Source organism: Triticum urartu, chromosome 7A (assembly GCF_056163025.1).
Source record: "Triticum urartu cultivar PI428250 chromosome 7A, HENAU_Tu73, whole genome shotgun sequence".
NCBI classification, from domain to species: Eukaryota; Viridiplantae; Streptophyta; class Magnoliopsida; order Poales; family Poaceae; genus Triticum; species Triticum urartu.
In genome coordinates, this window is record NC_141879.1 from 39,278,096 (window position 1) to 39,328,940 (window position 50,845).

General features: G+C 46.4%; 1 protein-coding gene, 1 long non-coding RNA gene and 1 pseudogene across 2 annotated transcripts in view; all 3 read right to left on the reverse strand.

Annotated features, from left to right (window-relative positions):
* Positions 1 to 384, reverse strand: part of LOC125522789 (uncharacterized) — a 2,504-nt gene extending 2,120 nt beyond the window's left edge. The window contains exon 1 of the mRNA XM_048687821.2: positions 1 to 384. This exon is cut by the window's left edge and continues 923 nt beyond it. Coding sequence (XP_048543778.2) covers positions 1 to 369 — 369 coding nt within the window. The 5' untranslated portion in view covers positions 370 to 384.
* A 23,223-nt stretch (positions 385 to 23,607) lies between these two features.
* LOC125518218 (stem 28 kDa glycoprotein-like) lies at positions 23,608 to 27,357 on the reverse strand (annotated as a pseudogene).
* A 972-nt stretch (positions 27,358 to 28,329) lies between these two features.
* On the reverse strand, positions 28,330 to 32,389 carry LOC125523832 (uncharacterized). Its single transcript, XR_007290449.2, has 5 exons — positions 31,818 to 32,389; positions 31,580 to 31,737; positions 30,794 to 30,973; positions 29,537 to 30,401; positions 28,330 to 28,655 (listed from the first exon to the last, which is right to left on the reverse strand). It is a non-coding gene; the product is annotated as an uncharacterized LOC125523832 (long non-coding RNA).
* Positions 32,390 to 50,845: the final 18,456 nt, after the last annotated feature.

Genomic DNA, 50,845 nt, shown 5'->3' on the forward strand with positions numbered 1-50,845 from the left:
ATCCTCGTCGTTCTCCTCGTCGCCGTCGGCGTCTGGGAGTGGGAGGGCGGTGAGGGAGAAATCGCCGCCGCGGGCAGCGGCCTCGAAGTCCGGGTCAGGGCGGCTGTGGTGGGCGTGGAAAGAGGAGGCCTCGGGCTTGAAGCCTCTGCGCTGGACGAAGAGGCCGACGAAGGGAGACGGGTGGAGAGCCCGGAAGCTGCGGCGGAAGGCGGGGGAGGAACGGACCGCGGAGAGGAAGGTGCGGCAGGAGAGGGCGGCGCGGACGAGGCTCGGGAGGCCGGGGAGGCGGAGGAACACCTCGCGGAGGAGGTCGTCGTCGAGATCGAGCACGGTGGTCGGGCATTTCGCCGCCGCCGCCGGCGGCGCCATGGCTCGAGACCTAGTGGCCTGTTTGGATGCTGCCCGAGCCAACCCTGCCAATCATGGGGGCACCAAAATTTTGGCAGAGCAATCGGCCGTCTGCTTCTCGCCAAATGACTGGCGTGGAATTGAACTGAGATGTGGAGCTAGCCCGGGCACGCCAAAGAATCGGCGTCCATCCAATCGCATAGCGACCACTCAGTCAACGACCAATTTTTTGGCATGGCGGCTCTGGGATCCAATCCAAACAGACCCTAGGTTTTTTTGTGAGGGAGAGCTCGAGGCCTGGGTAGTGTAGTGGGGGAAGCCGGATGAATGGGGCCATTGGGGCTGTCTCTCTCTCGTGTCGTTGTTTTATCCCAGCGGATACGGCCCAGGCCTGTTGGCGAGGCTTCATTGTGGGCCGCGCCGCTTAAGGCTAGCGCAGCAGGACACCGGCCCAGAGGGCATCATCGCAGTTGAAAATGGTGGCATTCTCTCGACCAAGGGAACGAGGCCATTGCGCTGTTCCCAAACTTTCTCGGGCATGTTGAAAATTTCCAACATATGTACAATGCCTATGTCCTTAATGTCTTTAGCTGCCCGACTGCATTGTCGTTATGCCAAACAACTAGTAACGATGGGTGGGAGTTGAAGCTAAGGCTCAAGGCGTTGTGCATGCTATGAGGAGACGGAAGAAGGGGGCAAATGCAGTGTGTGCAGTGAAATTAGACATGATGAAGGCGTACGACCGGGTGGAATGGCACTATCTCGAGTCAATCATGTTGAGATTGGGTTTCGGTGCAGAGTTCGTGAGATTGGTCCTGAAGTGTGTGACATCAGTGAGATTTTCTATTCGGGTTAATGGCGAACTGCTGCCTTTCTTCACCCCTTCATGTGGTTTAAGGCAAGGTGATCCTATATCGTCATACCTCTTCCTCTTGTGTGCCGAGGGGTTTACGTCCTTGCTGAATAATTATGGGGGGGCTCAAGTGGATAGAGGGATTCGAGTGAGTTATCGGTCGCCATGGATAAACCACTTACTCTTCGCAGATGACAGCTTAATTTTTATGCAAGCATTGGAACAAAGTGGCCACCGGCTGAATGATATATTTTGCGGATTTATGGGGAATGTTCGGGTCAAGCAATAAACAAGGAAAAGAGTTCAATTTATTTTAGCCCGAATACTCCTGCTACAACCCGTCAAAGGCTAAAGCAAATTCTGAATATCTCGGTTGAGGCATTCAGCGAACGATATCTGGGTCTTCCCACTGCAGTGGGGCGGATTACGAGTGGCACTTTTAATCATATTCGAGAGAGAATCGGTAGCAAGCTCCAAGGAGGCTCAGAACACATGATTTCTTGTGCGGGAAGAGAAGTTAGATTAAAAACTGTGGCACAAGATATACCAACCTTTAGCATGTCCTGTTTCAAATTGACGAAGAAGGTGTGTAAAAGCTTGGTGTCGCTTATGGCAAAATACTGGTGGAGTTCATCCTTAGATCGCCGATCTATGCATTGGTTGGCCTGGGATGCAATGTCACAACCGAAAATCAGTGGAGGAATGGGATTCCGGGACCTAGAACTGTTCAACCTAGCCTTGTTAGGCAAGCATGGCTGGAGGTTGATGACAGAACCTAATTCTCTGTGTGCTCGGGTACTGAAAGGGAGATACTTTCTGTTCACCGATTTTATGCAAGCGACAGCGCCTAAAAGTTCCTCAGCTACTTGGCGAGCAGTTATCGAGGGAAGGAAAGCCCTGCAGACCGGTCTGATAAAGCGTGTTGGTACTGGAACGACGATTTCCATATGGGAGGATAAGTGGATTCCCAGTACTGTGGCCATGATACCTACTAGAATCGGTAATGCACAAGTAAGTTTGGTGTCAGACTTAATTGATGATGATATTGGTATGTGGAAAGTCGATGTTATCAGACAAATATTCATTCCCCCTGATGCAGATGCAATCCTAAATATACCGATCAAAACGGGTGGACATGAAGATATATTGGCCTGGGCGTTTGAGAAGTCTGGGACCTACACTGTAAAATCTGCGTATCGCTCTCTTGTGAATCAGAACGAGCATAAAGCTCTAGAGGAAGGGACGCATACGGAAACCTCAGAGATAGAAAAACAGTTGTGGTCTCGGTTGTGGAAACTCCAAGTAATGCCTAAGGTACAAGTGTTTTGGTGGCGAGTGCTGCGAGGAATTCTACCAGTTGAATCCTTGCTAAAGCATCGCCACATGTCTACTGAAAGCACATGCAAGTTATGCATGCACACTGATGAGACCTTGATGCATGCTCTCATGCACTGTTCTCATGCAAGGAAATTCTGGGATGAGGCGCCAGAGTGGTTGCAAATCAAACGACCGGACCTACATCCTCTTACTTGGAAGAAGGACATTTTATGTGATCCTCGCTTCTCTGAATCGGAAAGGGCAAAGTTGGTCTCCATCATGTGGGCTATCTGGACCTCCCGCAATAACATCACACATGACAAAGGAGCTACCAGCCCTGTTCAGTCCATGATCATGACCCGCGATGCACTTGCTTTACTTGATATTCCACGTGAGCATGCTCGGATTCTGCCTGGCCATGGCTGGCGTCCCCCGGATGAGAACTGGGTGAAGATTAATACCGATGGTAGCATAGCTATGGATGCTCGTCGGGGTGGTGGTGGAGCAGTCGCGAGAACTCGCTCTGCGTTCTTGGCAGCTTGGTGTAAACCATACAATGGGATCTCAGATCCTCTAATTGCTGAAGCTCTCGCTTTGCGAGACGGTGTCCTGTTTGCAAAGCTGCGAGGTTTCTCCAAAATCATCATGGAAACTGACTGCGAAGACCTTGTCAACTTCTGGAATTTGCGTCAATCTTCTCGGACAGTAGTGGCGCCTATCTCAGATGAAATAGGGGAGCATGCCTTGTCTTTTACTTCTTTTGTTGTTCAGCATGTTTCTAGATTAGCAAACACCTCCGCCCATCTGTGTGCTAGGCAAGCGAGCACTCTAGATGTGACGGACTGCTGGTTAGAGTCGAAACCTAGCTTTCTTGTAACTAGTCTCTTGGCAGATACTGCCGGAGCCTTTGCTGAATAAAACTCCCCGTATTTCCCATCAAAAAAGGCTCAAGGCGTTGTAATATCAATTGTAGACTTTTGGGGTTCTCTACCCCCTCCCCCCCCTCCCTGCCCTTCTATAAAGTATGATATGCACACTCGTGCATATTCGAGAGAAAAAACTAGTAACGATGGGCTCTGGTGGCATATGGATACAGATGCCTCATGGCAAAAAGTAGTTTGAGACATCTATAATGATTTTGTCTTCCCAACGCAAGCTATCACTAGTGGGCCTTATCAAGCTATTAGAGCATCTCCAGCCGCGCCCCCAACAGGCCCTCCCCAGGCGATTTTGCCGCGCCGACGTCGAAAAAATGGCCCAGTCGCGCCCCCAGAAGCCCGTTTTTCGCCGGCTCGGGGCGAAACTGGTGCCGGCGGACCCAGGCCGAACCCGACTTCCTGGTGTTGGGGAACGTAGTAGAAATTCAAAATTTTCTACGCATCACCAAGATCAATCTATGGAGTAATCTAGCAACGAGGGAAAGGAGAGTGCATCTACATACCCTTGTAGATCGCTAAGCGGAAGCGTTCAAGTGAACAGGGTTGATGGAGTCGTACTCATCGTGATCCAAATCACCGATGATCCTAGTGCCGAACGGACGGCACCTCCGTGTTCAACACACGTACAGCCCGGTGACGTCTCCTACGCCTTGATCCAGCAAGGGGAGAAGGAGAGGTTGGGGAAGACTCCATCCAGCAGCAGCACGACGGCGTGGTGGTGGTGGAGGAGCGTGGTACTCCGGCAGGGCTTCGCCAAGCACCGCAAGAGACGAGGAGGGAGAGGGGTAGGGCTGCGCCAACAGGGAGAGCAAATCACACGTGTTGGGCAGCCCCATACCTCAAGTATATATAGGGGGAGGGGAGGGGCTGCGCCCCCACCTAGGTTTCCACCCCTAGGGGTGGCGGCCAGCCCTAGATCCCATCGAGGGGGGCGGCCAAGGGGGAGAGAGGGGGCGCACCACGAGGTGGGCCTTAGGCCCATCTGAGCCTAGGGTTTCCCCTTTTTCCCTTCTCTCTTTGCCTTGGGCCCTGGTGGGGGGGGGCGCACCAGCCCACCTGGGGCTGGTCCCCTCTCACACTTGGCCCACGCAGCCCTCTGGGGTAGGTAGCCCCACCTGGTGGACCCCCGGGACCCTCCTGGTGGTCCCGGTACGTTACCGATAGCACCCGAAACCTTTCCGGTGACCAAAACAGGACTTCCCATATATAAATCTTTACCTGCGGACCATTCCGGAACTCCTCGTGATGTCCAGGATCTCATCCGGGACTCCGAACAACATTCGGTAACCACGTATATCTATTCCATATAACCCTAGCGTCATCGAACCTTAAGTGTGTAGACCCTACGGGTTCGGGAACCATGCAGACATGACCGAGACAACTCTCCGGCCAATAACCAACAGCGGGATCTGGATACCCATGTTGGCTCCCACATGTTCCACGATGATCTCATCGGATGAACCACAATGTCAAGGATTCAATCAATCCCGTATACAATTCCCTTTGTCTAGCGGTACGATACTTGCCCGAGATTCGATCGTCGGTATTCCGATACCTTGTTCAATCCCGTTACTGGCAAGTCTCTTTACTCGTTCCGTAACACATCATCCCGTGATCAACTCCTTGGTCACATTATGCACATTATGATGATGTCCTACCGAGTAGGCCCAGAGATACCTCTCCGTTACACGGAGTGACAAATCCCAGTCTCTATTCGTGCCAACCCAACAGATACTTTCGGAGATACCTGTAGTGTACCTTTATAGCCACCTAGTTACGTTGTGACGTTTGGCACACCCAAAGCACTCCTACGGTATCCGGGAGTTGCACAATCTCATGGTCTAAGGAAATGATACTTGACATTAGAAAAGCTTTAGCATACGAACTACACGATCTTTGTGCTAGGCTTAGGATTGGGTCTTGTCCATCACATCATTCTCCTAATGATGTGATCCCGTTATCAACGACATCCAATGTCCATGGTCAGGAAAGCGTAACCATGTATTGATCAACGAGCTAGTCAACTAGAGGCTTACTAGGGACATGGTGATGTCTATGTATCCACACATGTATCTGAGTTTCCTATCAATACAATTCTAGCATGGATAATAAACGATTATCATGAACAATGAAATATATAATAATAACTAATTTATTATTGCCTCTAGGGCATATTTCCAACAGTCTCCCACTTGCACTAGAGTCAATAATCTAGTTCACATCGCCATGTGATTAACACTCACAGGTCACATCGCCATGTGACCAACATCCAAAGAGTTTACTAGAGTCACTAATCTAGTTCACATCACTATGTGATTAATACTCAATGAGTTCTGGGTTTGATCATGTTATGCTTGTGAGAGAGGTTGTAGTCAACGGGTCTTGCCATATTCAGATCCCTATGTACTTCGCAAAACTTTATGTCATATCATAGATGCTGCTACCACGTTCCACTTGGAGCTATTCCAAATTGTTGCTCCATTATACGTATCCGGTATCTCTACTCAGAGCTATCCGGATAGGTGTTAAGCTTGCATCGACGTAACTCTTTACGTCGAACTCTTTATCACCTCCATAACCGAGAAACATTTCCTTATTCCTCTATGGATAATTTTGACCGCTATCTGGTGATCTACTCCTAGATCACCTTTGTACCCTCTTGCCAGACATGTGGCAAGGCACACATCAGGTGCGGTACTCAGCATGGCATACCGTATAGAGCCTATGACAAGAGCATAGGGGACGACCTTCGTCCTTCCTCTTTCTTCTGCCGTGGTCAATCTTTGAGTCTTACTCAACTTCAGACCTTACAACTCAGGTAAGAACCCCTTCTTTGACTGATCTATTTTGAACTCTTTCAAAAACATGTCAAGGTGTGCGTTTTTCGAAAGTATCATCAGACGTCTTGATCTATTTCTATAGATCTTGATGCCCAATATGTAAGCAGCTTTATCCAGGTCTTCCTTTGAAAATCACTCTTCAAACAACCGTTTATGCTTTCCAGAAATTCTACATTATTTCAGATCAACAATATGTCATCCACATATACTTATCAGAAATATTGTAGTGCTCCCACTCACTTTCTTGTAAATACAAGTTTCTAACAAACATTGTATAAACCTAAAAGCTTTGATTACTCCATCAAAGCATATATTCTGACTCCGGGATGCTTGCTCTAGTCCATAGAAAGATTGCTGGAGCCAGCATACCTTTTAGCATCCTTAGGATCGTCAAAACCTTTTATTGTATCACATACAACTTTTCTTACAAAAACTTGGTAAGAAAACTTGTTTTGACATCCATCTGTAAGATTTCATAATCGAAAAATACAGCTAATGCTAACATGATTCCGATGGACTTAAGCATCGCTACGGGTGAGAAATTCTCATCGTAGTCAACTCCTTGAACTTGTGAAAAGACTCTTTCCCATAAGTCGAGCTTCATAGACGGTAACATTACCGCCCATGTCCGTCTTCTTCTTAAAGATCCATTTATCTCAATGGCTTGCCGATCATCGGGCAAGTCCACCAAAGTCCATACATGGATCCTATCTCGGATTTCATGGCTTCTAACCATTTGTCGGAATACGGGCCCACCATTGCTTCTCCATAGCTCGTAGGTTCATTGTTGTCTAACAACATGATATCTAAGACAGGATTACCGTACCACTCAGGAGTAGTACATATCTTTGTCGACCTACGATGTTCGATAGCAACTTGATCTGAAGCTTCATGATCACTATCATTAACTTCCTATTCAACAGATGTAGGTGCCACAGAAAACATCTTTCTGTGTTGCATCACTTTCTGGTTGAAATAAAGGTTCAACAACCTCATCAAGTTCTATCTTCCTCCCACTCAATTCTTTCGAAAGAAACTCCTTCTCGAGAAAGGACCCGTTCTTAGCGACAAACAATTTGCCCTCGGATCTGAGATAGAAGGTATACCCTACTGTCACCTTTGGGTATCCTATGAAGATGTGTTTGTCCGCTTTGGGTTCGAGCTTCTCCGGCTGAAGCCTTAAGCATCGCATCCCCAAACGTTAAGAAACGACAACTTTGGTTTCTTGCCAAACCAATGTTCTTGTGACATCGTCTCAACGGACTTAGATGGTGTCCTATCTAAAGTGAATGCAGTTGTCTCTAACGCATAACCTCAAAATGAAAACGGTAGATTGATAAGAGACATCATAGATCGCACCATATCTCATAAGGTTCGATTACGATGTCCGGACACACCATAACCCAGTGGTGTTCTAGGTGGCTTCAACTGTGAAACAATTCCACAATGTCTTAAGTGTTTGCCAAACTCATAACTCAGATATTCTCATTGATCAGATCGTAGGAATTTGATCTTCTTGTTATGATGATTCTTAACTTCACTCTGAAATCGCTTGAACTTTTCAAACGTTTTAGACTTGTGCTTCATTAAGTAAATATACCTATATCTACTCAAATCGTCAGTGAAGATGAGAAAATAGCGATATCCACCGCACGCTTCAATCCTCATTGGATCACACGCATCAGCATGCATGATCTCCAACAAGTCACTTGCCCGTTTCATTGTACCTGAAAACGGGGTCTTAGTCATCCTGCCCATGAGGCATGGCTCGCATGTGTCAAGCGATTCAAAATCAAGTGACTCCAAACATCCATCGACATGGAGTTTCTTCATGCATCTTACGCCAATATGACTTAAGCGGCAGTGCCACGAGAAAGTGGTACTATCATTATTAACTCTACATCTTTTGGCGTGAACATGTGTATTACCACGACCGAGATTCAATGAACCATTCACATAGGGTGCATGACCATGAAAGGTATCATTCATGTAAAACAGAATAACCATTATTCTCTAACTTAAATGAATGACCGTATTGCAATGAACATGATCTAATCATATTCATGCTCAACGTAGACACCTGATAACATGTATCTAGGTTCAATACTCATCCCGAAGGCAGATGGAGCGTGCGATGGTGATCTCATCAACTTTGGAAACACTTCCAACACACATCGTCACCTCGCCCTTAGCCAGTCTCCGTTTAGTCCGTAGCTTTTGCTTCAAGTCACCAGTAATAGCAACTGAACCGGTATCCAATTCCCAGGTGCTACCAGGAGTACTAGCGAGGTACACATTAATAACACATATATACTTTGTTGAAGTTGCCAGCCTTCTTATCTATCATGCATTTGGGGTAATTCCGCTACCAGTGACCGTTCCCCTTACAATAGAAGCACTTAGTCTCGGGTTTGGGTTCAACCTTGGGTTCCTTCACTGGAGCGGCAACTGGTTTGCCATCCATGAAGTTTCCCTTCTATCCCTTGCCCTTCTTGAAACCAGTAGTCTTGTTAAACCATCAACACTTGATGCTCCTTCTTGATTTCTACCCTTTATGGCCTTAAGCACCGCGAACAGCTCCGGGATCAACTCCATCCCTTGCATGTCATAGTTCATCACGAAGATCTAGTAGCTTAGTGATAGTGGCTAGAGAACTCTATCAATCACTATCTTATCTGGAAGTTTAACTCCCACTTGATTTAAGTGATTGTAGCACCCAGACATTCTGAGCACATGCTCACTAGCTGAGCTATTCTCCTCCATCTTGTTGGCTAAAGAACTTGTCAGAGGTCTCACACCTCTCAACACGGGCATGAGCCTAAAATCCCAATTTTAGCTCTTGGAGCATCTCATATGTTCTATGGCATTTAAAACGTCATTGGAATCCCGATTCTAAGCCATAAAGTATGGTGCACTAAACTATCAAGTAGTCATCACGACATGTCTGTCAGGTGTTCACAACATCCACAGACGACGTTGTAGGGGTTTGCACATCGAGCGGTGCATCAAAGACATAAGCCTTCTGTGTAGCAGTGAGGACACTCCTCGGACTACGGACCCAGTCCGCATCATTGCTTACAATATCTTTCAACTTAATCTTTTTCTAGGAACGCATTGAAACAGGGAGCTACAACGTGAGCTATTTATCTACAACATATTTGCAAAGACAATTTAGACTATGTTCATGATAATTGAGTTCATCTAATGAACTCCCACTCAGATAGACATCCCTCTAGTCATCTAAGTGAAACATGATCCGAGTCAACTAGGCCGTGTCCGATCATCACGTGAGACGGACTAGTCAACATCGGTGAACATCTTCATGTTGATCGTATCTTTTATACGACTCATGCTCGACCTTTCGGTCTTCCGTGTTCTGAGGCCATGTCTGTACATGCTAGGCTCGTCAAGTCAACCTAAGTGTTTTTGCTGTGTAAATCTGGCTTACACCCGTTGTATTCGAACGTTAGAATCTATCACACCCGATCATCACGTGGTGCTTTGAAACAATGAACCTTCGCAATGGTGCACAGTTAGGGGGAACACCTTTCTTGAAATTTTAGTGAGGGGTCATCTTATTTAAGCTACCGTCGTTCTAAGCAAATAAGATGTAAAACATGATAAACATCACATGCAATCAAATAGTGACATGATATGGCCAATATCATTTTGCTCCTCTCGATCTCCATCTTCGGGGCTCCATGATCATCGTTGTCACCGGCATGACACCATGATCTCCATCATCATGATCTCCATCATCGTGTCTTCTTGAAGTTGTCTCGTCATCTATTACTTCTACTACTATGGCTAACGCTTTAGCAATAAAGTAAAGTAATTACATGACGTTTATGTTGACACGCAGGTCATAAATAAATAAAGACAACTCTTATGGCTCCTGCCGGTTGTCATACTCATCGACATGCAAGTCGTGATTCCTATTACAAGAACATGATCAATCTCATACATCACATATATCATTCATCACATCCTTTTGGCCATATCACATCACAAGGCATATGCTGCAATAACAAGTTAGACGTCATCTAATTGTTGTTGCAAGTTTTTACATGGCTGCTATAGGTTTCTAGCAAGAAAACGTTTCTTACCTACGCGAAAACCACAATGTGATATGCCAATTTCTATTTACCCTTCATAAGGACCCTTTTCATCGAATCCGATCCGACTAAAGTGGGAGAGACAGACACCCGCTAACCACCTTATGCAACTAGTGCATGTCAGTCGGTGGAACCAGTCTCACGTAAGAGTACGTGTAAGGTCGGTCCGGGCCGCTTCATCCCACGATGTCGCCGAATCAAGATAAGACTAGTAACGGCAAGTAAATTGACAAAATCGACGCCCACAACAACTTGCGTTCTACTCGTGCATAGAAACTATGCATAAACCTGGCTCTGATACCACTATTGGGGAACGTAGCAGAAATTCAAAATTTTCTACGCATCACCAAGATCAATCTATGGAGTAATCTAGCAACGAGGGGAAGGAGAGTGCATCTACATACCCTTGTAGATCGCTAAGCGGAAGTGTTCAAGTGAACGGGGTTGATGGAGTCGTACTCGTCGTGATCCAAATCATCAATGATCCTAGTGCCGAATGGACGGCACCTCCGTGTTCAACACACGTACAGCCCGGTGGCGTCTCCTACGCCTTGATCCAGCAAGGGGAGAAGGAGAGGTTGGGGAAGACTCCATCCAGCAACAGCACGACGGCGTGGTGGTGGTGGAGGAGCGTGGTACTCCAGCAGGGCTTCGCCAAGCACCGCAAGAGACAAGGAGGGAGAGGGGTAGGGCTGCGCCAACAGGGAGAGCAAATCACACATGTTGGGCAGCCCCATACCTCAAGTATATATAGGGGGAGGGGAGGGGCTGCGCCCCCACCTAGGTTTCCACCCCTAGGGGTGGCGGCCAGCCCTAGATCCCATCTAGGGGGGCGGCCAAGGGGGAGAGAGGGGGCGCACCACGAGGTGGGCCTTAGGCCCATCTGAGCCTAGGGTTTCCCCTTTTTCCCTTCTCTCTTTGCCTTGGGCCCTGGTGGGGGGGCGCACCAGCCCACCTGGGGCTGGTCCCCTCTCACACTTGGCCCACGCAGCCCTCTGGGGCAGGTAGCCCCACCTGGTAGACCCCCGGGACCCTCCCGGTGGTCCCGGTATGTTACCGATAGCACCCGAAACCTTTCCGGTGACCAAAACAGGACTTCCCATATATAAATCTTTACCTCCGGACCATTCAGGAACTCCTTGTGACATCCGGGATCTCATCCGGGACTCTGAACAACATTCGGTAACCACGTATATCTATTCCCTATAACCCTAGAGTCATCGAACCTTAAGTGTGTAGACCCTACCACTATAAGAATCCTGTTAATACATGACGGAATCAATCCGTCACAGACCTTCACAAAACTGTCGTGGTAGGGCATGCATGACGGACTTAAAATCTGTCATGTATATCGCGTCATAATTTAATCACTGTACACTCCATGACGGATCTTGTCTGTCATGGATGGAACTTAACGGACATGCTCATAACATCGTTAACTTGTCTGCCACGTCAACATGTGACATGGATCTGACATGGCGGCCCATGTAATGCTCAGCCCATTTAAATTTTGGCCCACTAAATTTCAGCTAGATGTAAAGAGTAGTGGCCCATATAGTAATCAAGCCAATTAGAATATAAGTGCATTAATTTCATCTAAGGCCCATTAATTTCAGTCCAGAAAATTAGCTCATCTCTCATTTCTCTGCGTCCATTGAAACTTTAAGCCAATAAGTATTTTACAGAAAATACATGCTCATGTCACTAAAAAAGAAAATTACACAAATACAACCAAAAATACACCACTACAGGACCAAAAAGAAAATACCCCAAAAAAAATTAAGTTTACAAGCATGTTTTGGAGAACACTATGCTACTGTACAGCCAACACCGCCCCCATCAATCCACTTTTCTAGCCACAGATCCGGCCGTCCATACCGAAGTCGTCAAAACACGCCTTTGTTGCTGAAAATGCTCCCATAAATCAATAGCTGCGAGATGATGAAAATTTTGTCACTTCATAAAATATTATAGCAAGTAGGTAAACTAGAAGTGGCTTAGTACTCCCTCTGTAAAGAAATATAAGAGTGTTTAGATCACTACTACTTTAGTTATCTAAACGCTCTTATATTTTTTTATGGAGGGAGTACATGTTATTACGTTCTATATTTTTTCACTCCCAGGGTGCATAGTGCAACAAATTTAATTAAACGTGTGAAAAGAAACAACAAGTGGCAACAAGTAGCATGGGACCTAATCATACACATAGTTACAACACTACAGATTTGTATATATGAATAGATTGTAGAAATAAGAGACTTAGAACAAACATAAAAAGATTAATTACATGTCAAAAATTCTTAAATCTTGCAATGCCTATAAAAGAGAATACAAAGTATGTACTATAAAACAAGAATAAACATTGGGTTGCTTAAAATTAATCCAAAGGAATGTGTGTGAACTGAAAATGTAATCAAGTTGACCTATAAGTGACAAAGCAACAAAATACACATCACGGAACTCCCAAGTACTGCAGCAGTAGAGGACATAAATCAGCCAAAAAATGGCATGACTATGAAACAATATCTGCCACACAGACACATGAAACTGAGTGTTTATAGTTCATCTCAAAGCTGACAATAGTAAACAACACTTGCTTGCAGATGATACGCTTATTTTGTATTTTAGTGTTTGATACACTTATTTTATATTTTTCTAGTCGATCATACGAAAAAAGAAATCAATGGAATAAAAGTCCTATATGCTTTTTGTTTCCATAAAAAAAGCTTAGAACCACCATGATTTGCTATATTGGGACAGTGGGAGCCAGTCATGTGGCCTTCATAACTCCTCTTTGGCGAATTTTAAGGTACAGATTGTCCTATCCTGTGTATTTTATTTTGTTCTCCAGTTCTGACTTCTATTTTTGACATAAATATTGCTGTGTAGACTGTCAAGTACCATATCAAGTTACCCATATCTTTCCTGGTTCTTGTAGCAGACAATAACTACGTTAATTGCAGTAAAACCTTATCATTCAATGTTCTTGACAGGATTTCTGTAGTCCCGAAAATGGTATAATAAAATATTTGTTGAGGAAAAAGTGTTACTCCCACCGATCTAAATTAATTCTTGCACTGGAACTATATAACAGTCCACATTGAAACTAATCCTTAAAGAACTATGTCACCCCAAGCATCTTAATTTACTAACTGAATTTAAAAGAAAATGATCCAAATGCATACAAACAGAACTCAGAAGGAACAAGGTACAGCCGGTGGTGGCGCATTACCTTCCTTTTCTTCATGATGGACTTGCCAGGATGGCCCTCAAGCAAATTTCACAAACTTCACGCTCAGCTGAAATGAAAAAAAATCACATATGCACAACACTCACATTCACTTTAAATTCATGACCCATTGATATATGCATAGCACAAGTACTGTTCAACATATAAATTATAAACACAATATTTTCTTAGTAAGAGAAAGAGAAAATATGTTCCGAGCTTATCATTTTAAGTATGAATTGAATTATAGCCAAAGACAGCACAACAACAAAAAAACAATCATACACAACTGAACATAGAACTCTCAAACGTGTTCGTTGTTTCTAGAGCAAAATGATTTGTTCACTAATGATGTCGATGAACATGTATGGCATATATAATTAACAAAGCCCATGTATGATAGATTGCAAGAACAAAAGTCTGTACGAAAAATCACATATTTGTACAAAATAACAGAGAAGGGGTGGCTTGCATGATGACCAACCACCATCAGTTGACAATAAATCAAAGACACCTCTATCATGTAATTTTTGGCACAATCAAGTAAAATCACCAGTACACCACAGCTAGTTGACATTAACATGCAAACATGAGAAGCTTCTGTATACGCAGATATATCCGGCAACTTAAGTTTGTGGTCTAGATCATTACTCAAACACAGATCTATCACGTACGGACACTCAACCAACCACCAGTACATCAACTCAATGCATGTTACCAGAGAAACATCAGAAAGTGTTGTGTTAAGCTAGCAGTAACCATGCGTGCAAAAAATCAAGGAATATAAAAGTAGCAGGTTCTAAATTTAGAGCCAGCGTCTGCATAGACACATCGGCCATGAAAGAACAAAATCACAAGTTGGTGTGGAAGGGGATAAGCTCACCATGCATATCTGTCGATGTGCACACTCACCGCAGCTGCCCTGGTACTTACCTTGTTGACAGTATTGCTCTGCCTCCAGTCGAACGCGTTGAGCCGGTAACAATTGGCCAGTGGCGACTAGAGTTCACTGCCGCCTCCAGCGAGTCGTCGCGGTAGACCGGCCATCGCACAGCTGCTCTGCTCCGACAAGGCTACTGTCGGTGTTGAGATCGATGCCGGATCCACCGCACCCAAGACGCCGTTGTCATCGCTCCTTGTTGCCGCCATCGAACTCTCTTAATCTACAGCACATGCTACGGATCAGAGGATGGGGCGGAGTGAGGGTCATCGGGAATGGTAGAGCATAGGGTGGAGGACGCAGAGGTGTCACTGGGAATGGGAATGGTGGAGGTACGGGAGAGGCCGGGGAAGAGAAAGGGCTCAGCCGGGAGGTGGGGGAAGGGGTGGTGAAAGGAGCGACCGCCAGTTGGAGAGGGTGCGGAGGAGGGAGAGGAGATTGGGGATGGGGTCGACGGAGGAGGGAGAGGAGATTGGGGATGGGGGCGGCGGCGGAGGGAGAAAGACGGAGCTTAGGGTTAGGTCTTATACTGTGAATGGCTCAGATGGGCTTTAGTGGGCTTGAAATTTTTACCACCGCGCGCGCTAATGGAATTCTAGGCGTGCTCCCTCCTTTCCTCGCGCGCGCCTTCCTCGCGCCACCCAAATTCAAGCGCGCCCTTCCTTTCCTTGCTTTCCTTTTATTTTTTATATAAAAATCATCCAACTAACATGTGAGCCAAATAAAGAACATGTACGACACATCAACAAGAGCCACCCGTGACCGTGTGGATTGTGTATAAACAAAGAAAAAACGAGGCCGAGCTAGTCGATCGATGACAGTTTTCGTGACGGCTCCTTGATATCCGTCATGAAGGGGCTACCGCTTTGGCGGCTGTTCGCCTCTTGCTGATCCATGACGGTTTTCGTGACAGTTTTCAGGAACGTCATCAGAAATCCGTCATGGATTAACAGATTTCTTGTAGTGTACGGGTTCGGGAACCATGCAGACATGACCGAGACAACTCTCCGGCCAATAACCAACAGCGGGATCTGGATACCCATGTTGGCTCCCACATGTTCCACGATGATCTCATCGGATGAACCACGATGTCAAGGATTCAATCAATCCCGTATACAATTCCCTTTGTCTAGCGGTACGATACTTGCCCGAGATTCGATCGTCGGTATCCCGATACCTTGTTCAATCCCGTTACCGGCAAGTCTCTTTACTCGTTCCGTAACACATCATCCCGTGATCAACTCCTTGGTCACATTATGCACATTATGATGATGTCCTACCGAGTAGGCCCAGAGATACCTCTCCGTTACACGGAGTGACAAATCTCAGTCTCTATTCGTGCCAACCCAACAGATACTTTCGGAGATACCTGTAGTGTACCTTTATAGCCACCCAGTTACGTTGTGACGTTTGGCACACCCAAAGCACTCCTACGGTATCCGGGAGTTGCACAATCTCATGGTCTAAGGAAATGATACTTGACATTAGAAAAGCTTTAGCATACGAACTACACGATCTTTGTGCTAGGCTTAGGATTGGGTCTTGTCCATCACATCATTCTCCTAATGATGTGATCCCGTTATCAACGACATCCAATGTCCATGGTCAGGAAAGCGTGACCATCTATTGATCAACGAGCTAGTCAACTAGAGGCTTACTAGGGACATGGTGATGTCTATGTATCCACACATGTATCTGAGTTTCCTATCAATACAATTCTAGCATGGATAATAAACGATTATCATGAACAATGAAATATATAATAATAACTAATTTATTATTGCCTCTAGGGCATATTTCCAACAGTCTCCCACTTGCACTAGAGTCAATAATCTAGTTCACATCGCCATGTGATTAACACTCACAGGTCACATCGCCATGTGACCAACATCCAAAGAGTTTACTAGAGTCACTAATCTAGTTCACATCACTATGTGATTAATACTCAATGAGTTCTGGGTTTGATCATGTTATGCTTGTGAGAGAGGTTGTAGTCAACGGGTCTTGCCATATTCAGATCCCTATGTACTTCGCAAAACTTTATGTCATATCATAGATGCTGCTACCACGTTCCACTTGGAGCTATTCCAAATTGTTGCTCCATTATACGTATCCGGTATCTCTACTCAGAGCTATCCGGATAGGTGTTAAGCTTGCATCGACGTAACTCTTTACGTCAAACTCTTTATCACCTCCATAACCGAGAAACATTTCCTTATTCCTCTATGGATAATTTTGACCGCTATCTGGTGATCTACTCCTAGATCACCTTTGTACCCTCTTGCCAGACATGTGGCAAGGCACACATCAGGTGCGGTACTCAGCATGGCATACCGTATAGAGCCTATGACAAGAGCATAGGGGACGACCTTCGTCCTTCCTCTTTCTTCTGCCGTGGTCAATCTTTGAGTCTTACTCAACTTCAGACCTTACAACTCAGGTAAGAACCCCTTCTTTGACTGATCTATTTTGAACTCTTTCAAAAACATGTCAAGGTGTGCGTTTTTCGAAAGTATCATCAGACGTCTTGATCTATTTCTATAGATCTTGATGCCCAATATGTAAGCAGCTTTATCCAGGTCTTCCTTTGAAAATCACTCTTCAAACAACCGTTTATGCTTTCCAGAAATTCTACATTATTTCAGATCAACAATATGTCATCCACATATACTTATCAGAAATATTGTAGTGCTCCCACTCACTTTCTTGTAAATACAAGTTTCTAACAAACATTGTATAAACCTAAAAGCTTTGATTACTCCATCAAAGCATATATTCTGACTCCGGGATGCTTGCTCTAGTCCATAGAAAGATTGCTGGAGCCAGCATACCTTTTAGCATCCTTAGGATCGTCAAAACCTTTTATTGTATCACATACAACTTTTCTTACAAAAACTTGGTAAGAAAACTTGTTTTGACATCCATCTGTAAGATTTCATAATCGAAAAATACAGCTAATGCTAACATGATTCCGATGGACTTAAGCATCGCTACGGGTGAGAAATTCTCATCGTAGTCAACTCCTTGAACTTGTGAAAAGACTCTTTCCCATAAGTCGAGCTTCATAGACGGTAACATTACCGCCCATGTCCGTCTTCTTCTTAAAGATCCATTTATCTCAATGGCTTGCCGATCATCGGGCAAGTCCACCAAAGTCCATACATGGATCCTATCTCGGATTTCATGGCTTCTAACCATTTGTCGGAATACGGGCCCACCATTGCTTCTCCATAGCTCGTAGGTTCATTGTTGTCTAACAACATGATATCTAAGACAGGATTACCGTACCACTCAGGAGTAGTACATATCCTTGTCGACCTACGATGTTCGATAGCAACTTGATCTGAAGCTTCATGATCACTATCATTAACTTCCTATTCAACAGATGTAGGTGCCACAGAAAACATCTTTCTGTGTTGCATCACTTTCTGGTTGAAATAAAGGTTCAACAACCTCATCAAGTTCTATCTTCCTCCCACTCAATTCTTTCGAAAGAAACTCCTTCTCGAGAAAGGACCCGTTCTTAGCGACAAACAATTTGCCCTCGGATCTGAGATAGAAGGTATACCCTACTGTCACCTTTGGGTATCTTAGCGACCCGTACACATCCTTCCTCTCGCCAAACTCCCTCCCGCTCGCCTCCCTCCCAGCCGGCCGCCATGCCACCGAAGAAGTACGTCGCCGCCCACGCGGCGGCAACCGCGACCGCCTCCGTCGCCCAGCCGAAGCAGAGGAAGCCGAGGGCGCCATCGACCAAGCCACCGGGCATGACAAACGGCGAGTGGAGGGCAGAAGTTCAACGGCGGGAGGCTGTCACCGCCGACCAGTGGAACAGAGCCATCGCCAAGAAGGCCCGCGACAATGCGACGCGCGCGGCTGCGGCTGCCTCGGCGGACTAAATCGAGGCCGAGGGGGCTCGCGCGGGGATGATGAATCCACCCGGAAGCCACGCCCAGTACGCGCCCTGGAGTCAGCAAGGCGTCGGCTCTCCGCAACCATGGGCATCGCCCTCGCCGGGCTACGCCGACGGTGACGCGCATGGTGGGTTCAACCCAAACGTCACCTTCCCCCATGGATACCCGGTCCAGCGCACACCCTCACCCGCCTTCGCCGGCATGCAGTACCCTCCATACAACTACTCGCCGCCCGTCTACGCTTCCTCCCTGATGCCCCCGCTACGCCGTGGCCCGCTGCCCTTCTCGCACCTGGGCGACGCCGACGAGACCGAGGCCGACATGGACGACATCATCGCGACAGGTTCGGCCGCGGCCGCCGCATCTCCCAGGTTCGCCACCCATGACGAGGTGGTGGATCTCAGCGGCGGCATGGATGGCGAGCTCGGCTACGTCTACGGCGAGGACGAGCAGGAGGAGCAGGAGGAGGACGACGACGAGGAGGAAGAGGAGGAGGAGCCGACGCCTGCAACGGCGAAGGGGCGTAAGAAGAAGCGGGCGGCCAAGACAGGCGAGCCGCGCATCAAGTGGGCGTCCAAGGAGGAGGAATCCCTCGCTGAAGCATGGAAAGTCGTCTGCCTCGACCCGACGACCGGCACGAACCAGAGCGTTGACACGTACTGGGACCGCATCAAGGCCGAGTTCGACGAGCGCAAGCACGTCGACCCCTACTTCAAAGGCGTCTACATGCAACGCGGCTCCAAGGCGATGGCGAACCATTGGGGGCGTATCCAGGGGCGTGCAACAAATGGCATGGGGTCATCGAGGAGGTCGCGGCTCGCCCAGAGAGCGGCGCCAGCGTCGAGGATCAGGTATGCCACGCCGGCCTCCCGCCTCTCTTCGTCGTGTACGCGCGCCAACTATTTGTCCCTCCGCGCAGTTGCTGCGCATGTTCACCCTGTACCAGCAGAGCAACAGCGACGCCGAATTCAAGTACCTCCACATCTACAAGCGCATTGACAAGTGCGAGAAGTGGGCGGAAGTCCGGCGCACCCTCGACAAGGCCAAGGAGACCTACAAGCCGGACGCGCCGACTCCTGGCGCATCGGAAGGGCGGCCGGACGGCAACAAAGTTGCCAAGAAGGGGAAATACGCCGACGCGGCCACCGCTCGAGTGCAGGAGTCCATCGAGCACTGCCTCGCCAACGCGCAGGCCCAGGCCGTCCTTCGTGAAGAGAAGACCGAGGCGCGGTGGTCGGCGTTGATGTCAAGCAGCGCCGTCAAGCTCGACCTGCTCCGGACGAACGTCGCCGCGAAAAAGAGAAACACCGACCTGGCTTTCCAGCTAGGCGGGGCGGACATGCTCCAGAGCATCGACGAGGCGGTCAAGGTGTGGTACTTGGCGGAGCGTGGCCTCATCCTGAACCAGCTTCCCTCGACAAGGCCGTCGACGCCGACGCACACGCCGATGCCGACGCCGACGCACACGCCGCCGCCGCCGCCAAGCCCGTGTGACGACGCCTCCACGACGCCCAGCACCACCGAAGCCGCGCCGACGCCGCCCAGCGCAGAGGCTACTCCGACACCGCCAAGCCCGCGCACGCCAACTCCGCCGACGCCTGGGGCAGAGCCCGCCGTGTGATGCGCACGCGAACTTCTGCCGCTCTATTTTTTGTACGCCGTACTGTGGCTTGCGATCGCCCGACTTGTAGCGCCTTTTGTGAGCGGAAACGACCAAGTTTGAATTTTTCGCGTCTTGGGGCCGGCGCCTGGGGGTATGACTAGGAGCTAGGTCGTCCCCAGGGGCCGAACTAGCGCCGGTGCGCCCCCAGACCGCCCTTTTTTAGCGCCCTGGGGGGCCAAACGGCTGGAGATGCTCTTACTACACATGCATCCCTACTCTTCACTTCAACTTTTTCAGCTTTATGCAGCAGACCATATTTTTTCTCCCTAAGCACCTGCCTCCTGCAAAGGACCCTGCTGGTCCATCCGAACCTACTTTTCCAAACATCCGATCCTACATGGCATACGGGGCATCACCCAGGGGCTATGCATTGGCCATGCCCTAACACAAACGCATGAACTAGGGTGACGTCGTACCCGATGACGGAGGAACTAGGGTGACGTAGCGCCCCTCCTTGGCCGGACGTTTCAACATCTTTAGTTTTTTTATGGATTGTTGTTTGTTTATTGTTTGTTTGTTTTTTTGCAAGAGAAATTTTTAATCTATTCATCAATCATGGCAGTAATGAGAACACTAGAGGTAATAAAAATTATAATCAGGTCCATGGACCATCTAACGACGACTACAAACACTGGAGCAAGCTGGAGGCGTCGAACCGTCATCGCCTCTCCCTCACCGGAGCCAGACAAACCTTGTTTTAGTAGACAGTCAGGAAGTCATCGTGCTAAGGCCCCAAGGGGCCAGCGAAGCAAAAAAAACCATACCGATGAAGAGAGTTGTAGATCGGAAAGATCAAACTTGTAACCACAGGAATAAAGACGGACAAAAACTAAAACCAAATAGATCCATCGAAGACCAGCACCAACTGAATCATGCCAGGTCTAACAGAGACACACCTCCACACATCCTCCAACGATGCTATTCGTGCCATTGGGGCGGGGATAGGACGTGGGAGACAATATTCCTATTGAGGGACATCGCCACCGCCACACAGCCCCAACCTAGGCATTAAATTTAAACCTAACAAAAACGAGAATGGGGACCTCCCGCCGGCTGGGGGGAGGGGGGAGATCCTCCACACCTCCATGGCCCAAAGGCCAGCGGATGTGTGGCGGGTTGGAGGAAGGAGACTTTTCTTGGGGAGAAGGAAATGCAACCTCTTGAGGAGATGGATTGCTGCTTACAGTATTACTTATGATGCTCTTGTTCAAAGTCCTCCGGAACTTGAGGCCTCATAGCGTATTCAATATCTTGATAGTGTGTAATCATGTGGGCCCTACAATATATTGATAGTCAAAGGGTGTCGTGCAGCTTACTGAGCTTATGATATTATCGCCATAATCCCGGTCATTTCTATCCCCTTTTCAAGGCCATGATATTCCGTTCTTTGCCATTAATGACGGCCTTTTTCTAGGACCATTAATGGTTGTCTTTGAACTAAAGATCTATAATGAAAATTTCCTTTTCATTCTCCTATGTCCTCACATTTAGTTTTTCTCGGCTCCGTAGAGTTCAGCTTGGCAACAACGACATCATGTATTTTGGGTCACTACTACATAATTGCTTTTAAATATGACATTATCAGTGGCAGGAAACCGCATCTGCCAATGGTAAACCAGCCACTTACTAGTGGCGGGCAAGACTCTGCGTTGCCCCCCACTTGTAATACTAGCCTACACTAGACATGGGCCAAACTTATTGGTGGTGGGTATTTTACCATGCGTGTCACTGATACTTCACATACTAGTCATGGGCTTCACTCTGCATCCTGGTAATGTGGACCTAGATAGTTTGAGCCCATGGCTAATCTGCCATCGCTGTTGGCCACTCAAGCATGAACCGTCAAAAGATTGATATGCCATGCAATTTTGTGCATGATTATGACGGACCAACCACACACATCAAGCAAAAATAGCCCATGTATTTCTCAAAAAAGAAAAAGAAAAGAAAAGAAAAGCAGCAGCCCATGGAGCCATTGATGGAGAAACATGCAACTACTCCCGCACACGTCTTATTGATAGTAGTAACTGATCTCAATTGAGGAAACTAACTTTTTTTTTAGAAAAGGAGGATGGCCCCCGGCCTCTGCATCTGGGAGATGCATACGGCCACTTTATTGATTATTCACGAGGACCTTACAAAGTATTACAACAAAATGCCTGAATCCGCCATCTTGGTAACATATGCCACTACTCCTATCCATATGATGAAGGGGTGCTACCTAGGCCAAATACCCGGTCTACTCACCTAAGCCTATCATCAAAAGCCAGAACCCCCAGCCGAGCCACATACCGGGTCTGGGGCATAAACTGGTCTGACGCACTCACATGTGTCGTTGCCGCCATCTTCCACAGGTCCGTCTTCAGAGCAGATATTGAGACTTCTACCTTGTCAGGCCACGCCGCCATCGACGCCACCTTGACGCCATACAACTACCTCCACCTGCGCGAGTCCATCACCGCGCATCGGGCGCCGAGTCTCCACTGCACCACGCCGCCGAGATCCGCCGTCATCAATGTGAAGGATGAAGTACCGCTCCACCAAAAAAAGGCGCCCGCTGGTCCCTCGAACCCGTGTACGCCTCCAAGAATGACGCCCCAAGTAGGAAACGACACCAACGCGCCGCCGTCATCCGATCAACTGATCTAGGGTTTCCCCTGGAGGTAGCGGATAGGGGTCTAGAGCTTCTCCACGGCGATGCCTTCAAGAAGGTAATGACACCACAGGGTGCCACCAACGTCGGTCTTGGCATCAAGCCGAGCACAAGGTTTTCACCCGGATCCGCTCAAAGAATCTTCATCACGTACTGTGTGTACGGGTCGCCGCCGATCTGAGCCGCCGCACATGGAGCAGGCCGCACCGGCCAGATCAGATCTGTCCGGAGGGCACAACCCGCACGGTGCCGACCCAACCACCAGGCCCTCCATGCCGCCACCGCCGATTCGAGGTCAGATGTTGTGTCGCCGCAGACCCGGCCGCCGCCGCCGAACGCCGCCACGCAGCCCGAGGCAGGGCCGGCTACCGCACCCCACCATCGCCGCCCTTGGCCGAGGCAGCCGTCGCGCCGCCGCCGGAAGGCAGGCCCGCCGCGCCGCCAGGCCAGATCGGCCGTGCCACCCACGTCGCGGGGCTCCGCACCGCCCGCATGGCGCAGGCAAGAGGGAAGACCCCCGCCACCGCCATCAGCCCCGGGCTATAGCCGGTGGCGTCCTTCAGCGGCGGCGGAGGGAGGGGAGGACGGATGGGGACCCCCGGCGGCTAGGATTTTAGATCCCATCCGAGTCGCCCGAGTGGGGGCGACGCGGGGGGCCTCTCTTCCGTGTGTTCACTGAGGAAACTAACTAGGCAACAACCATAGAGATAGAGGGGATCATGCATGGGACATGCACATAGTTATTCAGAGGATGGAGCTTATTGTTCATCGACCACGAGAAATCAATGGCTAGAGGCCTAGCCGATGTAGTACATGGGGTCGGGCAACTTGAAGGTGCGAGCGCCCTCAGGCGCGCCAAGGATGTCGCTCCACTGGTCGCCGATGTTTCCCACGATGACATACCCAGCGTCCTGCAGCTGTTGCCTCTCGCCGGATTTGTAGGTCACTGCGGAGCCCTTGAACCCTGGTTGCTTGAGCAGCAGGTTCATCCATGCAGAGATGCCCTGGCGGCGGAGGTTGGCAACTGTGATGGCCCTCTGGTCCTCGGTCCGGCCTGTTAGGAACACCGGCTTGATGCCCACTGCGAGCAGCTAGTAGTACAGCCGCTTTGTCTCCGGTAGCGCAGGCGCGCTCCCCTAGAACACGTACGCGTTGTAGCTCGTCGCGTTGTATGGCCTAGCCCTGCGGATGAGTTGATGTGTATATATTATTACATGCCCATGGGTTAATGAGATGTCAGCTAGTAGATATGCATACTGAAGAAATTCAACCATCTTTATGTTGTTCCTTAGACATCGGTCGTTGTATCACACGCAATGTGAATTTTCACGTCATATGGTACTACTAATCTAGATCAGCGCAGGCCCCTACTGGTGTTTTCTAGTGGGTTAATTTCAACAAGGTACACATAGAATTTTTAACTTCAGCTAAACTGAAAGATCAGCGCAGGCCCCTGCTCAAATACACCTGCAAGAAATAGCATATATAATGTGTGTTGAGTATTATGTTTAGTTAGGAAATATGAGATAGACTAGGATATATTCCGGCTTGTCTTGTACTCCAAGTTGATCATGTACTTCTATATAGTATATATGCCCACAAGGCTCAAGCAATACAACGACAATTTCATCAAATCCCTCTCTCCCTTCTAACATGGTATCAGCCTAACCGATTCAAACCCTAGCCGTCGCTCGCCGCTTCCGCTCTGCGCCGCCCTCGGGGTGGTCGGCCTCCATGACCACCGCCGAGGGCGGTGCCGCAGGTACCTAGGGTTCGTCCGCCGACCGTGTTGGCCGGCTGCCTTAAAGAGTCTTTTTCCCGATCTGTTAATTGGGGATTTTCTCTCTGCCAATCACTTGATCGGTGTTCTTTTTGGTTTTCCAGTCTATAGATCGGTCTGCGTCGCCCGCCCCGTCGACATCTACGCGCGCCTCTATTTCATCCTTTGCTGAGACTACACCGGCCACCACCTCGTCGTCCCGCACGCCTCTTCGATTTGTGCGACCACGAGTCGGTTGGCCGGACTCTTCGTCTCCGTCCGCGTCCAGGCTAGCATCTGTGACATGCTCACGTGCATAGCTAGTTGCATGCATCGATGCAATATCCTGGATGAGGACGTTTTGGACGTCACAAACAGGATTCAATCTATATGTGTTGTGCTCAGGCCCGGCTGCTTAAGCAGGATTCAATCTAAGTATATGTGTTGTGCTCAGGCCCGGCTGCTTGCGCGTGCCGCTTGCATGCCTGCGGCCTGTACGATGCGTCCTTGCCTGTTCGTGCTCCTGCCAGGCTGCCACGTATGAGCCGCGTGACTCACGTCGCGGATACCTCGTCGATGGTTTGCGTCTTCGATCTTTGTCTTCACAGGATGCAGATCGTCATCGAGTGCCCGCACATATTACCGATCGAGCGAACGTTTGCAGCTGCGTCGTCCCATCGGACTGCTACGTCGCCGCCCCATGGTTTTTCCCCGGCTGCATCGATCCGTGCGCTGCCGCTGTGTAGTTCCTTTGGGCCGTACTGCCGCGGCCCGCGGTCAATCGCTGCCCCGAGATCATCCCCGAGGCTGCACCGACTCTCGCGTTGCCGCTGTGTTGTCCCGTCGGATTGTAGCGAGCGTGGCATGCGGTTCCTGTAACCTCCCTGAGATCTTTCCCGTCGTCGCCCTGACTCACGCGCTGCTGCTGCGTCGCCCCTTCGGGCCGTAGCGTCGCGGCGCGCGGTCCACTTCGTCGTCCCTGCGCATCGACTTCTACGTGGTATGCGTCGCGCCGACTTCCTATGCGCGGGAACGCCACCGTCCACGCCGGTTTTCGTCATGGTATCAGGTTCTTCCTCGCCTACTTCGAGCACTGTCGGCGCGCTTCTGACCTAGCTACCGCCTCCTCAGGCCGCCACCGCCGCTCTTCTTCCCGGTCCACGATGACTACCTCGACACCGGCCACCCCGACTCGACATCGACCACGGCGTCCCTCGCACTCGGCTACCTCGACCACAGCTACACCACCCTACGCTCTCGACTACCTCGACAAATGGTACAAAGGGCTACCGCCTTGCTTGAGCAACCTCGTTGGTTTCCACTCCAGCCACGTCTTCCGCGACGCGTCAACCGTTACGACTGTGGGAGGGTGTCCGTCGGCTTGCCCTCAGATTCTTCTCCAGTCTCACCTGTCTGCGTCGCTACTGTCGTGACTGCGGGGGGATGTTGAGTATTATGTTTAGTTAGGAAATATGAGATAGATTAGGATATGTTCCGGCTTGTCTTGTACTCCAAGTTAACCATGTACTCCTATATATATATGCCCACGAGGCTCAAGCAATACAATAACAATTCCACCAAATCCCTCTCTCCCTTCTAACAATGCACACCTCGTTGCCATTACCGGCGAGCCTGAGGCTGTCAAGGTAGGTGATGGCCTGGTCGATGACGACCTTGGAGTCGCGGCGGTAGTGGCTGCTGAGCATGTAGTGGCCCACGTATCCCTCGCAGTTGGCGGGGACCGTCTTCCAGTCCCGCACGTTATACGCCTCCACGCCCAGCCGCCAGCTGTCGCACGGCCAGTGCACACCTACTCGCCCTCCCCCCCTATCTCAACGTGTATTTTGGAGAAGAAAAAAAAAAGCCCATGTAAAAGCACTACCGTCCGGATCGTTGGCCAGTTAGCCTTCCGCTCTAGTCTCGTGGGAGCCACGTTCTCCTATGATTACTGATTAGCATGCATCTAGGATTAGGTATCCCTAAAAAAACCTGGGATTAGGCGCCGCCGCCGCCGTCCGTCTGCCTCTACTTTCCCTGCTCTACTGCTCATCATCTGATTCATGCGCACAATCGGCGATGCAGCCTACTTCACTGCTCCAGCCTCGAATGAGCCAAGGTTAACACATCACACTATATACTAATCTCTCTTAGTTCTCATCTAGATATTATATCAGATTTTAGTTGTTTTTTTTGGGTGTGATTTGAGATGCTATCAAGTATTCAGATCTTGTGCTTGTCTTAAAAATTATCGTGATGCAAATTATTTTGAACGAGTTTCTATTTGTGAGTTGAAAGAATTCCTATGTCTAACTTATACAATATACCTAAATTCTAAGATCAAAATTCAGCTACTATGATTAGAAAAAACGCCACCAAACAGTTCTAAGATTATGTTATTTCACTAAGCCGTTTGCTTCAAATTTTCAACGTATTGAAATTTTCAATGCAGCCAATGTGAAAGTTCTCAACCTTGTTCTTGATGATTATTTTTTGCACTAGATTTTTTTATCTATTTGGCTTGGCCCCCCCCCCCCCCCCCCCCCCCTATAGTCAAATCCTGGCTCCGCCCCTGCGCACGGCACTCCGCCGTGGCTGCCGAGCTGCCCGCCGGAGCCCAGCAGCGGCCGCAACGCGTGGATGAGTGGCACCACGGCGTCATCTACAGCAGTCGCCGCAACCTCCGCCATCGGCCTACAGATGTTAGGCTCCCACGCGCTGCAGGAGGCCACTGCGGCCACGAGAGCCACGGCAACGAGGATGGGCATCCTTGCCATCGCCATTGTTAGTGTGTGCTACTGCTAGCTCTGTGGTGCTCTGCTTATTGCAGTGTCGTGCAAAGAGTATGTGGTGGGCCGTTCGTCAAATAGTAGAGTACATGTGTTTTCGTTATTCACGTGTCTCGAGTACATAGTGCAAAATCTGTTTCTGGTCCATCCATTATCTTTTTGTAAAGAAGCAATCACTGTCTGTAATGTGCTTGTTTTTTTCAACAATATTTGGTGCCACATAGTGGGAAGGCTAGCTATAGATGGATGATTTTGTACCACTGGAAATGTCAAGCCAAAATCTGTTTACTTTGGCTTAAAGACAGAACTTGTTCTGTCTAGAGGAACTGAAGCTGAGAGATATAATAAGTCCAGATACACATGACAAGATATGGTTGCCTCCCCTCACACTTCACCAACACCAGGTTCTACCTTTTTCGGACTCAAATTTGTTAAACTAGACTAGATTACCCGTTGCGCCAATGGCGCAAAGGCCGAGAGCGAACCAAGTTTTCAAACCTTGCAAGTTACTCCCTCCGTTCCATAATAAATGACCCAACTTTGTACTAACGTTAGTACAAAGTTAAGTCATCTATTTTGAAACGGAGGGAGTAGAATATTTATTATTTAGAGACCAACGCCTACTTATATTGCCTTGTGAATGTTACTATACTATGGAATTAGGAGTGATAACATGGTGTATTCTTCGATAGCTATTTCCCCCATTCCCTCCTATTTATAAAACTGTAATACTTAAAAAAATACATTGGCTAACAGATCACACTTCTACACAAACAAGTAAATGCATAAGATGTTTATATCAGGGAATAACCTTTGCAAAGTTAAGTAAAAGGTTTCATATGAGATATATTGATAAGCGGTAGCATATGACTAATAAGCATGTGATGTGTTCCACTATTTAGTTTCAAGCACAAGAAGTTCCAGATACCTATCAATTTCATATAAGCACTTTATAATAGAATTTTGGACGGTCTCAAAAAATGTGCACCACTAATTAACACATGCAACCATTGTTACATAGCGAAAGCAAAGCTTCAATTACTTTCAGTAGCTTGAAACTCAGAAAGCATAATTTGTTCTCAGTCCTGTACAAGACTCATTTAAACCCTCCGTGCATTCAATTTTGAAACCTTCTAGTAGAAACTGAAACATCACTGTGCACAGAGGTTATTGTTCTACTAAGTCACCGGACGAATAAACACATATCACCATGATCAAGGCCTCGACCAAGCGACATGTCTTTTAGAAAATATATGTAGAATCTCCCGTCGTCGGACTTAGTCCCCCGAAATGCGGTGACCTAGAGACATAAAAGCAAATTAGTACCACATAGTCAATGACAGAGAACCTCTCAATGAAATTCCATCTAAGCCACCGAAATTTACCGATTGTGCCAATGACTCAAGTACCTAATTTAAAACAATATTTTATTTGATTAGCATTTGGTACCGACATTTTTTTTCCACAGAATAACATCACAAGTTTTAGGACGCCTCTTCTAATTGAAGACGTAAAAGCCCCGCTTACATCATGGACTATAACAGTGTCCCTTTGACTAATATATATGTAATAATATTAATGTATGAACATGTATATCATACCAGTGTGCCTCTGCTAGTTAACTTCCCTTTATTATAAGTGTGCAACATGCATTACCCTTTGCATATATAAATAGTAAGCAGGCGATCTGCTGGATTCTATAACCCATATATTAAAAATAAAATCCTTTATCGTAAGCAGCTAACATTGGTTTGGGCATACATAAACAATAAGCAGGTGGTATACACTGAATTCTGGAACACCCGCATTAATTATCTATACTTAGCCTTCCCTTATCAGCAAGCAGCAAATATTCTCCCAAAGAAGTAATCTCATGTATTGCAAAAAGCTAAGATAACTGGGCATATCCCACACACGTTGATATTAACCAACATGCACATATCTGTCCTAAAGCAGTAAGCATGAAGCAAACCAATCATAAGCACTAACAGGAAAAACCTTCTCATGTCTCCCAACAGTTCAAAAAACCTTCAGGAATGCCTACTAATTAGCAAGGCCATGTTCTAGCGTACAAAGAAATTATTTCCATCCAGTATATAATGCAGAAGCAAGTATTCTCTGGAAGGATATATTCATATATACCAAATAGACATAGTATAAGTTCCAACGATAATGTCATACCTATAGCAGAGACATAGCCTCAAGAAACACTGTCCGTAGTAAAAAAAGACCATTACAGCAGAAACCAGAAGCCAACATCAGTGTGGTTCGCAAGAAGAGGAAGCCATTCTGTTCATGCCTAGCACAACAACAAATTGAAGAGAACCTACATTACATGGCATAAAATCCAGTTAAGAAGAAAATCTAATGTGATATGTAACTATATGGATACACTTGAGTTGTTATAATTATTGAGGAATTTAGAATGGCAAATTTAAGAAAATAATTCAAATTATTGCTTTTTCTATAGAGGCCCTATAACCTGAATATAGCTGCACAGAAGATCATCAGGTAAAAACTTTAGTAGATTCATGAAAAGCAAATGCCAAGATAAAAAGTCTGACATAACTGTCCAGATTTTGTATCAACCAGTCATATATATACAAGCATTTTGCCTCTATAAACAACATTTTAATGGTGGAGTAATCAATCTGAACAATTTTAAATTAAAAACAAAATATCTAAAGACTAAGCTCTAGTTCATGTATTTTAGAGAAGTTCAGTTCGGCGAAACTACGGAAGCAAAGGTCTGAAGATATCGATACACGTCAAACTATGTATTTCCATCAGCCTAAAAATTCCGAGAACTACATGGTACCGATACACGTCGAACTCTGTTAAAGGGGTACAGTTACAAGGCCAGAAAGGTGGTTCAAGTAACGATGCAGGGTGCTGAACAGATCTGCTTCAACTTCCTCAGAGATTCTTCTGCATCTGCTAGCTTCTCTGAAACTGTTTTCTCAAGATCAGAAGAGTAACCTTTTCCTTCTTCCATGTTTCAGAGGTAGTATTTGAGTGTGAACAAAGAGCCTTCCACACAGAAGAACTGTTGAGAGCAACAGCAAAGAACTGTTGAAAAGACAAGTAACAGCAAGATCTTTCCTAAATAGTAAATTCTAATTCTTGGGAACTTAGAAAGATAAAATCAGTGCTGACATGCCAGTGGAGAGCATAGTGAACACAATAGTGCTTAAGAAATTTGTCTGCGGTCTTCTCTAGATATGGTTAATTATAACATCACCTTGCATGAATACATCATGTTATAGTTGAGGGCATTGGACAACCTCTACATGCACTGGGTGGTCTATTTAATGTTCTTAAAAGATCCATGTCAAAAGATAAGAATTTGATGGTATAAGTAGAAGAACACATGTGTAGTTATCGATAGAAACAGAGAAGTAACTATAATCCAAACAATGCTTCAGCAAGAAAACATACTTGCTCTTAACTGGACAGTAGTCATTGCTCGCGAAATGTTGTTGGCCATCTGAAGAGCAGGTGCGGGAGAGAGACGAGTGGCGGCCTAATTTTGGCTGTCATAAGGGTCGGGATCCGCCTCCCTTAGGTTCTTCACATCGAGGACTGGCCTGAATTTATTTGGGTGTCGGTTCCCTGACTCTTGGAATGTAACAAAGGATGAATGGATTAGTAACAAAACTAACTGAGTGTAGCTTGTATATGTTATATGTACTCACTATTTTACTGAGACATATCAACACTATAATGCAGAAAATGCATGCAGATCAACATAACTGCACAAAAACCACCCATGCACGACACTGAAAATTGTACGAGAGGCTAGAGCTATTTTGTGCTGATCAAAACAATATATATTCAAGGAAATCTGTATTTATACATGGATAATATCTAACTTGAAAGGCCAAATTAGATTTAGGACATCAAACTATGGCCTGTTTGAGAACACCAAACTAAACTCCTGCCTGTTCAATTCAGAAGACGAAAAAGCTTCAGATGGTACAACATCAAAGCGATTTTTGCAGAGTTATAGAATTTCATTGCCGTGAATTAGTGGACAGCGAGATTTAGGCATTTTTCCATTGGAATTAAGGGCACTCTTTAATCCTCAAGGTCATCCAGATGTATATAGTACATACTAATCTAGCATACAACCGTATGGCCGAGCTTGAATCACATGGGATGATGAAATACATAGGATATGGATATGACGAACCTGGAAAAGAAGCAAATAACACAAATGATTACCTGCAGGCTGCATCGTCATTCATAATTGACCACTTAAATCTTGGAGGCCTTCATCCATGCCGATGCTTGGCCCTTGCATCCAAGCCGTCTCTATCTTGGATGGCCGACATGGAGAAAGGGGCTGGAGGAGGAAGATGGAGAAGCCATGGATCCGAGGCCTAGATTGGGGACGAATTAGCCTTCCTATATTAGACACCAAGTCATTGACTAAAAAGAAAGTGGCGAGAGAAATCCATACCTGATGGATAGTACAGAATGGGATGAAATCATATGTCCCCAGCAAAGCATCTCCATAGAAGAGGTAAAGAGAGTGGGGCGGGGGGAGATGGCCGTCGCTCCCGCTCCCGTGGTCTCGACCGCCACCTATTTAGGCTATTGCAGCCCGCATCGCTCGATTTCGTTGGGTCCCTTCTTCCTCCTTCAGACCACGGCCAGACAGAGAGAGATCGAGGAGATGGATGACGAGGGTAGCCGAACCCTAGCCACATGAGCTCCTTCCTCCTCCACGGCCAACACAGCATGGCCGGCTGCTGCTCCCCTCCTCCTGCCGAGTCTGGATCGAGGCCGCGCTCGTGGAGGCAGAGCACGGGGCGACCGCATCTGGGCCACCACGCGACACGGACGAGGCGCGGCTGGCTGCTGCCCCCTCGTCCTGCCGAGCCGCTCCTCTGCTCGAGCTCATGGTGGCTATGGCGACGAGGCGGAGAACAAGGGTTGGAGGTCGCCGGTGGCCGGTGAGGGTCGCGAGGGAGTGGAAGGAATCGAGGAGGACGCGAGAGGGGCTGACGAGGGAGATATTTTCATCTTCGTGGCTAATTCAATCGCACCGAAACAAGGAGAAACCCACCTCGTGAGGCCCACCCGCCATCGACTCTTGAACCAGCCCCAAACGTAAAAAAAACCAACGGCTGACCAGACGCCAGCAGCCAAAGAATGCACTGTTACTGCTCGAGTAACTCCATCGTGCGGTCAAAGACGTCGTGCGCGCTCGATGCCTCCAGAACGACGGGTTGTCTAGCGTTATTTATTTATATGTTCGATGATGCTCCACGCGTTGCCGTGGGATATTAGAAAATGTCCACTTTATTCATTTTGATTCATATTTATGGGCTTGATGTTCAGAAAGGCATAAAATAACATCTTGGTGAGTGAAACATCATCAAACAAAACCAACAAATTCTATTTTTGTCATTCAGTCATCAGCACACCACAATGTGATCAATGTCATATGAAAGTTCATGATGAATTGTAGTAGATGCGGAGCAACCACTCGGCACCATATTGAAATGTTGAGATGTGGCTGCAGCAGCACCATCCATTGGTGAGTGGTGGAGGAACTTGTGCTCTGCCAATTGGCCGAAAGACAAAATCAAGGAGGAGCTCACGCTGGCGCCATACATAGTGTAGAACTTGTGGAAGGAATGGAATTGAAGAGTCTTTGAGCAGAAGGAATTGATGGCTCTAATGCTGGCGGGACTGATCAAAGGAAGACGTAAGTGTTTTAACGATGCTATGACGAGGGTGCCCACTGTGGGTTTGTGATGTAATGCTTTGTTTTCGAATTCTGTTGTTGAGTGGGGGACCAGCAAGGAATTCTCCGATGGTCGAATCATTTTTGTACGACTTCTGTTCTCCTAATGCAAAGGCAAACCTCCTTGCCATTGCCATTATTAGTGTGTGTGTGTGCGCGCGCTGCTAGCTACTCTATGGTGCTCTGCTTATTGAGATGTCGCACTACCAGAATAACTGCAGATGTCGACGGCCAAATCTATGCCGACGGGGGCCATCGTCATAGGTCGGCCGTCGGCATCGCGAACTAAATGCCTACGGCGGCCGTCGGCATAGGAGAGGTTGTCGGCATATCTATGGGCCCGGCTACCTAGGCGGCGACATCCGTTTGACGGCGTGAAGCCTACGCCGACGGGCTAACGGTGGCAGTCGGCATAGCTATGCCCACGTTATCGATCCGAATGGCCCGCCACGTCATCGATCTGAGCCACTCGCCGGTCCGTGGAGTGGCATATCATTGCCATCGGCATAGACCTAGCCCATGGTGCCTGCCACATCATCGATCCGCGCCCTACGCCACGTCATCGATCCAGGGATCTACCGATCCGTGGCCGTAGCTATGTCGGCGGCATTGCCGTCAGCATACATTTCTAATAATTTTTTATTATTTTATTTATTTTCTATTTTTTTTCCTTTTTATTTTTTACAACAAATTTGATTAACTTAAATGTGCCTTATGTGCAGAAAACATATCTCGATTATATATCGATTGCCCCCTTCACGGGCGTCGCTCCCGTCGTGTCACGGGTAGTGGAGACGGCACGGGGTACCTGGGGGTAGCAATGCCACCAGGTGTTGCGGTGGGCCCTCCTATGCTTGTGGAAGCATGGTGGCAGGCGCACATAGCCGACACGCGGCTCCAGGGTGTGCCTCCCTCCCCCCACACGGGCGTCACTGCCGCCAAGTCACGGAGGGGGAAACGGCCACGTCGGGCCGACACAGAGGGAATCTTGGAGTGGGTTGGGCCAGGACGGTGTTTGGGGATGTAACTATGGGCTGGGCTATGACAACCAGATGAAAAGTTCCACCGGTCAAACACCGTCCGGCGAAAGTCAAAGGGCTAGATCCAGCAGTCGTCTGTGTCTGGGTTATATGGGACGGGGTACCTAGGGGTATCAATGCCGCCAGGTGTTTTGGTGGGCCCTCCTAAGCTTGTGGAAGCATGTTGGCAGGCGCAGGCAGCCGGCATGCGGCTCCGGGGTGTGCCCCCTCTCACGGGCGTCGCTGCCGCCATGTCATGAAGGGGGGAAACGACCACGTCGGGCCGACACAGAGGGAGTCTTGGGGTGGGTTGGGCCGGGACGGTGTTCAGGGATGTAGCTATGGGCTGGGCTATCACTAGTGCAGAACCAGGATTTAGCACCGGTTCGTAAGGGCCTTTAGTGCCGGTTCTGTAACCGGCACTAAAGGGTGGGGACTAAAGGTCCCCCCTTTAGTACCGGTTCGGCACGAACCGCCACTAAAGGGCCACCAAGTGGCACGAGCCAGCGCCGGGGGCGGGGAGAGCATTAACCGGTACTAAAATGTATGGGGGGTTTTGGTTTCATTATTTCTTTTTTCTTTAATTTTGTGTTTGCCATTTAATTCTTATTCGTTTGCTGGTATTTTACGATACAACTTATTGTACGCGTTATGCATATATATAAATAGAATTTCTCGTAGAACTGATCATATATATCATCGAATGTCTCACAACCACCATTATTCACACATACACATGTTGCCTTGGTGCCTTCGGAGCACGATGACAATTGAGAGTGGTTCATGGGGGGGTAGCGGGTAATGGTATTCTCCTTTGGGATCTATGACCTGGTCGAGCAAAAATCCCGCTATTTCCTCTTGAATTGCTAGTATGCGCTCCGTTGGTAGGAGCTACTCCCGCATGTATTTGAACTATTAAGAAGGAGATCAATATGCATGTGTATTAGTTGTGTGACTCGATATCGATAATCATGTAAAAATCGTCAATAGTGTTCTGGCAAACGTACCATTGCTGTCTATCAGATTTGCTCCTTTCGGACGTCATCATGCGAATGTTCTCGCAAACGTAGTATGCACACAGATCAGTCCCCGGCGCCTCCTTCAGGGCCTTTACGAGAATGGAATTTAATCAGATAATAATTAATCAAGCATTATAATTAATTAATGGTATTTAAACAAGAATTAAAAAGATGGTAGCTAGCTAGTACTACTTAATTACTTAGCTTGGGTTGAAACCAAAACAGCTTTTCTCGCCATTTGCCTGGAGTCACCTTGATGAACTTTACCCAAGCCCTGCCCGCCGGCAAAGAAAATGAATAAAATGGTTATTAAATAGTTGATATCAGGAAATGACGAACTAAAAAGGCCGAGATATAGTTAATAATGATTGAAATTACTTGCCGACTATCCCCTTCAAGAAGGTGAAGTCACTTTCTTTTTTAAGTAGTGAGTCCAGTACTTCAACTGTTCTTCCTTCAACTCTAATGATTAACAGGATCCAGTGGTATCTGCATGCGCACACGTTTGCATGTCTTAATTATACGGGCATGTGCATAACACTAATCAACTACCCTAAACCCTATACACTTAATTATTAACATCTAGTTAGCTAGTAAGCAAAAACAAAATTTGTAGTACAAGACACTGTGACTCACGGGAAGTTGTAAGGAAGCAGTATATCTTCATTGGTATTGAGGCGCTTGAAGAAATCTAGCATGTTATTCTCTACATCTTTTTGATACCATTTGTATTGCCATGTGTCTTCATTAAGGGAATTTGGGTCAATGAACCCAATGCCATAGCGTCTAGCTTTTTTCATTTCATACATCTTCATCCTGCATAATACCACAGAAAAGAATATAGCGATGATAATTACAGGTAATGATCGATCAATGAGCACTACATCTAGCTTGAGACTTAAATTACAGAAAGAAATCACTTACAAACAATAACAGCTGACAATAGATTTGTCGAGTGCATCTTGATTGAATAACTGAAATAGTTCTGAATACTCAACGGAGATAGCTAGCCCATGGAAGTAATGCTCCTCCATGACATTCACCATGAGGGACTCTCGATTGGAACTCTTAGTAATTGTCATGTATCAATCATGCAATTCATACATTCTCGTTGGGAGTTTCTTGGCCTCCTCAGGCTCTACCAAAGGTTCGCCGCGGACATATTTCCGTTTTATGTCCTCCTCTCTAAGCGGAGACATGAGCTCAATCTCGAGGAGTTGTCCAACAGTGATACCGAGCATTTTAGCATGGCTTCTATGTTCGTCGGTTATAACCAGTTGATTGCCCAACTGGGGAACGGTTTTCCCACATGGGGCGCCGGTACTCTCATGTGTTGGCACAACAAGCGGGGGGATTGATTGCGCCGCCTGTTCTCCCAGATGGGGAACAGTTTTCCCACATTTTTTGCTAGCTGTTTGGCGCTCATAGTCCGAGTCAACAGGCTTGGGAGCTGGTGGTCTAGCCATACGAATAAAGTGGTCAATCTTTTCTCAAGCACTTTCTCCCTTGGTGGCGGTGCCGGTTTCGGTCCAAAATGGGCATCCACTTGGGCCTTCACTATGGTTGCGTTTTGCTCCTCGGTCATATCGTAAGGCCTCAGAGGAAGAGGAGTGAGGCTTGGACCATATTGAAATCTCTTGCCTCCGCCTGTGCCTCCTGTACTACCTCGACTCGTACCGCTACGCACCATAGATGCGGCGGCTCTCTTCCACGATTGCTGAGGTAGAGGAGACGGCTGACGTTGCTGAGTTGGAGGAGGAGGAGTGGCCTGACGCTGTGCCGGACTTGAAGTAGGAGGAGTGTCCTGATGTGGTGTTGGACTTGAAGCAGGAGGAGTGCCCTGACGCTGTGCCGGAATTGAAGCAAGAGGAGTGGCCTGACGATGTGCTGGACTTGGAGGAGGAGGAGTGGCCTGACGCGTTGGTGGGCTTGGAGAAGCGGGAGTGGCCTGACGCGTTGGTGGACTTGGAGGAGCGGGAGTCTGCTGATGCGGTGGCGGACTTCGAGGAGGAGACGGCTGACGCGGTGTCGGTGGCCTTGGAAAGATGATGCAATCCTTTCTCCATAGGATAATACGATGTTTGGCCTCTCCTAGTGTGTGCTCCTCGTCACCTCCAAGAATGTCAAGCTCTAGCCCTGAATATTGGTCCACCACTTCATTACACGAGCATAGCCAGCTGGAATCGGGTTGCAATGGAAGGTTGCTTCGGGGGAATTTGTATAAGCAATGGCGTCCGCCACCTTCATGGATATGTTCTTCATTTTTGAAGTGTAGCTCACAGTTAGTGTTCTCCATGATTTCATCCACAGGGTATCTATCCAGAAGTGCGTTGCCCAGGGCGGAACCCACGTTGCTTCTCGGCATGGAAGGGACGATGCTAACCAATGTTGGATCATTCGCTAGCTCCTGCCGCTGCTGAGACCCCCTTTCCTGGCTAAGTGAGTCGATATGCTACTGCTGCTGCCGCTGGAATTTGAGTGCCAAGTCTGCGTGCGCTGATTCTAGGCCTTGAAGGTGTTCTGCTTCCTGCTTCCTCTGCTCCTCCTCCAGCTTCCTCTTCTTCTCCTCCTTCATCTTCCTTCTTGCACGGGTTCTATAGTCGGTGTTCCATTCCGAAAATCCCTCATACCATGGAACAACGTCCTTGCCTCATGTTCTTCCCAGGTGTTCAGGATTTTCCAGGGCGCACGTAAGCTCGTCGTTCTCTCTGTTGGGTGTGAACACCCCCTTTCGAGCATCTTCTATTGCTTGAAGTAACTTATCTTCGGCTCCTTTAAGACTTGCCTTCTTCAAAACCTGGCCTGTCTTCGGGTCCAATGCCCCCCATGCGCATAGAACCAAGTTCTGCACCTGAGGGGCCAGCTCTTAGTAACTGGAGTCACCTCTGCATCCAGCATCTCTTGCTCAGACTTATCCCACTTAGGCATTGCCACCTCGTAGCCACCTGGCCCCAGCCTATGAAACTGCTCCTTTTTTGCGGCATTGGCCTTGTTTTTTCTCGACCGTGCCTTAGATAATTCTGATTCCTTCAATTTGACGAAAGCGGGCCAGTGTACTCTTTGCTTCTCCAGTGTTCCCTTGAATTCTGGAGTCTTCTTTCCTCCTTCGACATACTTGGTCCATATTTTTTTCTTGTGGGTGTTGAATGCAATTGCCATCTTCCTAAGAGAAGCGCCCTTGACTTTCTCCACATCTGCATCAGTGAAATGATCTGGTAGGGTGAAATGTTCCATGAGTTTTTCCCAAAGCGTTGATTTTGCTCTGTCGTCGACCCAAGTAAGATCTGGACGTTTCTTTGTTGGCTCTTTCCATTCTTGAATGGATATCGGGAGTTGGTCCCTCACAAGAACTTCGCACTGACGAATGAACTTGTTCGCAATGTTCTTAGGCGCGCTAGGTTCGCCATTAGCTTTGATGGAATCGATGTTGTACTTTACGCCCTCCTTCAACTTTTTTCCCGGGCCTCGCACTGTCCTGCTGCCTGTAGAAGATTTGCTCGATCCGGAGGGCTGAAAGAAGAAAGATTGATTCATTAATATATCTTCAAATCATTAAAAACATGTGATGATCACCAGATGCTTGCTTATATAAATATACCTCGCCGGTCTCTATTATTTCAAGATCATCATTTTCGGTGTCATCATCATCATAGTTCATGACTTCATCAATTCGGTTGTCACGATCGAATATCATATCATCACCCTCCCCGGTATTGTTCAGATATTGGGAGCCGTCATCATCTTCATTCTGATCATCTGGCCCGCGAGGGAGCGTATGATCTCAAACAGGACCTCATCTCCCTCTCTGCCGGTATTGTCCGTCATAGCTTTTATTTAATTAATCCAGAAGAAATATAAAACAATTTGGTATTCAAATTATAATGCATGCATGCAATCAATAAGTAAAAACTGAATCATAGTACATAATCTCGAATACATCGTCTCGAATAATATATATAATCTCGAATACATCGTCTCGAATATTATATATCGAATACATTACTAGCTAGCTAATAAAGATCAAATACTACAGAAGAATCTAGGCAACTCGCGGTTCCTGAGGCGCGGGCGGTGGACACCCAAAGAGAAGGAACCATCATAGGGTCATAGCTCCGGTCATCTCCCCAAAGAACCTGCCAGGTATTGGAGAACCTGACGTCCATAGCAGCCATGTAGCGACGGACGTGCTCGTCCTCCTCCCTGACACGGTGACGCACCATCTCCGGCAGGGCCGGCTCCCTCTGCACTGATGTGGCCCACGCGAACGCCACCAAAGGGGCTTAGGGTCGACGACGGGACCCGGGGCCGGGTTACTCACCAAGCGGCGAGCCCCTGAATGTAGCACCTCCCAGTGTCAGCCTGGCGGAGCCCAATCCCGGACATGGGTCCTCTGAACCAGGACGTCGTCACGAATGAGTCGACGGCGAGGATGCGAGAAGGGCATCGTTGACGTCAATAACAAATTCTTATGAAAAAAATTCCTATATATGCAATGCCATTTTATTAGGAAATTTTGAGCAATTTTTTCCTATGCAACTTCTCCTAGTCCTTCGTCTGACATATATATATATATATATATAATCAACTTTTTCCTATGCAATCTCTTTCTATACTAGGATATGCAACAGAAACACTAATTAAGCATCTAACACTAAAAACACAAAAATCAACTTCTATACATCCATTAAAAAATAGAAAAACAACATTATATACAAAAAATCCATACTAATTAAACAGTAATTATATCCATCTAACATGCATTCATACATATATACTAGTGAAAAAATAATAATCTAAAACATCTAAACTAATTAAACATACAAAAATGCCTATATACTAATTAACTTAAGAAAATGTGTGTGTGTGTGTGTTCATCATGCATGTGTGTGTGTGGGCTCGGGGAGGGGCGGCCATGGTGGCCGGGGGAGAGGGAGAGGGGGGAGAGGGGGGAGAGCTCACAGCGGGGCGACGACGACGGTGAGGCTAGACGATGGGGGCGAAGACGGGGGGCGGCGACGCGGGGACGGGCCGGGGCGGCGACGGAGACGGGGGTGGCGCGACGGGGACGGGCCGGGGGCGACGACGAAGACGGGGGCGGCGACGGCAACCGCGCGCGACGGGGGCGGCGACGGCGTCAATCGAGCGGGGCAGGCTCTGCGTTGGAGAAACAGAGCGAGAGTATTTTTTTTTCAAGTATTGTTTATATAGGAGGGATCTTTAGTACCAGTTGTAGCCACCAACCGATACTAAAGGTCAAATTGGCCAGGCCAACCGGCGGGAACGACACCCCTTTAGTACCGTGTCGTGGCTCCAACCGGTACTAAAGACCCCCCCTTTAGTACTGGTTGGAGCCACGACCCGGTACTAAAGGTGGTGCGCTGCCAGGCGAGGGGCGCAGAAGTTTAGTCCCACCTCGCTAGACGAGGGGCGCCCGCACCTGCTTATAAGCCTCGCCGCCGCTGCTGTCTCGAGCTCCTCTCTAAATCAGGCCTTCTGGGCCTACCTCTTCTGCGATGCCCTGTTGGGCCTACTGGGCTAGCGGGCCTGCATCCTGGCCCAACAGAGGTTGGGTTTCTAGTCATATGCAGGCCGCTGTGGCCCAGTAGGCGGGCTTTTTTTATTTAGTTTTTTTTTCTTCTTTTTCTTTTTTGCTTTATTTATTTTCTTTATTTTATTTTTGAGTTGTTTTTTGCTGTATTCAGAGTTTCTTTGTGAATAGTTTTGCTTTAGGTATAAAAAATTACAAATTATCTGTTAGTGTAGGTAGTTTTCAAATTTGAATAGTTTAAATTTGAATTATTTGAAATTTGTGTGGATCACTAGTTTGTGAATAACTTAACCTTAAAAATAGATTTTCCAGTGATTCTTTTTCTTATGTTTAATATTAGTGTGTTTTATCATTATATTCAATTTGGTAATACTTAGGTTATTTAAAAAATGAAATGTCTTTGTAACAGATGAGTTTTCGTCCAGAACCCTGATACTTTGAAAGAGATTGTCCATTTTGTACACGAAGTGCATCCAGTTTTTGCCGTAACCCTCTCTACTTTTTTTGCACATGCTGTGTGGGTTAAATTATGATACCATGCCAACTTTCAACCTTTTCAGAATTCATTTGAAGTGTTTTTCAATTTGAGTGTCATTTAGCTGAAAAAATCAGTAAATGCATGAAAGAATTTGTTTACACATAAAATTTCTTCGCGTTTCAAATGCCAAAACACATAAGTACCCTAACTATTACAAAGATTCCCTCCGGTTTGTTTGAAGCGGGACTTTCCAGATATATAAGTCCGGAAACTCACTTGAGAAGAAAGTGATGACAGTGAGAAGTCGATCACATCCTAGAATGGGATATTTGGGTCGTGTGAAACTTTTTCTTCACGTGTGTCTCTTTGCGCCGTAACCATGGACAATCTTCATCATTTAGCTGGATGCTCGGGTCAATATTCACTGTGAATGGAGCAATTTCATGAAACTTCTCATAAACTTCTGACATGTCTGTCTTGTCAACCACTCCCACGATGTTTCTTTTCCCAGAAAGAACTATATGGCGCTTTGGCTCATCGTATGATGCATTCACTACCTTATCGTTTCTTTTTCTCGGCTTGGTGGACATGTCCTTCACATAGAAAATCTGTGCCACATCATTGGCTAGGATGAATGGTTCGTCTGCATACGCAAGATTGTTAAGATCCAGTGTTGTCATTCCGTACTGCGGGTCTTCCGTTACCCCGCCCCGTGTCATATTCACCCATTTGCACCGAAACAAAGGGACCTTCAAACCACATCCATAGTCAAGTTCCCACATGTCCTCTATTTAACCATAATATGTTTCCTTTCTTATCTTGGTTGCTGCATCAAAGCGGACACCACTGTCTTGGTTGGTGCCCTTCTTATCTTGGGCGATCGTGTAAAATATATTCCCATTTATCTTGTACCCTTTGAAAGTCATTACATTCGAAGATGGTAACTGGGACAACAAGTACATGTCATCTTCAATAGCGGCGTCATGCATGGCACGTGTCTGCAACCAACCGGCGAAAGTCCCGTTTGATCATGTGCAATCCACTCGTCAGACTGCTCCGGGTGTTTGGAGCGTAGAAAATTCTTGTGTTCATCCATATACGGAGCTACCAAGGCGGAATTCTGTATAACTGTGCAGTGTGCTTGAGTGAGAGAATGCCCGTCCATACATATTATTTGATCCCCTCCTAGCGTGCCTTTTCCATCCAGTCTGCCCTTATGCCGCCATTCAGGAACACCAATCGGCTTAAGGTCAGGAATAAAGTCAATACAAAACTCAATGACCTCCTCATTTTCATGGCCCTTGGAGATGATTCCTTCTGGCCTAGCACGGTTATGAACATATTTCTTTAAGACTCCCATGAACCTCTCAAAGGGGAACATATTGTGTAGAAATACAGGACCAAGAACGTTATCTCTTCGCATAGGTGAACTAGGACGTGCGTCATGATGTTGAACAAGGATGGTGGGAACATCATCTCGAAACTGACAAGACATTGCACCAAATCATTCTCTAACCTTGGTATGATTTCTGGATCGATTACCGTCTGAGAGATTGCATTGAGGAATGCACATAGCTTCACAATGGCTAATCGAATGTTTTCCGGTAGAAGCCCCCTCAATGCAACCGGAAGCAGTTGCGTCATAATCATGTGGCAGTCTGATACGTCTCCAATGTATCTATAATTTTTGATTGCTCCATGCTATATTATCTACTGTCTTGGACTATATTGGGCTTTATTTTCCACTTTTATATTATTTTTGGGACTAACCTATTAACCAGAGGCCCAGCCCAGAATTGCTGTTTTTTTGCCTATTTCAGTGTTTCGAAGAAACGGAATATCAAACGGAGTCCAAACGGAATAAAATCTTCGGGAACGTGATTTTCTCACCGAACGTGATCCAGGAGACTTGGACCCTACTCCAAGGAACAAAAGAGGCGGTCACGAGGGTGGAGGGCACGCCCCCTGCCTCGTGGGCCCCTCGTTGCTCCTCCGGCGTACTTCTTCCTCCTATATATACACACATACCCCCAAACGATCAGAAGAGGAGCCAAAAACCTAATTCCACCGCCGCAACTTTTTGTATCCACGAGATCCCATCTTGGGGCCTGTTCCGGAGCTCCGCCGGAAGAGGGCCGTCATCACGGAGGGCTTCTACATCATCATAGCCTCTCCGATGAAGTGTGAGTAGTTTACCTCAGACCTTCGGGTCCATAGTTAGTAGCTAGATGGCTTCTTCTCTCTCTTTTAATCTCAATACAAAGTTCTCCCCCTCTCTTGTGGAGATCTATTCGATGTAATCTTCCTTTTGCGGTGTGTTTGTTGAGACCGATGAATTGTGGGTTTATGATCAAGTCTATCTATGAATAATATTGGAATCTTCTCTGAATTCTTTTATGTATGATTGGTTATCTTTGCAAGTCGCTTCGAATTATCCGTTTGGTTTGGCCAACTAGATTGGTAGTTCTTGCCATGGGAGAAGTGCTTAGATTTGGGTTCGATCTTGCAGTGTCCTTACCCAGTGACAGAAGGGGCAGCAAGGCACGTATTGTATCGTTGCCATCGAGGATAACAAGATGGGGTTTATTTCATATTGCATGAATTTATCTCTCTACATCATGTCATCTTGCTTAAGGCGTTACTCTGTTTTTAACTTAATACTCTAGATGCATGCTGGATAGCGGTTGATGAGTGGAGTAATAGTAGTAGATGCAGAATCGTTTCGATCTACTTGTCACGGACGTGATGCCTATATACATGATCATGCCTAGATATTCTCATAACTATGCTCAATTCTGTCAATTGCTCAACAGTAATTTGTTCACCCACCGTAGAATACTTATGCTCTTGAGAGAAGCCACTAGTGAAACCTATGGCCCCCGGGTCTATTCTCATCATATCAACCTCCATCACTTTAATCTTGCTTTGCTTTTTACTTTGCCTTTACTTTTTACTTTGCATCTTTATACCAAAAATACCAGAAATATTATATCTATCAGATCTCACTCTCGTAAGTGACTGTGAAGGGATTGACAACCCCTAATCGCGTTGGTTGCGAGTAGCTATCATTTTGTGCAGGTACGAGGGACTTGAGCGTGGCCTCCTACTGGATTGATACCTTGGTTCTCAAAAACTGAGGGAAATACTTACGCTACTCTGCTGCATCATCCCTTCCTCTTCGGGGAAACCAACGCAAGCTCAAGACGTAGCACAGTCATGAGAATTTAGGTTCTGGAACTTTTTCTCTGTCAAATTTATTATTCGCTTTATGTTCGACGAGAAGCCAGGCGGTACCTTCATACTAAGCATGCATTCAAAGAATATTTCCTTCTCTTCTTTGGTAAGAGCATAGCTGGCATGACCGTGATGTATGCCGCCTTTTCCGTGCATACGCTGCTGCTCCTCCCGTGCCTCTGGTGTATCTTTTGTCCTCCCATACACACCCAAGAAGCCAAGCAGGGCCATGCAAAGATTCTTTGTCACGTGCATCACGTCGATTGGGGAGCGGACCTCTAGGTCTTTCCAATACGGCAGGTCCCAAAGCATAGATTTCTTCTTCCACATGGGTGCACGTCCGTCAGCGTCATTCAGAACAGGTTGTCCGCCAGGACCCTTTCCAAAGACTACCTTCAAATCCTTAACCATATCATGTACATCAGCACTTGTACGGTGGTGAGGCTTCGTCCGGTGATCCACCTCACCTTTGAAATGCTTGTCTTTCTTTCTTATGGGATGCATGCTCGGAAGAAATCGACGATGTCCCAGGTACACATTCTTCCTACAATTACCCAAATATATACCGTCGGTATCATCCAAGCAGTGCGTGCATGCGCGGTATACCTTGTTTGTCTGTCCTGAAAGGTTACTGAGAGCAGGCCAATCATTGATGGTCACGAACAGCAACGCCTTTAGGTCAAATTCTTCCCCCATGTGCTCATCCCACACACGTACACCTGTTCCATTCCACAGCTGTAAGAGTTCTTCAACTAATGGCCTTGGATGAGCACTGGCATCATAATGAACTTTCGCTTCATGCACAACCAAGGAGGAAGGTTATACATACATAGAGTCACAGGCCAGGTGCTATGGTTGCTGCTCTGCTCCCCAAAAGGATTAATGCCATCTGCGATTAGACCAAACCATACGTTCCTTGCGTCACCTGCAAACTCCTCCATGTACTTTCTCTCGATTTTTCTCCACTGTGACCCGTCAGCAGGTACTCTCAACTTTCCTTCTTTCTTACGATATTCTCCGTGCCATCGCATATCCTTGGCACGCTCTTTGTTTAGGAACAAACGTTTCAACCGTGGTATTATAGGAGCATACCACATCACCTTGGCAGGAATCTTCTTCCTGGGGCGTGATACGTCTCCAACGTATCTACTTTTCCAAACACTTTTGCCCTTGTTTTGGACTCTAACTTGTATGATTTGAATGGAACTAACCTGGACTGACGCTGTTTTCAGTAGAATTGCCATGATGTTATTCTATGTGCAGAAAACAAAAGTTCTCGGAATGACCTGAAACTGCACGGGATATCTTACAATAAATAATAAAAAAATCCTTGCCAAAGATGAGGACCAGGGGGGCCACACCCTTCTCACGAGGGTGGGCCCCCCTAGGGCGCGCCCCCTACCTCGTGGGCCCCCTGGAGACCCCCCGACTCCAACTCCAACTCTATAGAACTGCTTTCGGGGAGAAAAAAATAGGAGAGAAGAAATCATCGCGTTTTACGATACGGAGCCACCGCGAAGCCCTAAAACCTCTCGGGAGGGCTGATCTGGAGTCCGTTCGGGGTTCCGGAGAGGGGGATTCGTCGCCGTCGTCATCATCAACCATCCTCCATCACCAATTTCATGATGCTCACCGACGTGCGTGAGTAATTCCATCGTAGGCTTGCTGGACGGTGATGGGTTGGATGAGATTCACCATGTAATCGAGTTAGTTTTGTTAGGTTTTAATCCCTAGTATCCACTATGTTCTGAGATTGATGTTGCTATGACTTTGCTATGCTTAATGCTTGTCACTAGGGCCCGAGTGCCATGATTTCAGATCTGAACCTATTGTGTTTTCATCAATATATGAGAGTTCTAGATCCTATCTTGCAAGTCTATAGTCACCTATTATGTGTTATGATCCGTTAACTCCGAAGTGACAATAATCGGGATACTTACCGGTGATGACCGTAGTTTGAGGAGTTCATGTATTCGCTATGTGCTAATGCTTTGTTCCGGTTCTCTATTAAAAGGAGGCCTTAATATCCCTTAGTTTCCATTAGGACCCCGCTACCACGGGAGGGTAGGACAAAAGATGTCATGCAAGTTCTTTTCCATAAGCACGTATGACTATATTTGGAATACATGCCTACATTACATTGACGAATTGGAGCTAGTTCTGTGTCACCCTATGTTATGACTGTTACATGATGAACCGCATCCGGCATAATTATCCATCATTGATCCGATGCCTACAAGCTTTCCATATACTGGTTTATGCTTATTTACTTTCCCGTTGCTATTGTTACAATCACTACAAAACACCAAAAACATTACTTTGCTTTCATTACTCTTTTGTTACCATTACCATCACTATCATATTACTTTGCTACTAAACACTTTGCTGTAGATACTAAGTTTCCAGGTGTGGTTGAATTGACAACTCGGCTGCTAATACTTGAGAATATTCTTTGGCTCCCCTTGTGTCAAATCAATAAATTTGGGTTGAATACTCTACCCTTGAAAGCTGTTGCGATCCCCTATACTTGTGGGTTATCACGACCAATTTCTGGCACCGTTGCCAGGGAGCATAGCTCTATTCTTTGAGTCACTTGGGATTTATATCTGCTGGACACTATGAAGAACTTGAGAGATCCAAAAACCAATATCTATCCCTCAACTACGAGGGGAGGTAAGGAACTGCTATCTAGCTCTGCACTTGATTCACCTTCTGTTATGAGTAAGCTTGCGACACCTACACCTGCTTCTACTATTCGTTCTGATATGTCGCATGTTATTGATGATGCTACTTCTGCTATACATGATACTTATGATGAAACTACGTATATGCCTGATACTACTATGTCACTTAGTGATTTTCTCGAGGAACGACTTGCTAGGGCTAGAGAGATTGAGAATATTGAATCTGATTATGAAGATGAAAGTGATGATGAAGAATCACTTGTTATTCCTGAGGGTTATTTATTTGATCAAGATGCTTCTTTAGCCATTTTAGCTTGCAAAGATAGATATGAACTCAAAAGGTTATTAGCTAAATGGAATAGGCAATCTCCAAATGCTAGGATGAGACCTGACCCTGCTTTTGCTACTTCACCTATATGTGTTGCTGATAAGGATTATGAATTCTCTGTTGATCCTGATATAATTACTTTGGTTGAATCTGATCCTTTTCATGGCTATGAATCTGAAACTGTTGTAGCACATCTTACTAAATTAAATGATATAGCCACCCTGTTCACTAATGATGAGAGATCTCGCTACTTTTATATCCTTAAAATATCTCCATTCTCATTAAAGGGTGATGCTAAGATATGATTTAATTCTCTTGATCCTGGTTGTGTGTGTAGTCCCCAGGATATGATTTATTACTTCTCTGCTAAATATTTCCCTGCTCATAAGAAACAAGCTACTTTAAAGGAAATATACAACTTTGTGCAAATTAAAGAAGAGAGTCTCCCACAAGCTTGGGGGAGGCTTCTCAAGTTACTTAATGCTTTGCCTGATTATCCTCTTAAGAACAATGAAATACTTGATATCTTTTATAATAGACTAACCGATGCTTCCAGAGATTACCTGGATAGTTGTGCTGGTTCTCTTTTCAGGGAAAGAACACCGGATGAAGCTGAAATCTTATTGAATAATATGTTGACAAATGAAAATAATTGGGCACCTCCTGAGCCAGCTCCTGAGGCAGCTCCTGCTCCAATTAATGATCCTATTCCTAAACCAACTCCGAAGAAGAGAGGTGTTCTATTTCTCGGTCCTAAAGATATGAAAGAGGCAAAGAAATCTATGAAAGAAAAAGGTATTAAAGCTGAAGATGTTAAGAATTTACCTCCTATTGAAGAAATACATGGTCTTAATTTACCGCCCGATGAAGAAATATATGATCTTAATCCTTTATTTATTGAAGAACCTCCAGACCTCGATAACCCGACATAGGTAGTAAAGGTAAATTCTCTCTATAGATATGATAAAGCTGAAATCCCTCCTACTAAAATTGCTAGTCAATGCTTGGATGAGTTTGATAATTTTATGTTTAAGTAAGAAGACTTCAATGCTTATTTTGGTAGACAATTAAAACAAGATGCTGATATGATTAAATACCTAGGTGATTATATGGCTAATATTAGAGGTGAACTTAAACTTGTTAGAAAACATGCTTCTAAGGTTACCACTCAAGTAGAACAAGTACTTAAAGCTCAAAAAGAATTGCTCAATGAGATGAATAGTAAGGAAAATGATTATGCTGTTAAAGTGGCTACTAGAACTGGTAGAATGACTCAGGAACCTTTGTATCCTGAAGGCCACCCTAAGAGAATTGAGCAAGATTCTCAGAGAAATAAAACTGATGCACCTAGTTCTTCTAAAAGGAAGAAAAAGAAAAATGATAGAACTGTGCAAACTTCTAGTGAACCTATTGCTGAACCACCTGATAATCCAAATGATATTTCTATTTCTGATGCTGAAACTCAATCTGGTAATGAACATGAACCTAATGAAAATGTTAATGATGATGTTCATAATAATGCTCAACCTAGTAATGATAATGATATAGAAATTGAGCCTGTTGTTGATCTTGATAACCCACAATCAAAGAATCAACGTTATGATAAGAAAGACTTTGTTGCTAGGAAGCATGGTAAAGAAAGAGAACCTTGGGTTCAGAAACCCATGCCTTTTCCTCCCAAACCATCCAAGAAAAAGGATGATGAGGATTTTGAGTGCTTTGCTGAAATGATTAGACCTATCTTTTTACGTATGCGATTAACTGATATACTCAAAACAAATCCTTATGCTAAGTACATGAAAGGTATTATTACAAATAAGAGAAAGATACCGGAAGATGAAATTTCCACCATGCTTGCTAATTATACTTTTAAGGGTGGAATACCAAAGAAACTTGGAGATCCAGGAGTACCTACTATACCATGCTCCATTAAAAGAAACTATGTTAAAACTGCTTTATGTGATCTTGGAGCCGGTGTTAGTGTTATGCCTCTCTCTTTGTATCATAGACTTGATTTGAATAAGTTGACACCTACTGAAATATCTTTGCAAATGGCTGATAAATCAACTGCTATACCTATCGGCATTTGTGAGGACGTGCCTGTTGTGGTTGAAAACGTTACTATTTTAACGGACTTTGTTATTCTTGATATTCCCGAGGACGATAGTATGTCTATTATTCTTGGAAGACCTTTTCTTAATACTGCAGGGGCTGTTATTGATTGCAACAAAGGCAATGTCACTTTTCATGTTAATGGTAATGAGCATACGGTACACTTTCCGAGGAAACAACCTCAAGTTCATAGTATTAATTCTATCGGAAAAATTTCATCGATTATATTTGGAGGTTTTGAATTTCCTCTCCCTATTGTCAAGAAGAAATATGATATACTTATTATTGGGGATGTGCATATCCCCGTTGAGGTAACCTAGTGTTATTCGAAATTTCTCCGGTTTCATTTTAATCGGAATGAGTTTGTTAACAAGACTTGATCAACCTTGTTTGTGGATTCCTTTTGACGAGCACGAGATGGATGAAACTAGAAGCACAACCTTCTCTACCCTCTCTATACTTTCTGTTATTTATATTAGATAAAGTAAAAATAAATAATTTTCGTTCTGTTATCTGATTATCCATGCAATATAAAAATACCTCGAAAATAAAAGTTCTCCAAATGCCCTGAAAATTAAATATGATTTTTTATAGAATATTTGAGGATTTATGGAACAAAGAACACACCAGGGGGCCAACCACCTTTCCACGAGGGTGGAGGGCGCGCCCACCCCCCTAGGGCGCGCTCCCTGCCTCGTGGGCCCATGGTGGCCCTCCTCCACTTATTCTTTCAGCCACACACTTCATCTTCCTCCCCCAAACACGAAAAACTAGCTCAAACCCGAGTCCAAGCTCGTTTTGCTGCCATTTTCGATCTCTTTGCTCAAAGCACCTCTCACAAAACTGCTTGGGGAGATTGTTCCTTGGTATGTGACTCCTCCATTGGTCCAATTAGTTTTTGTTCTAGTGCTTTATTCATTGAAAATTTGTGTTGCTTAGGTGACCATGTTCTTGAGCTTGCATGTCAAATTTATATGGTCAAAAGTAGTTTACATGCATGATATAGGCTCTAGGCACTTGTAGGAGTAGTTGCTATCAATATTATTGAGTTTCGTTTACTTTTATTTTGAAGTTACTAAAATTTCAGAATTTTTCAGAAAATGATGAGGATATTATTGAGGGGCTCATCGAGCCAAAGCTCGAAGGAAAATGCACCGAAGCCTAAGTATAATTTGCCGCGCACCGCGGAGGTTCGGGTGTGTGAATGACCTTTTTAGGATTTCGTGAGAGCAGCCGGGATTTATGAAGATTTTCATGAGTTGGCTCATAATGCAGGCCTCACCGCTTTCCTCCACGACCAATGCGATCCGTAT